We start from the raw sequence: 72,089 nt of genomic DNA, 5'->3' as shown, positions 1-72,089 counted from the left end.
GAACCCAAGCCAATGAGATTTGGAGATTTCTTGAAAAATTTAGTCATTAGAGTAGCGGTTTGAAACAACGTTTTGTGTTTCTTGTTTTAGGTTTATAAAGCACTGCTAGTGCATCTTATTCAGTCAGTTCTACTTTAAGACGACTCGCTGATAGTTCTTTATGTTAGCGAATGTTCATCGATTGTCATACTTCCGTAAGAATTACCAATTTTGAAACAAACTTTTGGCAAAAAATTAAAATTTACTTGTAGAGAATAACAAAGATTTTCTTGAAGCGGCAAAATCACAAGAAAAATATAAATTCAAATACCAGAAAGACTGACTTTTTGTTAAATATTTAAATCTATTTTGCACAAATTGTACATTTTTTTTTTGCATTCATGCCTCAAAGAGTCAATGTTTCACAAGTTTCTTTGACGATAAAATTATTTCCGGGCTTGAAGTTTGTGAAAATCTCGCAGTGCGATCATCAATCTTTGAAGCGCAGCGCGCACTGCTTCTAGACCAGGGTGGTCCAAACCCAGGCCCGCGGGCCACATGTTACCCGCCGCTTCATTATCTGTGGCCCGCGTCGCAATCGGAGAGTAATCAAAAAAATCGTATTTCGTGTTGTTTTGTCATAAAATTAACGAGAGTTTTTTTTTGACTTATTGTTACATCACTAATGTCACTGAAGTAACTAGTGTTATGACTCGCTGAGGCAACTAGCAAAGTTGAATGATGTGCTTGGCAGTCTAAATTGTTATCTGGCTTTCTATCGTTTTGGTCGGGAATATATGCTAACATTTTTGGCGTCATAGGAAACTAAGAACCGAATGCTGATTTTATTAGCTTCGGTTGACTATGCCTGATAACTAAATGTTATGGCCTGACAATGTGATTCATGCCGGGTGATTTTTGCAACTAGCCTAAACAGTTGTTTGTTGTAAACTGCTTGTCTGAGGAAGTCTGACTCTGGTCGGACGAAACGTTACAGAAATACATTTGTGTTAGCTGGACTCTTTAATTGAATAGAATAGTCATGTTTATTCTAGCTACAGTATCCTTGCAGTATACGCATACGGATCCACTAGCATAAAGGCATAGAGAAAAGATAGGAAGTTAGTCACGCGCAACCCAACTCAAATTTAGCCTAAACAGTATTACAAAAAATGCTGCCTATATGTCAAAAACATATACGGAGAGCGAAGTAAACTTAAACAACCATCGAAAAATTTGGGACCGATAACTATTGTATAGCCACCAATGAGGGGGAGATATTGTGTATGGCGGAAAGCTTTTATGCGGGTCTAAGGGGGAACGAAAACACAACACAAGATCAATACTAATATCTATCCTTGATGGGTTCCTCAACTATCAAAAAGGAAGAGAATTTCAATTTGGAGCGACATGTTTCCCAGAAGGAAATATACAAAACAATAAAATATATTAAATACAACAATTCTCCAGGACTTCATGTTAAAGTAAAGAATTCATTTTGACCTTCTGCGACTCCATAAAAAAAGCAGATGCACAACTAATGAATAATATTCTCAAATTTCGGCCATTCTCCCAATTCGGCAATTACAGCAAAATGAAATTATTTTATGAAAAGAGGGACAAAGCTTATCTGACGTATTAAAGATCTATCACCACATTAATCAAAATTGTCTCTCATTTTTTAAAACCTTCATACAGAACAACAATATATCCGAAACCTTTCAAAATAAATATCCAGACGAACGAATTTTACATATTGTTCCAGGTCTAGGGACACATAATGGACATTATTTACAATTCATTGAGCTCAACCAAAAAATTTCGAAAATAGCCTACACAATAAAAACGGTATTCAACCACTTGCACGATGATCCAACACATGTCAATATTATACAGAAACAGAATACCTAAAAATCAGCCTATACCGGTGTAGAAATTTTCGACGCAATACAAGATTGGTGGGACAATCTGAAACTCAGAATTAAAGAATACAGTGGATTTTTCAAAAAACGTTGCAAAAGATAAACGGAACAATATGCCTCAATATTGGAACGGAACCTTATGCCTACGGGAATATCTGGACAACATACAAATGACGGTCTGCCTAAAGAGTTTTACGTGACGTACTGGGACATCATCAAAATACAGTCCACCCAACTTATAAAAATATCTTCTTATTCGGCCCGCTATACCCAAATATTCATCAATCGCTTATGTTAAACTGCTATATAAAAAGATTGATGAATCGAGCCTAAAGAGCTGGCGGCCAATTACAACCTTAAACGTGGATTATAGAATACTTTCCAAAATTGTTGTTGAACGCCTCGATCCAGCCAAGCCACGAACCACCATAATAAGCTAATCGCAAAAATGCTCGCTCAATTACAGAGAGCACATGACTACCTCACCTTCACAGCTGGTTGGTCATGATCAGTCATCTGTGACTAATGACATCACAGGTCATGCTCACCCATGTGGTAAAATGCTGGTTGCCAGAAATACAATAAAAATACAGTTAACAATCTCCCCAGATTTCAAATAAAAGTTCATCATGATGCATTTAACAGTTCGTTTGAAGATGCTCCTTTCTTAGTCAGACAATATGCTAATTGTTGATCACTCGGAAGTTTCTTTTTTGCAGGAGATTTGTTGGGATGAAATCATTTTTTTTAAATCATAAATGTCGATCGTGAGACGTTTCTTTACTTTGTCGATTTGATTGCATCACAAAGGCTTTGACCATCAGTACAAGATTCGATGCCTAATTTTCCTGGTTGAACTTCCCAGTCGTTAGTTCTGAGTACAAAGCTGCTAAGAGCGCCGCTGTACCAACACCATCTGACATAGAGAGAGTTTCAACTGAAAGTGTGCTTCACACGATTCTTTTGATACCCTTGGGTTGCCAACATAAAGCTATTTTTCTGTTTCTACCAATAATGAATATACAGTAATATCGAAAGCATGATCTTTTATGCCTTCAGTTGCTTGACAATTTTGTTAACTTCTATAACAAGTTTAACAATTCTTTTAAAGCAGGTGTGAGTGTAGATCAGTGGTCGGCAAACTTTGTGCACTTGCGGGCCAAATATCAACATTTTGGTAGCGCGCGGGTCGCAATATTTCCGCCTTTGAATAATCGCCACAATACACTTAAAATTATGGTGCGTTTGCACTTTCTATTGCTGCGTTAAAAGCCTGCCACAATGAGATGTGTATGTGGCATTCATTAATATATTATCCAACAGTATATTGTGTTTATTCACTTATCATCAATGTGAAAGAAAGATGTTGTTTTTATGGCAAAAGTCTGCAATGCTGACTGGACGTGGGCATATTTATTCTACGTGCAATGCATTTTAGATAAAGCTGCTCACAGCAATATGAGCTTCCGAACGTCCAGATTACACGTTTTGTACTGTCGCACAGATGAGCTGTGACGCAGTCCCAACGTCTCGGGGTCAAATTTTCGTTGACACGTTTCGTAATGAGTTTAACATTGAATCCATTAAAATATCTGCGATGCTGATTGGGTATATCGAGCAAACTGGTTTTGAAATGCGCAAGGAAAAATATTTTTCTGTCCAAGCATTTTGGAATGTTCGACCATCGTCACGAACTTGACCGCTTCCGTTTCTCAGACATTTCAACATTTTAAAAATCGAAATTAACTCGAACGACACACAACTGACAACTTATTACAAATCAATTGCCGTACAGCAGCACTTGTTACCACACAAATCCGTGTAGAGACAGTAATAAATTTAGGATCAATTTTAGTATATTGTATTAAATGTCGGGTCGTTCGAGGGCTGCAACAAGTTGGCTCGCGGTCCGCAGTTTGCCTACCCCGGGTCTAGTTTGTTCAAAGTATTGTAAAAGATGCTTTACCCCAAGTTAGTTGTCCAACAAGAATTTAACCACCCCATGTGCTTCTTGCATAAATAAAACATTTGGCTAGTTTGTTTCATTGAGCATTTAGGACTTATGCCAATTAAGTTTTACACCTTATGCCAACGGTTCCCAAACTTTTTGTTTCTGCCATTTTACCACTTGAATGAAAAAAAATGCTGCTTCCAAATGAAATATAAAACCTAATTTTGCGATCATTAAAGTTTACTTTTAAAGTACGTAAACATGTAGGTCCGAGCAATAGAAGCAAAAAGTCGACTTTACTTTCTCATATCTGCCCGATTTTCGTTTGGAATGCTGAAAAAATCACTCATGTTTTCTAAATTTGGTTCAGCAGATAAATAAATTGCAGGTCGGGGAAATTCCAGCAAGTAGTAGTAGTTACCTCTATTATTACGTACGTAACAATAGAGACAGACACTAAGTAACAAAAAGAAAACGAGATATTAAGGTGAAATAAATTTATCGATTCATATTCATACACCATTAATGATCAGAAACAATTAAAAAATTATAATAAATACAATAGGTAGAATATTCAATCATATTTTAGTTATGTGTAATACAATTCTGTTAATTTTCTCGACGCACTCAGCAACACATTGCAAAATCGCATGTATTTTATTACAAAGTGATGATAGGCCAATTTCTGACCAATTATATTTTGGTTTCAACAACTCATCCCAATGGAGATAACGCCAAATACCTGACTCTTTTTGGTGTCATTTTTCGTTGATACTTGGCACATCTAAAATCTGTTTTTCGTCTGCCAATACATAGAGTGCCAGCAGGTCAATGATTCCCATAACAGTTTACTAATTCATAAAAAAAATCATTCTCTTCTGAATTGTTTCTAACAGACTTTTTGCAAAATTATTGTAAAACCTGAATTAATCGAGGATTTTCACATAAACTATAGGGGTATCTATATAGCTGCCGACAGAATTATTATGACTCTAAAAATCCAATTTACCATTCGGATTAATCATCTGAACGATTAGTCCAATTACGTTTTCATTCAAAATTGCAGTCAAGTGGATTCATTTGCCGACTATAAACTAAGCGTTGGCCGCCATAAGGCCAAAGTGCCCTCAGTTGTTAGCTGGCTTGGACGCTGGTAACTTTGATGGTCTCTCTGTGGTATAGAGTTTCTTTGAGTCCTCCGTATAATTCGATTAAAATTTGAGCATTTCAACAATTCAATAATATTGAAGTTTGGTGTCTTACCTTAATTGTCCAAACCTATAACAAAATACTATGTGCCTTGGAATTCGACAGTAAACTAAAAGTAATTCAAAACATTACGGAACATGCCAGGCAGCATTGATGGGATTGGAAAAATATATAGCATTAATAAATGCATGACATCTAGGAGGCTAGTACCATGATGAAAAAATCCACTATGTCAAATGGAAATTTCATACACCAAAATCACAAAGCATAAAACTAGCTTAGATTGTCCTACTGTTCAAAGTTCGCGTTTGGCAGTCGTCGGGTGCGGTCGCATTTTTGAACGGCGCAGAATAACTAGATTGACAACAATGAACCAGCACTGAAGGAATATCAACAAGTAGAGACCGAAATATGAAATTACATGAAAGCATAAAGGCAACATACGGACATCATAACAGAATCGAAAAATGAATGCATCAGGGATTGATTCAGATATTTTATTTTGTGACAAAGAGTATCATATTGAATTGCAGACTATCAGCAGATACTGCTATTTCTAGAAATTCCGCTTGAATACGAAATGAGTATTCAACTATATATGTGTAAATAGTTTGTAGTTTAACATATGACCATATCAATGCGCAACATTTTTAAACATTCATTTAATGGCATATTTTTGATTTGTTCTCTCTGTGTGTATACCGGTACTGTTTTAACAATGACATTGAATTAGGCTACAGACCTGCTCACTTGTGGTTAGTGTTTTACCTGATAATTGCTTTTATGAGTGTCCGCACACCGAATTTGCCGCTATGGTTTTGCGTTTGTTTGTATATTAAACCACTTATCACATTTTCCGCAATGCCCAATCTAGCAATCAGTGTAGTTTTTCATGGCTTGGTTTTTCTTAAAGCTTTCATGGCTTCATGAGCATGACTATCGTCGCAAATTTATTACATTCCACTCCCCACATTTTCTTTGCATGAGGTTGTAGGTATTGGTCATTATCAACGTACTTGTTGAAAGTACAACAGCCCGAAAGTTTAATACTATCGTGTATTTTGTTTGTTAAGTTTGGCCCAAGCCTCATTAAATTGGGATTGTGTTTTTGTGTGCGTGTTGGTGGCCAGGCACATGAGATACTGTTACATGCAGGAATTTAACTTTCGGGAATTAACCCATTAATTTGAGTTACTCTGGTCCCGATAAACATGTTTAGACTTGCTGTCGTTTATTTATTTGTTTATATTAAGTGTAGAAGCTTGACGGGGTGTGACCTTATGCTACTACATACTGCTTGCTACACAAAGACGAAGGGCGCTGAACCGTGCGCCGATATTTTCCAGTCTAAACGCTCTAGTCTATCCCAATTCAGCAATATTTGTCTATGTTCGGTCCAGACAATCCTCTCCAAATTATCCCGTCTTATAACTGAGATAAGCAAGCTGAAGTCCACAAGCCCACAATACGCAACTTTAAACACAGGAGAATTGTAATGTGTCGTGAAATTATCAAACACTTGCTCAGCACAAAATATATAATCGAGATGTCAGATGGAGTCAAATTGATTACGGAAACAGATGACGAATAGAGATGAGATAGAGATTTTCTAAAGAAAACAAAATACACTATGAATTTGCCGCATAAATAACCAACATGCTTACCGACTGTTTTCAGCCAAGGTCAACAATATATCGAATCTTTTGTGTAACTGCAGAACACTGAAATAAACATGAACAAATAAGCACTACATTAACAGTACTGAACCCCACAACATTAATTGTGGCAATAAATACAGAAAACTCACCAATAATATTTCACAAAACAATCAAAACGCAGGACAGATTCACAAATTGCAGTTCAATAATCCAGAGTTCAATGCAGCAAATTTTAAACTATTAGCAAGTTAAATAAGCATGAAACAAAGGAAATCATCATTAGCCCATTATCATTAATATGATACAGCTTTTTCTAATGCTAAATCGCAATAGAAGTAACGCATTACAACAGCAAACTAGCTGTGCACATTTACAATTTCGGCCCTAACGCGAGGCGATACAATAACGATGTAAACACGCAAATTGCAGTAGACAGGAACCTTTTCGGCTCGGTCTACAGATGGTCTACGCTCGCTCTACGAAAAGATGCAAACGTGTCAGCAATAAAGAAATAGACACTACCGGCGCTGGATATCTAACATTAAAGGTGAGTTATCACGCAAACATTTTTGTGGGAAATTTGATTCTACATATTTTTTTAGGAATTTCAACGTTTACCGCTTGCATAAAGTGGACTTAGTTTTCTACTTTTGAATTTTTAAAAACCGCTTCAACGAAAATCGACCCAGGTTCGGAAACGGCCTTTGATGACGTAGTAGTGAGAACTTATTCCAGAAATTCGCTCCCTCGCCATTGGCGAGTAAGGTGTTCAACCTCTGTTTTTGGCGTTTAAATCTAGTTTCTCATTGCTTAGTTTAATAAAGATTGAAACAATAATGTATTGTTAAGCATAAATGCTAATGCATAAGAAGTTCTGAATGTGAGGGTATCAAGCCACGGCGTTTTATGTAATGATCGTACCGGTACGTCAGGAGGCTTTGAAGAACTGATTCTAGAGTAAGTATTTACCACTTTATTTCGTTTATCGACTGTTTGATGAAATATTCAGTCAAAGCATGATGATACCCAGTCACACTTTTGTATGAACCAAATACAAATCGCCAATTTGTACATTTACCAAAAGAGTGATAAGGCATGATTATCATGTCCGCTGGGATCGGTCCAGCAGACCACATATGGGAACTATTTCACGCTTCAGTGGTTCGCCTGCGATTCAAATCCGTGCTATTGGTCAACAACATCAGACCACCTATCGAGGAGGTCTGGAAGTGAGCTGCACTGGTCTTGCTCAGTTGCCTCATCCTGCTACTCGAGCTATCGCAGTTACGTACGTTGATCGAAGGGGTATGGAAGTTGTTTTCCTTCTCATCCCTGGTAGGTGAGTTGCTTTTTTCAACAAATAAAAATTCAGCAAGATAGTGCAAGTTTAATTTAAACATCTTCCGCATCAATTCGGTCGCTGTTGAACCCAAATTTGAAATACCGGTACCTGTACTGGTGGGATCCCGGTGCGGCATGCTGGGTTGTTGTTTTGAAATAGAAAAAGAAAATCTCAATGTCTAAAGATCATTGGTAGGAACTGAGCGCAATAGACCTATGTTGATAAACTTCATTTTGCATTTATGGAATTTTGCCATACAGCCATACCTCATCCTAGCTGTACATACCGCTACAAATTCAATGCTTCAGCGGTAACGTCGCAGCAGTAGGGCGATATTAAATAATGAAAGTGCTTCTATTTACATATGATGAGCCCACTTCACACAAAGTGTTCGATTGATAAACTGTAAATATTTAAATTTGATTCCGAGTAGACAACTGGTAACTGTAGGCCTACCGTAATTTTTTGTGAATGGATCGTGTGACATAAGGTGCCGTTGAACGCTGAATGGACGGCCAAAATGATCCAACTCGTCTATCTTTTATGCCTTTTATTAATTTGACGTTTTGTTCTTAGATTATGGGCAAATTTCAACGGGAAAGCAACACCTCATCATATTCTGCAAATAACTTCACAGAACTTCAATCAAGAACCTGCATATAGTTTTGATACTTTAATTAACATTTGTATTGAATTTATGGATTCATTAAAAATAAAATATATGCAGCGTTTGCAAATCACGACTCATTTTCTTTAGTCCGGCAGCTCTGAAACTGCTCTCTGATCTCGTTAGTTTGGGCATGTAATCGAGGGCGCTAAGTAGTCTCCGAGACCACTTTGACATTTCCGAATCGAGCCGGTTCACTGGACTGGTTTTGATGGACGTGTAATCAGGCCTATAGTCTACTACCGGTACCATTTAATGTAGAATCCCAATAATGGCTCAGTTTTTTTATATTCATTTCACATTATTATGCAACAAAACACTGTTGTATGTTGAACCTTACCAAACTGTCTGGTGATATAATCCTGATCTTTTTTTTATGTCAGTTCTATCAATTTAATTTGTATACTCCGTTTTCCAGTGCACTCTGCTATTAACAACACAGTTCAGATGTTATCGATCAACTAATGGATATTCGTGACAACACATTTATTGGCGTGAATGAATTACATATGATGAAAACTTGTAATAAAATGTTAAAAATAAATAAAAACTGATTTGAATAACTGCGTGAAGTATTGTTGTTTCGGGCTGTGGGTAGAAGTTTGCATGGATTCCAACATAATTTTAAGGCTAAAACGATCTTTCGACCTAGATGTCTTCTTTTAGTTCCATGGAGAGACATCAGAAAAGGTTACTTGCGAAAATTGTATCCATAGTTTTTTCCTTGTTTTCTGCTTCAAGACAGATCCGTCCCTGTGAAATCTGCTGTAACCACCAACTACACATTCCATACGTTATATACCGGTTCAGTTAGTTTATACATATCGAAAATATAATAAAAAGACTAGTTATAGGATCAGATAAGCAGAGTAAACACAATGAATTATAAAATCTAGATCATTTGAGACAAAAAATGGCCTGGTATGCGCTCTTTCACTAGAAAATATATTGCAGCAAAAGGTCCCTGCACAGAACTCGAGTACGCCTTGACCTCGATTAGTAGAGTTTACTGCAATTTCTCATAATGCAATAATATTATTTAAAGATATTGGTATTGATTTAAATCACAGAAGCTTCCTCCAAATGCGCCTCCCAATAGAACTAGCACACGGTTCAAAATGAGTACACAGAATGCTATAATTGCCTTTGACCTAATGCAAAGTTTCGCCGAGTTCTCACCACTACGTCATCAACGGGACATACTAATTTGCGTTCGATTTCGGCAGGGTTGACTTTTAAAAATACGAGTCTCGCAAACGAAGTCCATTTTTGCAAACGGTAAACGCCAAAAATCCTAATAAATTATATAGAATCAAATTTGCTACAAAAATGTTTGCGTGATAACCCACCTTTAAGAGCCCTGACCGAGAGAAAGTTTTGGCAATGATGGTGCAATACTCTCTTATATCAGCTGATTTGTATTCATGCCCTTGGTATTCTTATTGTATCATACTTGGTGGCCTATTTATTAATGCGCGGAGACAGTGCAATGAGGCCTGGTCTCATGAATTTCTTTGTTAGCTTCTGCGGCATTGTTTTGCAAATTGTAGGTTTTCAATTATGCTAATTTAGGATTGTTAAGATATTTAGGGAAGTTTAGCGTTACTTAGTAATATAAGTTCTAATTGAGTTGTATATCCGAGACTTAATATGGTATTTTCTTGTTTCTGTGTCTTGTAGCTAAATTTAAGTACTGTTGTTGGGCTGGAGAGACAAATATATTGTAACCATACAATACATCACCATATTCACATCATACGTTATACATACATATATATTCACTGTGCAGCTGTGCTACACTGCCGTTATACTTGCTGTGGAAATTTATCTACTGTGGAACTTTTACCTGATTGTGGAATTTTACTGGACTGTTACTTGTATATACTGTAAATATACTTTCATTACAAGTTCTTTCATACAAGTTGGATGTGTTTATGTGTGCGTTACTACTGTGTCGAGAGTTAGCTACAGAAGTAGATTGACAAGACAGCCCAATAAGCAGAAATAGAATCTGTAGAACCTCTAACTCTACAGATACTTCTCGTGTTTTAAACTTTTTTATAGGTTTTGCTTGCCCTCCAGAACTCTCCATTTTTAATTTATGTTTGTTGTGGAGTTTTGGAAATAAACTATCTATCTATCTACTGTGATTGTTGAAATGTCTGCCGATTTACGCAGATTTGTCATGATTGTGCTTTATTTATTATTGAACCGCCTATATATTGTGTTTTATTGGTCACTTTAAACTTTATATAGTGATTTTGATGCACATTTTGTAACCAACCTGTATTTACCCCGGGGGAGTGGAAAGCCCATGAGATGGCTTATTCTTATGGCGTACAAAGGGCACTCGCCTTGTTACCAGTCCATGTCGGGTATGGGATCATTCATATCAATTTTTTATTTTATTTATATTGTTTTGTATGGGTACTTTTCATATTTTGTTGCCATTTGTTTAAATTTCAGCCTATATACTTGAGATCTTCTTGTGCATTGATTATTTTCAACAGGAATATACCTAGTGGCAATCATATGTGTACCACAGGCGCTCTCCTTGTTACCAGTCCATGTCGGGTATGCACAGTGGCGTAGCAAGACTCTCGTGCCCCCCCAAAAAAATATAAGTAAATTTGCTTTGGGACCCCAAGCATGGAAAGACAAAAGTTGGAAGACCTATCAAGACATACACAAAGCTACTTACAGAAGACACTGGTTTACATCTTGCAGAGCTTCCTAATGCTATGGACAATAGAGAGATGTAGAAGGATGTAGTCAAATCGGTCTGGGTCACTCGCCCGATATGAGGATGATGATGATGTTTCTTTATCAAATTTTTGATTTATCTTGTTTTCATGTACGTTCATTTCTTCATGTTATTCTTATTTTGTTTTTCCACTATTGCGGAAAATGATGTTCCACTAATATTGAATTTTTTCTATATTTAGTTTGCTTTTATATATACAGGATGTGCATAAAGTCCCTGTGCAATTTCAATTTTCCTATGGGGTCAGTTTTCCAAATACAAAACCAGGTTTGTTGTTGTTATTGTTTAGGTCAGGGTGGTCCAAGATTGTCGGCATCGCGGGCCACTATAATTTTTTAATTGTCCCCGGGCCACAATAGTGCCAAGAATAGTTAAACAGTACATATACAAAACAAACACTTTTATTTTTCAAACACATTGATCATTATTTGTCATTTATAAAGATAAAACGTGAAGAAAACTTGCTATATCTACATTTAGTGTAAGATTTCAAACTCTTCATAACGGAAAAAGTTCAATCGGAAGAAAATGCCGTTTTAGATTGTCACTGACACAACTCGCAGACATATTAAGCAAGCATTGTCGTATTTCCCTCCTATATGCAGTTAAAAATCTGTTTGAATTGGTCAGCTTTCTTTTCAAACCCCTGTTTAAAAATTACCTGCAGATTGATTGATTACCTAATTTCACCAAATTTGAGATGGATAGTGACTACTAAATTTTCCGACATAAAGGCAGCCTCTTGCAATACCATTTAGGCTGGTTGCAAAAAAAACACCCGGTGGGAAATATATTGTTCGGCCTCCTCATTCATATTTAGTTATCAGGCATAGCCAACCCAGGCTAATAAATTCCACATTCAATTTTTAGTTTTCTATGAAGCCTATTTGTTAGCATATATTTCCGACCAAAAAATTGGAAGCCAGTTAACAATTTAGAACAGTGGTCGGCAAACTTTATGTAATAGCGGGCCAAATATACAAATTATCGGTAGCGTGCGGACCGCATTAGTTTCATCCATAAACAATGGCTACAATAAACCTCAAATTATTTCTTCAACCGGGTATACGGTATACCTAAGTGTATACCGGACCATAAGTTGGTCATACAACTGATAAAGTGTATACGTAGGGTGTACAGCCTAAGTCAGGGATTCTAAACTCCAATATAATATATTATTAAATATTCAAGCAGAAAAAACTATGCAAACGCGTCGCACATGAAATATAAAATATCATTTACGCAAAGAACCGACGTGAGTACATTGTTACATCACAAATTATATAGATAATGTTTGATTTACGTTGAACATTATTCCCATTGACGCTAAGGCCGTCATTCAAATTTATAACTTGCGGACACTAGCCTATTAGATTGCAGTACAATACGTGCTTAAAATTCAATGTTTATTCAAGCCTTAAATAAACATTGGTATTGGAAAGTAATACAAAGTTCTTGAAAAACTGTAAAAGGTATACCACGATAAAAAAGATTGAAGAACACTGTGTTATACTGAAATGTGTATGTGGACGTTTTATATTTATTATAAAAACACAATGAATTTCATGCTTATTCTTGTTGAATTCGTTCTGCACCTTTGATACTGCACAGTGGAATGGATATTCATGGTTATTTCTGTCTATTTCTTAATTTACTTCATATATTGCACAGTGAAATGAATCTCCATGCTTACTTTTTTTTGAATTCTACAAGGATTGTTTAATTATATGCAGAGAAATGAATAGTCATGTCTTATATTTATTATACTTTTTATTTTGCACATGAGTTTGTTTCTATTCTTCCTGTAATCCACAGATATCTGTGGAAGTGCAGTCACACTCGAGGGTTCATGTTTTGAATTAACCAATATCTTTTTTTGCATTTGTCACCTGCAGTCAAACATAAGTGCTCTCACTTTTGTTGAAATTATACCACAATAGCCATGTGGTACATGATCTAAAATTATAAGTTATATTTCAGATCTCTTATTGCATTGTAATTGCCTTCAGTAGCCTATTTTAATAATATCTGTGCAGTCTGTTTGTGGATTTCTGCTAGATCTAACTTATGTTTGGTTCAACGATAATCTAGTATTTACCAGAATTTTGTTTACCTTTTTAAGTTGATCTCTTTTTCTGTTCATGTATGAATTTGTCACCAGCACCCAGTCATCAGGCCACTGTAGAATTCCATGAGTACGGTACCGTATAGATTTAAAAACCCCTTTCGGAACCTGATTCCAATAATATTGTTTATTATTAATGTCTTCCGAATGAGGTACTACCCCCAAAACAATGGCCCTTACTGCAGCTGACAAGCGAGGTTTCTTAGCCCGTTTATCCATAGTTACCTCATAATGCTATGGTTTATCACTCTGATATCTAATAAAACGCGGTTGACATGGTTACCCCGCCTGTTGTGACTGGAGTCGCTTGCTTCCTTCGTTATGAACGAGACTCGGATATTCGGGTCGCCTGAATATATTCTATTTCCGTATTCTCTTAGTATTTAATGTTCGTCTTTTTATTCCTTTATAAAATTTGATGTTAGACTTCCTTGTAGGTGACGCTGCTCGATAACCATTACTGGTTTATCGCGTCTTCCTTCACACTAAAATGCATTTTTTTCTTTTTTTACTTAATCCTATTCGTATAATGTGTATTTTCGGCATGTGTAAAAATAAACTACTGATACTTATACATGGTTATGGTCAATGGGAAGGATGGTGTTGTTTCTGTGTGATGGCCAATGCTTTAAAATCAACTGGCAACTTTGTTGACGATATCAGCAGTAGGCTACATCGTTTAAATGGCGATCCAACAATCGAGTACGAAGTTTATTCTTTGTGTAATTGATTTTGGAAAAGAGCTGTTCACAGCAATATGTGCTTTTAAACATGCACATTACACGTTTTGCATTGTCATACAGATGTGGATAGTTGGACTTCTGGACATATTCTCTATAAAAGTTGGCGATCGGAACTGAATCGTATTTGACCTTCAAGATATCGGATGATTGAAGTTCAATTAGTTGCATTTGATGTGGCATAGTATTGACATCAACTGAAAATGGCATGGCAAATAAATTGAATTTGTCCTTCTGATTTTTCATATCCAAAAATGGAGATTCAAATTGGAGTTTAGTGGTAACTTATCAGAGTTAGCAGGCTTGCAACGGCTCAAATTGGGAAAATGAGCAAAGTTGGAATTGATGAGTTGAGTTTCCCAGAGACGCAGCTTGTTTATAAAGGCAGTAATATAAACATACAACCGATTAACAAATTGCCTCTTTTCTTACAGTTTTAAGTTAAGCTTGTGTATGTGAGAAGTGAAATCCGCGAGAAAAGCTAAATCTGTTGACACCTGCATTTTTTTGTTCAAAAAGGTCAGAATTTCATATCGCAAATCATAGAACCGTTGCATCATAGCACCGCGACTTAGTCATCTAACTTCACAAAAATACACCAAATCATGATGCGGAGCACTCATTTCCTCTAGAAAACTTTTGAATTGCCGGTGATTAAGACCTCTTGCCAAAATAAAGTTTATAATTTTAGCAACAGTACACAATAAAGCCGCCATATTTAAATGTGTAATTTAACAATTGTGTTGGAAAGGCCCAACGTGATTTTGTAAAACGGCAATTGCATCTTTGTGGGAGCCAACCATAGCTGAGGCACCATCGGTAAGAACAGAAATAAGTTTGGACAGATCAAGCTGCATTCTACCGGTCCATTCCAATATTGCTTGGGATATGTCCTCTCCCTGTGTAGTTAGTACCTTTCATCGGAATCAATTTGGCAGACTCTTCAATTACATCCAAATTATCTGTGATACCGCGGGTGAAAATGGCCAGTTGCGCTGTATCGCATGCATCCGTGCTTTCATCAAATGCGAGGAGGAAATAATCGAAATCAGCAGTTCTGTTTTTGAGTTGCAATTTAAGATTTTCAGAGATGATTTCCACTTTGCGAGTAACTGTTCTGGCAGATAACGGATTAATGTCAAACAGAAGTTTCTTCTCAGGACAAACTTTGTTAACGATGGCTAATGTGCATTTTTTAATATACTCAGCATCAGTAAATGGTTTCATTCGTTTAGCGATGATTGAACTAACAACCAATGCTGCCTTTGTAACTGATTCGCTTTCTTCTTGTTTTTTCTCAAAAAAAACAGGTTGATGTTCAAGACCACTTTTTAGATTCTTTATCTTTAATTTTTTCCTTTCTCCAACATATTCTACGTATTTGCTATGACATGTTTCGTAGTGACGTTTAATATTAAATTCCTACATAACTGCGATGCTGACATATCAAGCAAACAGGTTTTGAATAATGCTCAACAAAGAAATATTTTCCTGTCCGTGCATTTTGTAATATTTGACCTTCGTCACACACTTTACTGCATTTCCCAGACATTTGATGCCAAGATCAAAAAATCGAAATAATCTAAACCAGTGTTTCCCAACCCGAGTCCTCGGTCTCCAATGAGCCAGAAATGCACTGCGGGCCGCAAACGTTTTAGTGAAACTTAACCTTCAGCCAAGTTACGATTTACGTTAAAATTCCTAAAAAAACATGAAATGCAAGTTTATTCACATAACAATAATCGAGTCAAAAATTACTGGACAGTGAGTAGGGCTAGGCATATAATTCGAATATTCAACTATTAGAATTTGGACACAGGTGACGCGACAGATCAATTGCGCGTCGCTTAATCGAACGATTGGATTTCACAACTCACTTTCCGACGAAAACACCGCAAGAGTCCGCACTAGGGATGGGACGAGTCCGGCATTACAGAGATTTGACGAATCCGAGTAATAGGTCAGGGACTCGAATCGAATCTGCCAAGTCCGTGACGTCATAATGGAAATCAGAAAAACGTGTTTTTGACCATGCTACAGCATCGTGCGCTCACAAACATACGTCGTAGTTCATATGATTTGCCTAATGGTTCCGCAGATAGCTGTTGAATCATTTTGAATATATATTTTTTTTTTATTTTGGGCGGTCATAATACAAACGTAAACGTGGATCAATGTGCGCCTTGGCTGTGAACTGGATTTCCAGCCCACCTTGCAGGAAAAATCATAGAACTCGTCAACAGTGATCTAACAGTGCCATTGTCAGAAAGCTCAGAAAATGAAATGATTGAGTTGTCGCGTACAAGGTTTTGATTCCCCACAAACTCGACCGACTGGACTTTTTAAATTAATTATAGCAGAATTCCCCTAATTAATGCTTACTATGTCTTGTCTGTACGTGACTGTACCCAGACTGACTTCATGAAAAAGTGTATTCAACACTCTGGACCCCTCGGATCCAATAAATATAATAGGAAATTTTAGTGCTGTCGTGGATGAGCGTGATGTTCTTCTTGAACAGAACTTCAGGCTAACTAAAGCAGAAAAAACTAGGGTTTTCTTTACAATCACTTGATACGACTGATATCTTCCGCAAAAAACATCATGCTGGCCAGGTCCGATCACTACGCGGCCTGTGTGAAGGTCATATCAATACGGATTGAGATCACACCCTTGTCCTGGTCTTGAAATCTACCTTGGAAAAGGGGGATAGAAGGCTGGGATAAAATCTTCATTAGAGATAAGTTGAAGCAAGGTTGCCTGGACAGATATTATAGCTCTGTTTAAGGATCCATTATACCTAGATATTTAAAGTAACAGTTATAAAGATCTTGTTCATCGCATAAAAGATTTTTCATGCATCCAAGAATGGAAGAATTTCACCAAAAATAAAAACGATAAGTAGTGCTTACTCCATCCATAAAGAAAAACTAAACAGAAAGAAAAATGACCATCTGACCATTTTTTAATAGATGAACAAGATCACGAGGAAATAATAAATTTGAGAAGCTAACTTTTTCAGAAGACACAAAAATTGGAGTACATAAAATTAAAAGCACGCATATAATGAATGGAAGAGAGCAAAGAGCCCACCAAAAATGTCCATCAAAATCTTAAAAAAGGGATCAGGAAACCACAATTTCACAACTTAAGGATACATATGGAAATATTAAAAATAAAGCCGGAAGAGATAATTAGCATGTTCCATGTTCTTTATAAGGACTTGTGGGGAACCACATCAGATATTGATATCGCAAACCAGGATGAATTTATAAAAATCATGGAAACCACTCGATTATCGAGTGGGAATAATGGCCAAATTTAAGACTGGACTACTGAAGAAGAAGAAGTGCTTCAAATTATAATTAACATAGATAATGGCTCTTCGACGGCTTGACCAGGGAATTTATTTGATATTTCGGTTCGTAATTAAGAGCTCCTTATTCAATTAATAATGTTCTGTTCTCTGGCATACTACCAGAGTCTTCCAAAAAAGCCCGAGTTAAATTAATTTATAAGAAAGCAGACGCAATAAACTTGAAAAATTGGCGCCCGATTTCAAATCTAAACGTCGATTATAAAATCATCACTAAACTTCTAGGTTCTATATATATATGTACCATCAACGTGGAGCCCCTCCGCCGCAGTGTAATAAATAATAATTTAAATAAGGGAATCCGAATAGTTAACTTTCAACATAAATTGGATCAGTATGTGGACGACGCAAATTTCATGGCGCCAGACGCATACTCGATTGATGCCATTTTACAAGATTTATAGCTTATTCGTTTAGCCACAGGGCAACAGATTATTAAAGAAAAAAACCTCGATTCTTTGCACCAATAATAGGGCGAAATAAAATATATCTTATTTCCCGTGATGTTAAAATTTTAGGAATTTACTTCGGGGAAAATTGTGTTAATTTGACCTGGAGTGACAAGATCTACAAGATAGAACAAATTATGAATGGGACAGGTCTGTCTTGGTATGGCAGGATCTTGGTTATTAATACTGTAGTACCGTACAGGTACGGCACTTCGTCTAACTTGGTACATCATAGATTTGGTTATTCTATTTATATTATATTATTATTAGAATTATATTACCTGTCTTCTTTATCACCTCATCATGTGTTTATCAATGCCTGGCCTGAACTGCTCTACTCGACCGATTTGAATTGTTACCGTAGCAACTAGTATGCCTCAATCAATTTACACACTTCAGTGCCTTTCAATCGGGGAATCCCCATAAGTCATCTGATTCTGATGGGTTCGATTAGAGATGTTGCCATGTACTATTTGTGGTCGTCTCATATAACTTTCATGTCTTTTGGATGTTATATGTGGTTCAGCTGCCAAAGCCATGCTCATTTATATTAAAATTAATCTAAAAACGTATTTCCTTAAAAAATAAAGTTAGATATTGAACCTCGGGTGTCGCTGCTCGATAACCATTCCCGGTTCCCCGCGACTTCCCTTCCCCAGTAAAAATGTGTTTTCAGTTTTGTATTTTGTTAATTTCGTATGTTATTTTTTACTGAATGGGAAAAAATAAACTTGACTATGACTAATACCTTGGTCTTGTCGCGAGGTCGGTAGAAATACCACCTCACGTTATTAAATATATTGACCGTAAGATCTTTTCCTTACTCTGGATCTCTGAGCCTATGGAAGTTTTAGACGGGCAAATCCAAGATAGTTGCTTGCCAGGCTGAACGTTTCAATTAAGTGGTCTCTCTTGTTAATTCCACACAATTGTGGCATATAGAGGACGGTATAGTCTTGGTAGCAAAAAATGTCTGATTAACTCCGGGGTTAATATTTAACAACCCAATTTCCATTCCATCCACGTTCCAGAATCAGGACTGAAAGGATTTAAACATATAGTGCTGTAAAAACATCTGGCCCTGTTAAAATTCTGCCAGCCCTTCAACTATTTATCAGAGACTCATGAGCGACAGAGAAGAATGTTCTCCAACTAACATCGGTAAGGAACGCGTTCTTCTTATTGATCGCCATAATATAAAACATTTTAGTAACCCCAAAAGAGACGTATTATATAGGATCGTCCGAAACGGTTTTCTATTTAGGCAAAAACGGGTGAGAACCGGTTTTAAATATAATAAACTCAATAACCTGTTGCTTAAACTCAACTGTAAATTTTGCAACAGTGGATTAGACCAGCAAACAGCAACATGCAGCTTTTACTAAGTTCTTTTCCTGTTGTCATAGACTGTGTTATTGCGTCATTCGTATTTCAATTGGCTTCTTTTTAGACACAAGTACTGGTTTTACGGCGTCTTTGCCATGTAATGAAAAATTTGGAAGCACAAACGTTGAAATCCCCATCCTAATGGAGATGGGCTCAGGGGAGTGATTTCGGAACTGCAGAAATTTGGTCAGATCAAAACTGAGTAGTGAATAAATTCTACCACTTCAAGTAATGGTGCTAGCTTCGTAGCGGGTATTATTAGTGATGTTAAACAAATATACCTATTTTGTAGGTATGTTAAATGTGCTGGGCCAAAAGAAGGAATGATCCAGGTAGACAGACACGCAGTGGGAAGACATCTGTGAATCCGTTTGTGATAGCTTAAGAACAAAATGAATAAACACATCTCAATTAGTTTCAGTGGCTACAAATGGAGCACCAAAAATAACATCAGCGCAGTGAGGTTTTGCGAGTTACTTTAAAGGTCACTGGGTAAAAAGTTGCTGTCATTTCACTGTATCTTACACCAAGAGACGTTGTGCGCTTAAACTTCCACTCAAGAGTGTAAATAAGTGAGGAATCTTGTCAATCAGATAGTAAACCAAAATAATGGCACAGAGATTAAGCCATCGACACTTCCGTTCACCACCAGAAGAATGAGAGCATATATGACGATATGCGGCTGCGCAACAACGTCCGATGGCTCTGCAGCGGTACGTCTGCACCGAAATATATACTTGTCACTAATAATTAATCCAGAAGATCTTGTGTGCTGCAAAGTCACACAAATAGATTCGAAGTTCACGATGCAAACGAAGAGACTATATTCAGCGTAAAACACGCGATTAAAGCAGATAATACCAGAGCAACAAAATACGATGCTTACTCCACGACAGTCCAACCAAAAAGAACGCTGCGATACGCAGCATTGCCCACGTATGCAGAGGTGGTTGGAGTCGAGCAATAGGATCTGACTATCGCCGGCGACTAGGGCTCGGAGTTCAAACACTAATGCATATGCAATTCACAGATTCAGACAACATCAAAACCTAAACAAAGAATATATAAACAATGACAAATGTCTGTGTGTTTTGTTGAGTTCCTATTTTTTATAACTCTACATGCTTATTTCGCAGGCCCATGAGTTAGGCAGTTTTGACCGGGTTTGGACTCTGATCACCCATGAGAGGGAATACTTTTCGCTCTCTTCTGGTTGGGAACGGCTGCAAATCGACTGCGTTATGTTGTGTTCTATATATTGTGGCTGTTTTCAGTGTTAAATTGTGGAATTGCCGTACAATGACCAACCAATCCGGAACCCTCGAGTCTTCTGACTCATTTACAACCACAGTAGCAAAACCTTAACTATGACATTAATCAATATGAGCTCTAAACATTGAATCTGTGAAATGGAATAAAAGTTTATTAATTTTAATATCATTCATCTTGACGTAAACAGTAAATATGCATGGACCCGCGAAAACACTTAATTTTAGTTTAGATACAATGCAATCCTAGAAAAAATTGTGACGCCTGTTAATTAGATACAATTGTATTGAGTATTATCATGACAAGCTTCTTTGGGCCTAATATCCTGGTGCACAGATAGATATTGAACCATGTTCTTTCCCTCCAAAAAAATCGATGACTTCGGCAGGCGTGAGCTACAGCATGGCAACAGTTTGAACCATCACCGCAAGTAACTGAGAGCCTAAATCACCGATAATGCGAAATTCGCTGAGCCGTTTTGCAACATGTTTTTATTTACCGTGGAGAATAATTGTGTGCGAGCGGATTGCTGGGCACCTCGTCGCGTGGGGTGGTTCGCGGGACGACTGGTCGGTTACGGCATTCTTCGCCATCGAAGTTCATGCATCTGAAACGAATGGCTGGTCGACCAAACACGACATGGACCTAACGAAAGGTCGTGGTTCATCATGTAAATTATCCTTCTTATCGGCTTACTCTCTTACCGATCGCCCAAATTTGGCTCCTATTCCGCTGCTATTTGTAGGGCTGGATTGTATATCACAGTCTGTTTTTATCTCTTTGAACTCTGAATCCCCAGAACGACGCTACTCTCTCACCCTGACCTCCCACGCCGTCGCATCGATTTGACGCGTTAAAAACTTGTAATATCTATAATTTTAAATCAACATAACTTCTACACCATTAGATATCAGATGGTCTGTAATATGTCATATAAAAGCTTATCTAGTTTTTTTTATTTTTGACTGGCAATATTTTTTACGAGATGTTTTGATGATATGTGTAAGTCCATTTTTAGTCCCATCTACTAACTTTTTGTATTTTGGTAAGATTTAATACCTTTTTTTAGAAATGTATCATCAATATAAGTTAAATTTTGAAAAGTATACAAAAATACCTTTCCGGGAATATACGGATGACCTTCTTGACATACGCATAACTCATTTTATTGCAGAATTTGTACTATCGATTACAATGGTTTGCGAACAAAATTGATCAACTATTTTGACGCCAAGTTTGCGTAACGACGCAAAGGGCGACGACGACATTGTCGTGATAACGTTTCGTTCGTTACGATTTGCGTGAGGTAAATTGCGCAACTGCACATCTGGTCGTTCACAGCTTGAGTTCAGATTGTGTCATCATTGCATCAGTATCATATCCTCGGCCGCAGATAAAACCCTTATATTCAGACGAATCTTGATCGAACATAGTAAAATTGCTGGAATATAGAGGCCATTTTATATACGTTTATTATTTGAATAGGGGACGAAAATGAATGGCCAAAGTGAAATATTTGATCCTCATGCATTTATGAGGTTCCGCCGGAAACATCAAGGCTAATTATTCACCGTTGGATATCATGAAAATTGAATAAAAAAAACAACTGAAAACGGGTACACGGAAGACATGGTGGCACCAGTAGCTCACCTGGTCAGTGTTTTACATTTTGCGGCCTCATTAGATTTTCGAAATTACTGCATAAACGCTACATTCCTGATATCGCTGTATTTACAATGGATTTTAAACGAAAGCTTTCTCCAGATGAAATATTGGATAGTATTCATCTATCGCAGCGGTCACCAAACTACGGCCCGCGGGCCGGATCCGGCCCGTGACGTCATTTTATCCGGCCCGCAATAACACGCAAAAATGGCTAAATGTTTTACCGATGGAGATTTTCCCCATCATCGTCTTCCTTGTTTATTTCGTAAAATTGGCCAATCAGCAAGATGCAAAAAATTGACGTAATAATAGGCTTTTTCGCATCCTCTCAGACACTTTTGTCACCCTGACAGATTTTCAGTCGTGGTTGTGAACAATACTTCGTTTTTGCGGCTTTGAATGCAATTCGTTAGTTTTTGGTTGTGTTTCGGAAATTGGAGTATGAATCAAATAAGTCAATCATCATTTGCCTCCTTAGGAGTTGTAGTTTTAATAGTATAGTAATGAAAAATTAGTCTAGAAATAGCTGTGACAAAATAGGCTAAAATTCTCTACCGGCACGCAACGTTTTATAAAAAGTTTAAGAAAAAGTTTTATAAAAACGGTCAAGAAATAACTGAGATATCGGAATTTTAGTACCGCCCGACACGCCAATTATTTCCATAAGGATTGTATTACTTTTTTGATGAGAACTGTAATAAATATGAAAATAGAACACTTATCAATCACCAATCTTTCGATGTGCGTCACATCAAAGGAATATTGAGACTATTTCAGGATTTTATTCTGGCAACGGTCATTGACACCGCCGAAAGATCGTCGCAAATAAACGCTGGAGTTGTGCATGATAGTTTGACAGTGGTTAATTGTGGGTTATAATTAACGATGTTCTGATTGTACAAACTTCATAAAAATTGGTAAGTATCAAGTTAGGCAAGAAATACACACGTCCATATAAATTTTATTGGTGTCCATAGACAATATCATTAATTTGTACTACGTATAACTGGAGCGTAATTTTTAAAAGCTCCGAATGTTGGAAAATTTATGCGCTAATGGAAAAATTCAAATACCAGATAATAGTTATTTATTTTATCTCAATTATGGAATTCCAAGATACAGCAGGCAATTCGTAGTCATTTTTATGAGCGGTATTCCAACACGGCGTAACGGTAATAGGCAGACGTGTTGCGTACATTTTTTGGCGCGAAAAAGCGGATTTTGTAACATTTCTAATTCATGACAGCAACGTTTTAATAACAGCTAAACTCAGGATAGTTGTCTAGATATAAAAATCTTGTATATTTGTTTTCCTGGGATGTTCTCGATCTTTATTCTGCAATATAGATAGAATTTAATATTCAGGTCTTCAGAAATGTAGAATATATATTGTTGAATGAATTGAATGGATTTCCCAACTTTTGTGAATTTATTGTATTGCATTGACAAAAATATTCATCCGGCCCGTTTCAACACAGTTTGAGTCATACCCGTCCCGCGGTCAAAAAAGTTTGGTGACCCCTGATCTATCGGAAGAAGAAAATATGGCACAATAAAATTCAGCAATGGCGCTAAACAATGCATCCATCGATATGTTCCATCTTTCCGTTTTTAGAAATCCTTATTTTTGCTATTCGTATTTTTCATATCTGTATGCAATTAAAACGGCAATAACACTGCATATTGTGTGTTTTAGTCGAACAGATTTTGAGGCAGGATGTAATGCGTAAATTTCCCCGTGTATCGTTTACAAGTCGTTGGTCGCTTCACGAATACGAACTTAAGTAAATGACGTTACGAGCATGCGAGGAAAAGTGTTTTTCGTATGGAACGTAAACGTGCTACGTGCCAACGTAATTGCTTAACGTCGCTGCGTAACGGCGTAAATGAGTTAGGGTGTTATTTACGTCGCCTCGATCTTGCGACAAACAAAATCACGAATAAAAATGCTTCTAAAATTTGAATGGTGCAACATAATTTTAATCAAATGGTATCACTGGAAAGCTATCTTCAAATTCTACAAATGTTGTCGATAATGTACTAGGTTTAATCTAAAACAAATTGAAGTTTTGTCAATTAGATTTGAGCAATTTTCAGAAGTTTTTATGCTTTTTAATTTTGCCAATTTTCATAAGATGATCACAATATTTTATCTCAATTTTAAAAATATACTTAGTCCTGTAGATTATCTTTCACACGATGTAAAACTTGTCTAAATATAATATATGGTTCGCGAGATATGAGGTTTCAAAGTTGCATACCTCTTACGGGATGCGAAAGCCGCTAAAGCGGCTTTCAGCGTCAGAAGACTTTCTCGGGAAAGCCGCTATAGCTTTTATAGAAATCCTGTAAGTATCGACTCCGACCACCTGCCTACGCAAAATTTCCAACTCACACAAACCTTTTAATCGACAGATCGAAGAGTTGTGAAAAATCAATATTTCTCGTACTGTCGTAGCGTACCTCAAACATACGGTACATTCCTGTATTTTCAATCGATGTTTCGACTGTTCAGTTCTTTATATTGTGTGATCGTGAGTATTATATTGCTTTATTGAGTGTTTGCAACAGAAGAGGCAGAGATGATAAAAGCAATTTTGGTTTTTAACAATCACGGGAAACCAAGATTGGCGAAATTCTTTCAGCACTATGTAAGTTAAATATTCCATAATTAGGATAGGACTTGGTGTATTTTTATTTCAGTCTTTATTTAACAGAATTCTAACTAAATGTTTCCTTAGTTCACTAGTACTCTGGTTACCACAACTGACGTGCAGTACGGTACAGCTCACTATCCAAATTCCAAGAATTTCCATCCAATTGGCTCTATAAAACAAACACTGTATGTGTCTCACAAACGAGGGGCGTCTGGGACCACGTCAAATGCTTGTCTCAATAATGATCTAAGTTAATTGGGCCGTCACATGACCAAACTTGCCGTTTTTTGCTAAAAACTCTCGAATGCTACGATAAAAAAAATTTTCTTCGGTACATCGGATTATTTTTTCCCAAGGAATTCAATGATGACGTTACTAGATTGCGCTTTTTTGTAGTATTTTGCGCAACTTCATTATATTGTATTATTATTCGGCCTGTATTTCATGGCCTTTTTGTGCGAGAAATCGGGCGTGCAATCGGAATTTACCGCGTGCAAAACGACTGGCCCACGTGCAACTGACTTTGACTTTAGATACTGCTCAACACATTTGCGTAAAATCCACGTACACCTGCCATGGAATCCAGTCTGGGGGTTAAGGCTTCCTATACCAATCCCTTTTAATGTACATGATTACATGTCATGATCATGGACATGATTAACTGTTTTAATATTTCAGATCAAGATCTGAGAAGTTCATGTTTTGATAGAGCTCTCTCTCAGGATAAATATGAAATATCACATCGTGTTTCAGCTATTCACTGACTCATCTTTTTTTCTCATCAAATTTTTAAAAATGCTTTCTATTCTTCAGAGTGAAGATGAACAGCAACAAATAGTCAGAGAAACGTTCCATCTTGTTTCGAGGAGAGATGATAATGTGTGCAGTTTTTTGGAGGGTGGGACGTAAGTATTTCAAGGATTTACTGACTTTTGCTGAGCGTTAGGAATATACTCGCTACCGTACCTCTGATAAGCCTGCGTGGGTTTGCAGGCTTGAATCCCATACAGTGTTAGTTCTGTGCGCAAGATTGCTGCCTCTCCTCGCCGCCGTTGGGTGATTCACATAACTGCTGGTCGGTTACGGCTTCCTCCACCATCAAGTCCATGCTTCCTGCTGGTCGGTTACGGCAGGGGTTCTCAAACTTTTGGTGTTGCGGAGCCCTTGAAAGGTTGAATATTATTCGCGGAGCCCCAAAATAAATGTTAAAATGGTTCCTTTAGGATTAATATTCCTGAGTAAGTTGAAGGTACATACTTATTTTAAATGCTGAACCTTTTTAAATAGGGTTTACACAAGTCATAAATAAATTTAAATTTCAAACACAAATTATATATACTAAAGCTGTAAATTTGACACTTGACTAACATATTAATAAATAAGGGGGCGAATCTTTTCCCTTTTGACATTGAAAGACTTAAAAGGCCGCTAATAACGTGCGCGATTTCATTTTGTTACAATCGCCGATATTTTTCTTCAGCATGGCGTGTTTTTTAACCTTTAAACATCTTTACGCCGGTGATTATTCTCCCTAAATCAAAAATTTCCCTAGGCATATACATGTATTGTTACACAATGACGACGTTAATTGCTTTTTTGTTCTCGTGGGGAATTAAGCGTTAAATGTGAAAAACATGTTACCATGTTATAGTCATCGGCGACGAAATGCTAAAAATAATAATTAATAAAGAGGTAAATCCGCAACTGAAATTTCTTGATTGAAAAACGGCATTCTAAATAAAACTTAAAATGGAAGATCACACGTTTGGTTTCAGCAGACTCACCTCAGATTGAAAAGCTTTTATAGACATTGTAAATCACAAAATTTGGTGGTATGTTAGGTTTTTCATCGTAGTAACTGCGAAATCGAAACACAGTCAATTGTGCGCGCGATGCAGGCCTACCTTTTTTTCCCATTTTAAAACTACCGACGGGGCCTTGTGCACGCGATCCGCGATGTACCTTTATTTCATTCTGAAACTACCGACGGAGCCGACTGCAATAAAATAAATTTCAATTGTTCGTATTTTGCCCAGACACTGGGATTTTTTAAACGGTGATATCTTGCTTAAAAATAATCTCAAGTGTGAAAGAACAAATCAAGTTTGACAAATCCCAAGATCGCAAAAATACGACTCCAATTTATTTATAGTTGGCAGTTTATCACATATTTTATGTTATTTTAGAATAGAATTCTTTCATTTTAGTAATCCTAGTAGTAATCTCGAACCAAACGTGAGTAACGATGAGCACAATTACATTATAACGACGAGACAGGTTAAATGCTCGCATTGGTCATGGATTGAATATTTTACCCAACAGAAATCTCGTTATCCGTTTTTCGCGAAGAATGTTGCGCGGAAATTTCCGATCCCAATTTTGAACCACCTTCCTCTTAAGAATCCTGGCTGCGCTCCTGCTTGTAAATAATGTTATTTTTAATTCCGCCTCTTTACCAATTTCGGAGCTATATTGTTGTCAGATTTTATCAAAGCTGTTATTGCTTCTTTGAACAGTTACAAAATTTTGAGTCAGTATTTTGGAGAGTAATCGAATAGCCCGCGGAGCCCCTGGGTTTCTCTTGCGGAGCCCTGGTGCTCCGTACGGAGCACTTTGAGAACCTATGGGTTACGGCTTCCTCCACCATCAAGTCCATGCTTCTGAAAACAAATAGCTAACATTTCCCATACTCGACATGAACTGGTAACCGGACGAGAGGCCGTGGTTTGTAGAATGCTTAAGCCTTATCGGCTTTTCTTTCCCCAGATAAATATGTGTCTCATCCTAATTTAATGTACGCAAATCATCTAAATATTTATTATTTTAGTCTTATCGGGGGTTCAGACTATCGATTGATCTACCGTCATTACGCTACTTTATATTTTGTCTTCTGTGTCGATTCCTCAGAAAGCGAACTTGGAATATTAGATTTAATACAGGTGAGTCAACGTTTGCTGTTGTATTCACTTTTTTCGTTGAAATTAGCACATTATTCAGAAATAAAGGAGATGAATCCATGAGCAAAGTTTAAGTGGCTAATTAGTTTATTTTCTCACAATCTTGAAATATGCACTTTAAATGCAGAAGGGATAAGTAAACTTGAAATTGGCTATTCGTGGTGGTTTGAAGGTCAACATGAAAAAAAAATGATAGCGGTTATTGAGCGGCTGACACTCTTGAACCCACAGATTCAAATTGTATTGAGAATAATAATGTGGCAGAAGATTGATGTGTTCATGTCAGTGCAATGAAGTTTATGTAACTTCTTCGTAACTTCACTTCTTGTGACTTCAATCCATTTTTATATTTCAGGTTTTTGTGGAGACTTTGGACAGATGTTTTGAAAATGTTTGCGAATTGGACTTGATCTTTCATGTGGATAAGGTTAGTAAATACAATCAAACAGATATTATTTTCAGTTCAATATTTTTGTTGGCGATATAATCAAATAGATGTTTATTTGATTCCGCTAAACGCCAGTGCCTACTTAGGAAGAACATACTCGATCAGAAAAATAAATATTGTAATACCATGAGCTAATTTTGAATATATTCAAACAGTCCATTCAATTTAGAGATTCCAATTTCCAATTCTTTAATAAGTTTGTTTCAGTAATGGCCAATTGTCTCAGTTGAAGGAGAATTTTGGGCCCTAAATGTCGGTAATTAGTTATGGTTGTAGACTGTTTTAACAAGTATCGAGGTATTTCATATCACAATGTCAATAATATTGGTTCTTATTCTATTTTAACATCTGTCATTGCACAAAGAAACAAAATTCATATTAATTTTCACTAATGTTCTAAATATGGTTTAAAAATATAGTAAATAGCTAAAATATAATGGGCTCAAATCTGAGCACTGATCTAAATACTTATAGCCTATTGCAAGTTGAAAATCAAAAAACTCCTGAACGAAAACCGCTTTTTTTACCTAGGTCCACTTTATATTATCTGAAATAGTGATGGGTGGAATGGTTTTAGAAACGAATATGAATGAAATTGTGTCAAGATATATGGAACAAGATAAACTAGAAAAATCAGAGGTAAGAAATAATTTTTTGTTTTATTTTTACTTTTGTTTGATGGAAAAGTTGGGTTGGTTTAATCTGAGCTGGTGTCATATTTTGTTTCTAAAGTCTTATCAAAATTCAGAATTTGTCAGAATCAGCATTTCAGAATTTCTTTTTATAAATTTAATAGTGATGTAAGAAGTCAAAATATTCTACAGAGAATTAAATACTTTATCAACCAATTTGAACATTCTATCGAAGAAGGCTTGCCACAGTTTTTGTTTTAGAATTTGATTTTTTCGAGCTCGAGAGTCAAAATTATTTGCATGTCGAATTTTTTTGCAAGAATAAGTTGAAATTTTTTACAAGCTCGAGTACTTTTTTTTTCAATCTGATTGCTTGTAGATTTTTCCCGAATCCACAGTCCTGATTATGGATGATTCCTGAACTATTTTTTTAAATAAAACTCTACATAAACACATTTACCATATTTTATTACATACTGGTTAAAGTGGTGAGTGTGTGGCTTAAACCCCAGTTCTTATGAAGGTGGCGTCTCTAAAAGTTATGTCAAATCTTCTAACCATGTAGCCATAGGACCCATTCCACATTTGAAGTTCTTTATTAATTTAAATCTTTACACCAATTAGGGCGGTGATCTCCAACAACAGCTTGGAAAAATAAAAGCTTTCATAAGTGACGCTATACAGTAGTAACTACAGGCAAGATGATTGGAAAATGCGGTGGTTAACAATAACACATACTAACAAAAACCTAGGAATGTCACCGATTCTAATTCACTAGACTTTTAACAGGGATATAGAGTCAGGGTGATACCAAGGGGGTCTGAGGGTCGGAACCCGCTGCCCTATTTTAAAAATTGATGAAAGCATTTTTCTGTATAATACATACCAAAATTTCGTATCTTGAAACGGTTTTTAGGCCATCAACATCACGACTCTTGAGAACCCACATTTCCGTCCTCCGGCCAAACCCGCTAACTATTATGATCAACTTGTCAAATTGAAAGTTCAGAACCCTCGATTGGGAATCGTTGCACTCTTCACTAAACGAAAGCTACTCAACTATTTTTACCGAAGATCCGCATACACAACTTTAAAATAATTTGGGTCCGGTCTTTCCAGAAATTATATTTGGCATCCTTAAACACGCACTTCCTCAGCCGGCTAATGGTTATTAGCGTATCAAGATTGTTTATTATCGCGGTATAGTTCTTTTTATATATATTCAAATTCAAAACTATAAAAGTGATTTATAAAACGAAACTGCAAAAGTGGGGCTAATGATCCTAAATAAAGAATTAGGTGCGGTCCGAATCAAATACTCGAAAGGTCCAGATTCGGACCGCGGTCCGCCAGTTGAGTAGCCCTGCCATAAAGAAAACCATCCTGCACTAAGCTATCGCACTCAATGAATTTTGCAAAATACTTCCCTTCTATGTTGTCGTTTGATAGTAACTCCAAATCAGTCTCGAGGGTTGCACATGAAATCATTATTATGATCATATTTAGGTTCGAAGCTTCATCCGTTGGGCAATTTAAATACCATCAACGAATCCAGTGTCTGTATGAGACCTTGCTTATTTGATAACTGCGATGCATCTTAGCTTGCTATCCAAATGGATTATGATAGAATAATAATGGATATAACCTAACCTATTACTATGGTGGTTGATTATTATAACAGAGGTGTTTTTTAACAACTTTTAACTGATTTTCGTAAATAGCCTAATTAAAGAATTGATTAGCTGGTTGCAAGAAGCTTTGACTGCTGTTTTTTATTAGAACTTGTTTTCACAAGACTGCACAATATCGGTATAATACTTAAAACAGACATAGGAGATTTTTGAAAAACAGAATTTCCGGCTTCCAAATGCTGTTTTTATTATACTTGTATACTTTTTACTGTTTTTAACAGTAGTGTTGATTAAATTTCTTTAATTAAATGGATTTAATATTAGCTGTGTTGGTGTGATTTTGAAATGACTTGATAAAAGCGGATTTCTTTTGAACATAGTATAGTATGATAGGGTGTCTAGAAGTTTTAAAATTTTAGATGGGATTTATCGATACCACACACACAGATGTATTGAATGAAGTAAAAATACCTAAACAATAACTGATTAAAAAAAATCTGGTTAAGATATATTGAGAACTGACTTTCTAACAAAATTAAACTTGTGAAGGGACTTTATGGACACCCTGTATATCTTCCTAACTTACAATATAATATGCAATATACTAGACACTACAGGAACCTTTAACTTTATTTGTATAAATATGGATTTTGCTTTTACATATATGGTATGAAGTTTTAAATGGTCATACTCTGTGGTACATTTTCAGTTGAATTCTCTAAACTTTCATTACAAGTTCAGGTCTTGGAAATGCAACAGGCAGCATCTAGATCTTGAGGAATTCGTATAGAAGCTTTCGCAAGACAAGAGCATCGTTTGAGTACCATTGCTCCAAAACTGACATGGGCAAACTATGGCCCGAGGGCCGAATCTGGCCCGCCTGATGCTTCCACAATCAAACTAAAACCAAATTTTAATATTTTAGCTAAAAAATAACTCAAGGAATTTGTTGAGATTGCAATTTAAATTCAGTTTTGGCATGAGGCTTATCTTTTCCCAATTTTTCTTTCGTAACACTGTAAATATTGTTCATGAAATGTTACTTTTTATGTCACACTTACATAACCCTGTCTAGGTGGACAAAATTTCTGGCCCCTGGTTCCAAAACCTTGCTGTAATAGGCATGGGCTGATACACTCAATCTGAGTTTAACTTCTGTAATTTCCATTTAACAACCCAAAATTATTCTTTTCAGGCTGGATTATCAGCAGCACCGGCGAAGGCAGCAGCAGCGATCAAGAATATCGATTTGCCAACGTTACCAAAAGACTTGAAGATTCCAAATATTGAACTTCCAAAGCTTCCGTCCTTTAGATAAAAATTTATTCAATTTTTATGTAGTTATTAAATTTCACTGTCTTGTGCTCGTAAAGGTGATATTTTTGGACACAAAGTGGCCCTGTGATTTGTTGGTAGATGATACCCATAGATGTTGAACTAAGGGTACTCCCGCAATGTGTGTACCAGGTTAGGGTTAGGCCATAATTTGATTCCGATTTTTCTTATTTTAGTTATATTACGTGTTCGGGGACTGTCTGTGTTATTCAATTGAATATACCCCCTGTCCATAAGTTCCAGTCCCTTTACACAACTTGATGTGAAGTAGGCGAACAAAATTAGTTATCTCAATATTAGTACACTTACTTCTGGAGCGCAGTTTCATCGTAACTGGTGAGGTTCTGGTCATTCGAAATCTGACTGCGAGAAAATTGAGTCTGTCACTGAGTTATTTTTAGGATTAAAATAATTTTGTTTTCTAGTATTAGATTTCAAAATGAAACATATTGAATTACAAATTTGTTTTATTTCAGTTGTAATTTTTTTAAATTTCAGTTTAAACTCTCGCTATCAGAATTCTGAAATTACAATTTTGGCATGAAAAATACTGCTACAGTCTGAAATGAAACCATACCACACTAGCAAACAGTGTTTTCGATGTCTAAGAGTTCTTTTTCCGCTTCGCAACCTCAATTCTAGGTCATTTTGTGATTACTTGTATTTCATTCTCTTTCATTATGTGAATTGTGTGGCACTTTTATTCTTGTTACATTTTTGGGAGGGAAAATGTTGTTCTTCTTTATATTTATATGCTGAGATGTAAACTATGTTAGGATTAATTTGTAAATCCTATCCAGCTCTTTGCGATCCGAGCCTACGCAGTAGATCCTGAAAAAAATCATCTTTTGAATTCTCACAAAGCATGACTGCTAGGTGAATAATAGAATTTCAGGCCCGGACTCTGCTTTTAAATCAAAATTTTGGCTGCAAAACTTTATGATAAATCTGTGTTCCACTTTTAAAATTCTGACAATGAATGACCAAAACTGAAGAATACCAACCAATTTCCCAATTGCATTTCAAGTAGGTTTGATATAAAACTTTGGTTGTTATTACCACACAACATTGTATTTATTGATAAATGAATACATAGCAATGCAGGATATTTGAGATAAATGTTGTTTTGATTGGTTGAATTTCAATAGCCAAGTTGATTAGTTTTTCCATTGCTTATGGTATGCAAAATCATACACCAAGAAAAGCTTTAATCACTTGATTTTATTTTCAATCTTTCATATTCTAAAAAATAATAATTTGATGTATTTAAAATCGTGAAATATTCATTGGCCATCCTTGGTTACACCTTTGAAGTAAGATGAGTCTTTTAGGCCATCGTTTCAATACTCAATCTGTCAGATAAACTATTCTGTACAATCAATTTTGAATTGATTCATTCCTGTTTCAGATTCTAACAATGTTAAAAAAATGTCTCTGGCTCCAATAACAGCGAAACTTAATTTACTGCTCTGAGCCTATCTTAATGATATTTGTTATTTATAAATGTAATGCTCATCTTGTTATATTTCCAAATAATAGGTTATGATTAATATTTGTTTAATACTAAAGCCTAAAAACTCAGTCAGTTTTCGATATTAGGATAAAATTGGCAAGTACTGACTTAACAGCTGCATATATTAAAGTGTATTTATTCATATTCCCAATGCTTTATTCAAAATAAATGAACATTATATTGAAACAACGTCTGGAATTGTTTGTTTTAGTTTGTTCGGGACATTGCAGATTGAGAATTAGCCGTTTTTCAATGTTTGCCTGTACTAATTAGTGCTGTATTGAAACACTTTTGAACTACTGGTAATGATTTCTGAAGTTAATGAACTGGAATCAAGATCCAATTAGTAGGATTTTCTGATTATTTCCAAGCTGCACATAATTATCCCCAACCAGCCCATGCAGAGTAATTATCACCATAATGATTATATAACTGTGTCTCCTAATCTGGGTGTGGTGGGGCCGGGTCAAGGGTCAAGTCGTTGGTCTTCTGAAACAGTTGTACATTAAGAAGTATTTCTTTTCTTACTCAAAATTTCAGTTGTGTAAAAGTAACTATGAGTATGGTCACAGATGTGTGTAGTAGTGAAATTGAGATTCTTTCTGCTTATGACTTCGAAATATCTTACTCTGGTTGTTATGACAAACTAAATATTGAGGACGAATTGCGAATCGCTGTTATCATGCTCAATAATAAGAAACCTGTTTCACCAATCAATCATTTGCTTCGAAAAAAAAAATATTTCAGAATTGCATTTTAAAAATATAGCCCAGATAAAAAAAGGGATCTCCTGAAGTATGCGCATCAAGATGGTGCACAACCTGAACTCAGGTGTGTACCAGGTTAGGGTTCAGGTTATGCGACATCTTAGTGCGCATACTTCAAGAGCACCAAAAAAAGTGATGGATTCACCTCAACCTTTGGTGAACAAAAAAGTAACAAGATGGCGGCGATTTAAAATTTTCGACCAAGCCAATTTAAACAATGTACTGTTTAATTCGAAATGCCCAGCAGTTGTTTATTACTTCCACCGGCATCAGGTTCATGTACGAATGTGACCAATACGCATTATCAGCCTTCCTAGCCTATCCTTCCTCCTGAAGGCACTACTGTCAAAATCGTTACCAGTTTGTTCATACAGATCTCACAATATCAATGAAATTTATTTCAATTAATAGAAGAAACATATGCGATAATAACCAACATAAATCACGGAACAGGCAAAATTAAGAAAACATGCAAAATGAGTTCACCTCTCTTCAAACGAGGGGTGCCACTTTGAAAGAAATTCAAGAGAATTTATCCAAAACACCTTGGGGTGTTACCTCGATAGAGGAAATAATCGATAAAAAGCTAGGGACGTCTAGTTTAGAGGAGACATGGACTAGTAACCAAGGGAGAAACAGTGGTTTGCCCACGAGAAAAAGCGTTTTTGATTTTCTTTTCCAGGGATGCTAAGAAATTTTAGTTTGAAGGGAACATGGATTAGTAACCAGACCAAAAGCCCTGGTTTGTCATTCTGAGGATTTTTACTTACCTTAGAGGAAAGTCAATACTATTTCAAACAATGTCTCTATTAAAATTCAGATAATCAAAATTACAGTGAAATCAGGATTCAGGTCAAATTTGGTATGCGGTATGATTTTGAAAACAGATAGAATTTCAGTATACACAACTCTTCCAATGGGGATAGAGCTAAGAAGCAAACGTTTGAACTAAAAATTTCTACTAGTTTCCAAACCCTTGAGACATAAAAGTAACTATGGCTCCTGATTCCGGGTTAAAAAAATGTTAACTTCGGCTGACCTCCAGATTGGTGAAAAGTCTGATTATGACATGAGGTACTTTCAAAATGTACGATACAGGTTTAAAAAAACTATTTGGCTTTTACTCCGGGTTGTAAAAGATTTCGACTCCCAGGTAAATCAAATTTTACTGACAAAAACTTTGGTGTATGCAAGCCTTTCTTGATAGCCTACTGTTAGAAAACACTTAGTAAATTTAATGCTCTTGAAACTTATACAGCAAATTTCACTGTTTTTTGTGAGTGTCACCATCAAAAAACCGAAATTCCAATTCCGACAAAGTCCACTTTGATTCAAAAACTTATGTATACCAGACTCCTCCGATCCCAGAGAAATTATGCTAAATTCAACTCCCATAGCTCTGCACAAACCTGAGTAATCTTTATTAGAATGCTCAGAACATATGGCATGGAGTCAAATAATAAAAATATTTGTTTAGATTGAAGAATGAAAAATAATATAAAGATGTGGTATGCAAAAAAATGTAGCCTACCATTCTGAATAATTCCAGACTGTGGTATATCGAATATACATTTCAAACTGAATTATGCTCAAATGAAGAGTACGTAAAATGAAAATATATTCGATGAGCTGAAATGCAGGTAAATTAACATAAACAGTGATTTGGGTGGTTTCTATATTTTCCATAGTTTCAGAAATTTTGGTTACACTGTAGGACATGTATTCTTTAAATTGAGAATTCTTCAAGTATGATAGATGGGTTTTCATGTTTTAGATTACGACAGATTCAAATCAGATAAAAATAAAAAAAATATTGAGTTGCATTGCATACTAAAACGGCAAAATTTTAGTGAAATATAGATCTTACAGGACTTGGAGAAGATTTAAAAAAGTAAACGTAATAGCTTCCTCGTAAAGGCTGAAAATCAGTTCATTAGTTATGGAGAAAATTGATTTTTTCAGTTTCAAAAAACTCGTCCCAACAACGACAATGGGGCTCAAGACTGGCTTTGTACATTAACTTGTAGGAAAATTTTTCATGAACTTTTCTATCAAACACCTAATGAGTAATTTGCCTTTCGATAATCACAAATAAGTGGAACACGAATAAGTGGATCACAAATGGAACTTTGGGATGCTTACAAGCAGTGTTCCCTCTAAGGTGTGCGCGTGTGCGCGCGCACACAGCTTTCAGAGGCTGCGCACACGCATAGATTTACTGCGCACAGACGTATTCCGATGTAATGTAACAATGTTCTCGGTTGGCATGTTGAGAAAGTTTGTTGTTGGCCCACCCGTTACCTAGTTAGAACGCCAAAATTTCTTCATTGGTTTTTGCACAAATATTAGTCATTTCCAAAAAAGTACGCAGACACCAAAATTTCTGCGCACACATACTACAAAAATTAGAGGGAACACTGCTTACAAGTATTCTGCATAAAGATGTATTTTTATTATAACTCATATCTTATCATCTACAACCACGATGTCTGATATGAAACAGCCTTTAAAAATCATGATGAGGTGATTCTTTTGATTACATATAGTAATTTGTTGATGACATATGAAGAATTCCAGATATAGATAATCTTTTTATCTCCACAATAATCATATATACATCTCATCAATTACGACAGTGGCTCTCAACCTATTAGGGATTGTGGTCCCCTTCTGGAGGCTTTTAGCACTCTTGGCTCCCCTGTTTATCATTCCAGTGGTATTTATATTGTTTTTCTGATTTGTAGATTCCAAATTGCATTACGTTTAAACAATTCATGCTCAACAAAATGGAAACACCCTGTGAAATACCCTCAAGCAATGAAACTAGGAAGAACTGGGAAGGGGGGGTTCTTGTAAAAGGATAAGTAAAATCAGTTTTGCGATGAACATTGCAGCCCGCCTTCAGCTGCCCTTGGGTTGACCCAGCCCCCAGTTAAGAACCGCTAAATTTCGGGATTACGGCCATGGTGTCGGCCAGCCTGGATGAAGCCATGTTAGATTCAAAACAACTGTTTAAAATTGCAATGAGGTTATTTTGATCACATAAAGTAATTTGTTGATGCTAGTCATGAAGTATTATCAATTAAGACATAATGTTCATATACTCATCTTATCAATTACGGCCACACCAGCATAAGAGCGCCCTGTGCTCATAGTCGTGGGCAAAAGGCACCAAACATTCATTTTTGGGTTGTAACATTCGACTGTTACCAAATTCGAAGACCCATCGTCCCCTCCTACCACATACAAAAGTCCATTAACGGCCGCAACACCTGCGTTACGACGACACATATTCATGTCAGCAATAGGCTCCCAATGGTCTGTTGCAGGGTTATACACTTCCGCACTCTTTTTTACAAGAGGGCCATCATGACCCCCAACAGCATATAAGAGTCCGTCAATAACGCCAACGCCAGCTCCACTACGTCGCGTGCTCATTTCCGCCACAAAAACCCATTCTTTTGTATGAGGGCTGAAGCATTCGACTGATGATAGGCAATTACGAGAAACCCCGTCATAACCGCCGACAGCGTATAATAGAAATCCAACAACTCCTACCCCGACGCTGCTACGTCGAGTATTCATCGGAGTGCACGTTCGCCATTCATTCAATTTCGCATCAAAAACTTCAGTTGAGTTCAGACCTGAAATGAGTTATCATTATTTAATTAAGGAATAACAGCAATGGCTGCCTAACAGCTTGATAGGTACCGGAATTCATCCTGCCAATGTCATTGATTCTATATCTAATATGTATAATAAATTTGGTGATTGCAAGATTTGACGCAAAGTGGATAGAGCGTTGGATTCAATTATCACGCCTCCACCCAGTACTGGATTACCTATTAAGCAAAATAAGCAAGTGGTTAGGGCTCCAAGGAAAAGGGGGAACCATACACAATCTTTCAATGGTGCCTTAGAGTTTAATGAAACAAAACTATCAGTTTTCTCTTATTTTTAGAGTAAAAATGTCTCATAAAAAAGACTTAGCCAAATGTGAAAAATTTCAATCATTTCGGAATGTAGTGCTCCACATTTATGTGAATTCTTGTGTAGAGCATTTGGTACTCCCGAAGTACCGTATGTGAACCTAGATGGCAGACACCCATCATAGTGTGTATCAGTTCAGCCATAAATTTATTCCAATTTTCCCTATTTTAGTTCAAGGATTAGCCAAGTGACTCTCATAGTATTTGTACTTGAAATTATGGCCTAACCCTAATCTGTTACACATACTACGTTCCAGTGTCCGCCATCTTGGTTCACACACTTTGGGAGTTCATAGCTAAAATAAATAAACAAACAAATACCTGTAGAACCATCGAATCCTCCTACAGCGTACAGCATACCGCCTAGAACAGCGGCACCTAGTGTTGATCTGCGCGCTTCCATATGAGGTCCACTGGTCCAACAGTCTTTGATTGGGTCGTATATATCCACGGTACGAACTCGCAAAGAGCCATTGAAACCCCCAACAGCCCAAATATGGCCTTGGTAAACTGAAACTCCTGCTCTGCATCTGAAATTTAATATGATGTTGTAACTATGGATGCAATTAACGATGGGATATTCAAAATGAACTCAATGAATTCAAAATTATAGTCAATGTTTTAAATCTTGATTTCAGGAACAAGTTTGAAAAATTATCATTTTGGGCTTTTGAAATCGCACCGTATGAGGTAGGACTTAAGCCCCACTCAATGATTTCTCAAATCTGTAAAAATTAAACCAATTAAATCGCTGTTTTATCTGCATATTTCTTGTGTTTCCTAAACAAACTCATATAATACAAACACAGGCACAGACAAGATTTTCAGAGAGGGGGGATTTCCAATGATATATTCCAAGTGAAAACGACACTCGTTAAATGAGCTTGTTTTTTCAGGAAGTATTCAATCTTTTGTTGTGAAATATTCAATCCATGGCCGATTGTAACAAATAAAATGTCTTGCCATATTAATTTATTTGTGCGCAGGGAAACTCTCACCCACAAACCTGCCCCCACCAATTAAGAATATTTGTTCAGAATGTGTGTGAAATATCGGCGATTTAGTCGCAATTTCGATGCCTTTCGATTCCTGTCTGACAGAACACTGCGAAAAAGTTCCGCAGATGTTCTGCAGAACATAGTTTAAGAAACGCTGTTCTAGAATAACTTTGAATGATAGAAATGGAATAAATGAATAATTTTCCACAATATCAATCAATATTGGAAAGTGAGAAGGTTCCACTTAACTCGGTGGTCATATTTTCTAATACAGAGTATCTCAATTTGGTCACATGCAATGTATATTCAATAAGTTTTCGGTTTAAGATTTGTTAACTTTTTTACAGTTTCAAAATCAAATGGAGTTGCTCTTTGGTCATACCATTAGTGAGTATCCTATTTTTTTTCTAAAATCAAGAATCGCATATAATTAATTTCAAATCATATTAGATATCTTTATAATATGACTACAATAGCTAATATAGAATATTTGTACACATGAATCGATTGCGCAAATAATAGCTTAGCAACAAGATAATTGTCAGACAAATACAAACCGTATGGGTGTATTTACACTTGTCATATGTTCATATACAACCCGCTTTGAATTATTGCCCCCAACATAATAGTGACAAGTGTTTTTAATGAGCTGTTATAAAATTTGAAATTAACTTCGGCTCTGTTTGATTATGAGATCACATGGTGCTCATAAGGTTCTTTTACAATTTCAATTTTATCATAAAATCAGTTTTTAATGTATCTTATTCTTAACCAGGTTTGCTTTATTTTATCAGTGTTTATTTAATATTTCAACTTCATTTAATATACCTCTATACGCCTGTCATTAGTCGCATGTGGCACGTCAAAGTCCTTAATTTGAAATAGGCCGTTTATGTACACCTTGTATAACACTTGGTATTAGAGTGGCGTTTCACAAACTGTGTTCTGCGAGCTCCCTCCGAGCATTCCGTGAAACAGGGATCATATTGTGACTAAATTAGTCACCATGACAATCTAGTTCAGGGGTCACCAAACTACGGCCCGCGGGCCGGATCCGGCCCGCGACGTCATTTTATCCGGCCCGCGGCGTCATTTTATCCGGTCCGCAATAACACACAAAAATGGCTAAATTTTTTTCCATGGGAGATTTTCACGAGCATCGTCGTCTTTGTTTATTTCGTAACATTGGCCAATCGGCAAGATGCAAAAAAGTGACGTAATAATAGGCCTTTCCGCGTCCGCTCAGACACTTTTGTCACCCTGACATATTTTCAGTCGTGGTTGTAAACAAAACTTCGTTTATGCGACTTTGAATGCTACCAGTACGTAACGTTTTCTGCGAAACACTTGTACACTCGTGGCGCGTGCTTTCGACGAAACTGTTTGTTTTTTGTGCTAAAATAAACGTCGAATGTGCATTTTGTGCAGTACTGTAATCCCTCGCGTACTGCTCCAATTTCAAAAGCCACACTAACTTTTGTACTGCTTTAATGCGGATATTCATGTAGGTATGTTAGTTACAAAAAATTGAAGTCCATCCGATTTAAATAAAAACTGCTCCAGTGGAAAGATCTGAGTGAAAATAGAAAACAATACCAAGTTTATAATAAACGGTCAAGAAATAACGGAGATATCGGAATTTTAGTACCGCCCGACAGGCCAATTTTTTCCGTAATGATTGTATTACTTTTTTGATAAGAACTGAACTAAATATGGAAAAATAACACATATCAATCACTAATCTTTCCATGTGCGTCACATCTATGGTATATTGAGACTATTTCAGAATTTTATTCTGGCAACGGTCACTGACACCGCCGAAAGATCGTCGCAAATAAACGCTGGAGTTGTGCATGATAGTTTGACAGTGGTTCATTGTGGGTAATAATTAACGATGTGCTGATTGTACGAACTTCATAAAAATTGTATCAAGTTAAGAAAGAAATACACACGTCCACATACATTTTATTGGTGTCCATAGACAATATCATTAATTTGCACTACGTATAACTGGAGCGTAATTTTTAAAAGCGTCGAATGTTGGGAAATTTATGCGCTAATAAAAAAAAAATCAAATACCAGATAATAGTTGTTTATTTTATCTAAATTATGTCAAAATTTCATAGAATTCCAAGCTACAGCAGATAGTCGTTTTTATGAGAGGTATTTTAACCCGGCGTAACGGTAATTAGCAGACCGTAGTAGTATATATTTACGAGCAGACGTGATGCGTACATTTTTTGCCGCGGATTTCGTAACATTTCTAATTCATGACAGCAACGTTTTGATAACAGCTAAACTCAGGATAATTGTCTAGATATAGAAATCTTGTTAATTTTTTTCCTAGGATGTTCTCGTTCTATATTCTGCGATATTCCCAACATTTGTGAATTTATTGTATTGCATTGACAAAAATATTCATCCGGCCCGTTTCAACACAATTTGAGTCATACCCGGCCCGCGGTCAAAAAAGTTTTGAGAAACAAAATACCAAAATAATAATTATTGATTGGTTGGGGCATCCAGAACTATTGCTCCATTCTTATGTTTATGAACCGCTTGTGTACTAACCACTGATTTTTGAAGATTATCAAAATGTCAATTAAAAAAAATCAGTCCCGTGATTTTTGTATCTATTAAAATACTGTTTTCAAAGTGCAAATTCGAAACCTAATCTAAGTAGTTAAAAATGAAATCGCCCCCAGTAAGACTATTGCTTTTATTCGTTTTTAAATTCCCACAGAGCCCCAGTTCTTGGAAATAGGGAAAATTGAACAACTATCAACATATTGCTCTATTTTCTTAATCTATAAATTCTCTTTTTAAAACATCACAAATGAAAAACCTATTTTACCTTGAAATGCTTTTTATTTTTAGCAAACTTACCTTCTTGTAGACATTTCAGCAACATGCTTCCAGCTTTCCTCCTTGTAATCAAAACTTTCCACAGATCTTATTGCTTTCGGTGCTTGGCCGCCGACAACATAGAGAACTTTTGAGAGACCTGTGACGATTTAGTGTCATTAATTTAGTTTTTTGAGGGGTGGGGAAATAAGATAGGATAGTGGTTCCCAACCTTTTATGCTTGTGAACCACTTTCGAAGGCTTTTAGCACTCATGGCCTTCTGTTTATCATTCTAGTGATAATTTGATTGGTAGATTACAAATCCCATTATGAAAGTAAGAAGTATGTGGTGTTCAATTGTAAAGAGAAATATAAAATCAGCTCTGCTTCCGCGCCTAACATTATAGCTAGGGTAAAAATGTGGGTTTTCAAGTCTTGAGGGTCTGAAGAGAGTTTTAAGCTACGACAAATTGCTATGTATGATACAGAAAAATGCTTTGTTCACATTTTGAACAAGGGTGAGATTCAACCTGGCTTGGCGGTGTGGCTCATCGTGCTACGCTCGCCACCGCATCTCTGATTACCCTTCGTGGGATCGCAGGTTCGAATCTCATGTGGAGATGATCGTGTGCGAGAGGATTGCTGGACTCCTTGCCGCCGTAGGGTGGTTCACGTAACCGCTGGTCGGTTAAGTCTTTCCTCCACCATCAAGTCCATGCTTCCGAAAACAAACACCTGGCTAACTAATTCCATACCCGAAGTGGACTGGTAACCGGACGAGAGGCCGTAGTTCGCCATATGATTAAGCCGTCTTATCGGCTTTTCTCTCCCTCGGGATAAATATGTAAATCCTATCCTATCCTAACTTCCCAATGGGTGCGTGCCTCTATCAGCTGTGATATGGAGCAAATTGAAAAAATTTACAAAATACAGACCTGGTGGAACTCTAGGTCTTGTCCTCGGGTTAGACATGAGAGCACGTTGATCTGAGTTCAAGAGATGGTATTTCATTGCTTCTATTAGATAGTCCTTGCATGCGTTGTTGTTTTTAATCAGTGTTTCTTGCTCTACTCGCTCGACAAGAAATTCACGGGAAAGTAGTGGGAGTCGGACGTGTTCTAATAATGAAGGCATCAGATCGGCCCTGAAAAATGATAATGAATTGGGATGAAAGATTGATCTTGAATGTGTATGAGTATGTATGAGTTTAGTAGCTAACTCGTTTATTGAGCAACGCTTCCCATTTTATTCCAATTATCCTTATTTTATTTCTACTACGAGTTCAGGGACTAGCAGAGTGACTCTCGTAGTATTTGTACCTAAATTATGGCCTAAACCTAACCTGGCAAACATACCGGTTACGGTGTCCGCCATCTTGGTTCACATACTACGGAAGTACCCTAATTTTTTAGCATTACCACTGAACTAATATTCCTGAGCAGACATAATGACAAGATGTGCCAAAGATGTGTTTGGGCAGCTGCAGAAATTTCAATTGTTATTTATGTCATTGTTGATTTATTGCTGATGGGTTATTATTACTGGAATAAAATAGAAAGTCTATGCTCACGGAAATATCCGCTCCTTAACTAGTGTCTGCTTATAAGGAGCCTTGTTTGGAGGTAATTATTCAGTTATTCAGAAATCTTTTGGTGATATTGGTATACTTCAATTGCTAAGAATGATAATTATTCAAACAAAACTATTCTAAATCCCTTTCTAAAATCAAGGATTTATTGAAATGTTGAATATAACTACCGTAAATCCGGCGCTCCAAAAGTATGTGTACTAATATGGAAGTAACTAATTTTGTTCGCCTACTTTACATCAAGTTGTGTAAAGAGGCTGAAACCTATGGGCAGGGGGTATGTATATTCACTTGGTTAACAGGGACAGTCACCAAACTCGTAATATAACTAAAATAAAGAAATTCAGAATAAAATTATGGCCTAACCCTAACCTGGTACAGGAGTATCCTAATTCAATTAGCTTGAAATATTCTATTCGTTTCAGTACACTTACTGCACGAGAAATTAAGAATAACATTAAATTTTAAATTTCGTTAAAACTGAGACCTCACATATCCCTAATCCAGATTATATCTGAGAAACCTATTGATCTTACGGAGATTAGGACAAGAGTTGTCAATAAGTAGACGGTAACATGAGGTACAAGATTATTCATTGATTTTAAGCATTTATGCGAGGAAGGTTTTTCTTTAGAATGAAACTTGTGGAGTTTCATTCTGAACAAGGCAGGGGTTCTGTCACGGACCATATCGTCCGTAGAGGGCAACATAAAGCATAAAATTACACATTCATTTTGAATATTTATTTGACTCATATATGGTGAACACACAGCAGTACAAATCTACATATAAGAATGGTCAAAATTGAATTTTGAATACATTATGAAATATTATCTGTGGCTGTTTATGACAAATAAAAATAAATATTTTTCACAATGGGACGTATTTATAAAAACATATACAGAAATTGAATTTGATAATACTGAATATTGTCGATCCATGCGTTTCCGAAATAGGAAGGGATTTTGCATTGTATTTGTGTTACCAATATTTTTAGTTCTTTATTATTGCTATAATACCTGTTTATGCACACATATAAAAACTAAATAATTTCTGACCAACCGATTTCAAATACTTTAACTCTTTACTCTATAACTCAGCAATTTTATTCTCAAACTCGATCGATGCCAATTTGTGTTAATCATATCGAATAAATAACTAGTTGTTAGAAGGGGATCAGGGATTGGTCGAAGCCATTGCTTTTCTATTACAAATACATTCTGATATTTCATTTCCTGGGTATGAAATATCAAATATATCTGAAATATTGCACATCCCTTTATTTTTTACCTCATTTGGAACAAACTATTTGGAATTTGAAATGTTTGAAGGCTACAATACTGAAATTTGGGAATAATACCAACATTTCCACTCTCAAATACCTGATAGCTTCACAATACTCCACCAATTACATACCAAGTATGGGCCAAGTATGTATTGATAATTGCCTAAAAATCCAATATAATTGCATTCTCGACATGTTATTAGTTTATTGACTTCCCTGAGACAAGCACAAGACAAAATGTATCAATTACTAGACAGTAACGCCAGTAAATGTATTGAAATATTGATTGCTCGAACTCTGGGGAATTGTGCATATATATTGCAAAATATTTTGAATGTAAAATATGGTGAACGAATCTGCAGATAATATTACTCTCTAGCTGAAATGTCTAAACAACTGGTTCTCAAACAGTGGTTCATGGCCCACTTCTGGGCCATAGCAACATTTCCAAGTGGGGCACAAACCCGTTAAAAACTGCTAGAGTTATTGATAAATACCGTTTCATTTGCGTCACTATAGTTAAATTTTGATTGTAGCAGCAATGAATGCTGATGCTGTATTTCGCTACTGAGGGGTAATTTTCATTCTGATTAGTAAAGTGAAAGTATTTTCTTGAAAGTATTTATTTGTATTTTATCTTTTGCGTGATAAAATTTAATGGGCCACGAAATATTTGTGCAACAAAAATGGGCCACGAAAGAAGAAAGGTTGAGAACTACTGGTCGAAGCGGATAGCGGATATTTACGCGTTCAATAAAATATATTTTTGAATCTGATTAAAATTTTATTACAGCAAGTAACATCTGACCGAGACCAAAAAATTCTAAGGCGCACCCCACCTCACTTGGGGTGCAATAAATTTAAATAGATGACAGTGGCTCCTTGTATAGGACCTTGTTGGAAATGAGAGTCATGAATATGTGTAGTATAAAAAAAAAGTGCCTGCACTTCAAACAAACTAATTCAGATTATATTCAATATTCAAAATTAATGTTTTAGAATGAATTAGGAATTGTAAGCTATATTCGTCATCATGGCTAACAATAGCTAAAAAAACCTAAACTAATTTCAACTAACCTGTCTCCAATTCCACTCTTAACCCAGCTTATGACAGCTTCGAAAACTTTTTCCTCTGACGCCACGGACAAACGATCGCTGTTAATGAGATCGCATACTTGTTCGCAAGACAAATTGTGAAACTCTTCACCTGTGAATTCAAAAACAATTTATCAGGAAGGCCTAAAAGAAATCAAACATCAAAATCCATCTGAGATTAAGTATATTCAATAACAGTGGTTCTCAAACATTTTAAGCCGTGCCCCCCTTTTGTCAAGTCGCGCACCCCACCTCAAAAATAACTAGCTAACATTTAGCTGCAAATAAAAGATAGTAAGAAGAAAGTATGCTTTATTCACAAAAACATGTTGAAAATAAGTGGATGGAGCGTAAATAATGAAATAAATGAAACGTTTTTAGTATGTTTTCGCATGCTTTATCAAGATTTGGAAAGAATGCGGGATTTCCATTTTGAATTCTCTGAAATAAGGCCGGCAAGATCAAATCTAACAAATATTTTTTATTTAGCTTCACCTCCTCTCAAAAATTGTCTACGATCAACCCCCTTATGGGATGCACCACATCGTTTGAGAACCACTGTTCTACTTGGAGAATGACTCCCGACTCCTACCAAACACTTTCCACTATCAACTGACCGTGTACGACATCAGTGAAATGTTGTTCTGTGAACGACTTTGCTTGATCATGTAGATCAGTGCAAGCATGGATATCCGCAAACTGACGAATTCCAAGACAATTTGTGGGGTGTAATTGTGATTGGAGAAAGAAACAACATGACTCTCGAACGTAGGTTAGTTCCAATAAACTTGCAGCAGGAAGGAGATTCTGGACGTTTTCTTCTGTAATTTCAATTTGAGCAGTGTAGACATATTCCACAAGCTCTTTCAAAGCGTCACCATTTATTCCGTTTAATTTTACACGATCGGCTCGACACTCAGACATTTTTCCACCAAACATAGCCATAAAATAGGGAGAAACTGAAGCCATTATTAGTTTATGAACTGGGACTTCTGCTCCCTCGGCAACAAGAAGAACATCACACATAACCCGATTTTTGCGGAGTTGATTCATCAAAGAAAATGCTTCTTTCGAGTGCACATCATTATGAAATTGCTGCCCGTTACTCGGAACACGACCAGTGGCGTCGCAAACTGCTGCGGCTGTGCTTTCGCTGCACGATTCAAGCTCATTACCGAGGAAATTCATCATTTTGAACTTTGTTAAATTGATAAGTTGAATGGGAACAATATAATTTTGACTGAAAAAGGAACTGTGAAGAATCTATGTCTAAATTATTTTACCAAACTGTAGTTAAAAAATATTATTGATTATGAAGCTATAAATTAGTTCTCGATTCCAACAACCAGACAACTGAACAAGAGTCTTGTAAATTAAACGCTGTACAGCCGCAACTGCATACTGTAAATCATGCTAAACAAAAATGTGATGTGAAAATACAACCCAAATATCTGCTAAAAATGAAAAAAAAATATAAAAGTTTGTCTTGCGCAAACACATTACAATAAACGGCACTGACATACCTGCCTAGTTCTGTAGTTGAAAATTGAGTACCGGTAGGCTGCGAGGCTTGATTTGAAATAAAGGCTTTTTTCTTTCTTCGTCATAACGCTGTACCGGTACCGGCACAAACTTTTGTGGTAATTACATTAAAATGGCATGTCACATTTTAGTTTGGCATTGTTTGAGCAGTTACCGGTACGGCGTTCACTTCACTAAACCCCAGCCAGAACAATGCCCAGCCTGCCAGATGCCCCTGCAAGCTGCAACCCTGATATTTCACCAAAGTTACTCTAGCCCACAATTTCCCAGGGCTGACGGCTAACTCGCCATGGGGGCTAACTCGCCATGCGACGGCGGTTAACGGGTTAGCCTGCAATTGTGCGGAGGCTCTTCTTGTAATGGGAGATGGAAAGGTGGCTGTTTATACTAACAACTTCAATAATAAGGATAAATATATCAAAATAAATGTGTTTGGTTACAATACCTACTATGCAAATGGTAACAACGTGACAAGAAAACGCTTATATATCGGAAGGCATACCGGTACCGGTACCGTACGGTACCGGTACTCGACGCGCAAAGGATGTCTCAACTTATCATTTTCATCTAAGCATGCTAAATATATCATCATATTAATTGATTGTATGAGCACTAAATCAACAACAACGCTAAATATATCAAAAGTTCTATTTGGCTACCGGCAGTCTCATTTTATTCTAACAGCGGCGGTGTGGCTCAACGGGCTAAGCGTTAGGAATACGCTCGCCACCGCACCTCTAATTACTCTGCGTGGGTTCGCAGGTTCGAATCCCATGCAGGGATGGTTATGTGCGAGAGGATTGCTGGACTCCTCGCCGTCGTTGGGTGGTTCACGTAACCGCTGGTCGGTTACGGCTTCCTCCACCACCAAGTCCATGCTTCCGAAAAACAAACAATACAGTAAAAACTAATCCCATACCCGACTTGGAATGGTAACCGGACGAGAGGCCGTGGTTCGCCATATGGATAAGCCGTCTTATCGGCTTTCCTCTCCCCCGGGATAAATATGTAAATCCTATCCTATCCTATCCTAACAGTCGTTGATTGCGAGCAGAGAGGGAGAGAGAGAGCTAACTCGCCATGTCTATTTTCTTTATAATTGACGATCGACATAAATTTATCCAATGACATTAAACAACATGATGGGCAACTCTGACGTCACTCCATACGACTACAGGCTAAAGATTGTATTTCATGATACGCTCCAATGCACATAGTTATCGTCTCCTTTCGCGACCGTTTTCCGTTCGCTTTTGCTACCTGGCGCCTTTTTTACCTGTAGTATCTGCCTTCTTGCGTCTGTGACGAAAGAAAATAATCATTATATCTAAGAAGTTTTGCTCACTTGGAAAGCTGGAATGGCAGACAAGCTAGCTGTAAAGAGTAATTCTGGACATCATAGACGTTTTTTTTTTATCAGAGAAGATTACAAACACGATACTGTAAAGATTTGTGTGGAACATTTTGCAGATAATGACAAAGTTCAAAGATAGTAATTTTAATGTTTGCGCTTAAACATTGAAATTTCATTTAAAGAGGGTGTCATACAAAACAGCAAAACTGTTTTTACTTCTTTTAACGGTGCTGTGATACAATTCCATAACACAGAGTTTGCACCTATCGAACTTGCTTTAGTTGGTGAATTTATTAGACATATTACATATTCAGTTAATCGTGGGTAACATTGCTGGTACATAATGCCCCGTAGATTGGTTTGTTTAAATTTAGGAATTTATCTCATAGCCCACTATTTAATATTATCTTCTATGCAGGAGGTTCAGGGCTGATTCAACTTTCAGCCTTACCGATCACCTGACGATGCTCATTTAGTTTGGCTCGAGTAAGTCTTCTTGAAAGACTTGTGTGGATGGAAACTACCTATATATGTTTTGCCTTCCTCCGATTTTAGAAGACAAATTTATTCTGGGGGATTTTGCATATAATTCTCATTGATTGTTGGCTGTTTATAATTCCTATTAATTGTGAATTCTGATTATAACAAAGAGTTAAAAAAAATTTCACGTAATTTACTGGCACCTTTTTCTTGTCAATACTCAAAGCTGAGGTAATAAACAAGACAATACATTTATGTCATCTGGAAACTAAATATGCACACTAATTAATAGTTTGACACATTGAGATAATACATCATGACAGAACATACAAGTTGAAGATATGTATGACCATCACATGGTAATTGAAATAAAATTAATAGGGGCTGTGGAGTATAAAAGCTCAAAACAAAGAAAAGAACAAAAGTTCATAGCTCATGAACTCTCAATTTTGCCTCCATTGCTTTGTGAAGGCCAATATATTTCGAGTGGCTGAATTGGTTTACCTTTATGATAGCAACGATTTTGTATTTAATATAGCGAGATTTTTTTCAATTTAATTGAAGTGATATTATTTCCCAAAGCAATGCTTGAATCGTCTGGAATAGATCAGTGGTGTCAAACTCATTGATTTTTGAGAGCCGCATTGCATTTTGGAAATTGTAAAAAGGGCCGCAAACAGTTTTTGATAATGTATAATTGAAAGATATTTTTAAGATAGTTTTAGTTTGTGACATATATTGTGATGCAACTAAACAGTTGGATTAAGTTTTATTATTTTCTTTAATTTCAAATGCAATTACATATTAATATTTGCATTCCACTATTATTGCAAGTTAATGTATTTGTTATAAAAAATCCTAAAATTCTATGTACAACCATCAAAATCATTTTTGAACAAGCTTTGGATAAGAAAAAAATAATACATACACTAAAAATGACTTAATCTAAATATATGGACCTAAAATTAAAAATAATACTACAGTATAAATTCAATGTTTTTTTAATTGCATTTGCCCTGACGTTTGGCAGCTTTTTTGTGTCACCAGCATATTAAGGCCAGGCTGAAATGATTTTATAGTTCCAACTCTAACTAACGAGGTCACATGATCATGGGTTAATCTGGATCTTTGCGAATGTTTAATTAATTCCAGTAATGCAAAAAAGTTACTTTTATCATTTCATGTACAGATCAGTAAAAAAACAAATGACAGATTTTTTCGACAAGACATTTCGCGCCACATTGCGTGGCATAGGATTGCTTGAATTATTATTGATATTGATTTTTAGTAACTAGAACGTTGTATAATTATATTAAAATATATACAAACACATGGAAATTTTCTGTTCGAAGTTGGTCTTTGAATTTGTCATATTGACTGCTGAGGTTATTGTGTTTTTTCATTGTATTGATGGAAATATGACAAATTAAACAATGTGCTTCAGAATTTTGTGAAATGCAGAAATATTGCAACTCCCATTTTCTTCGAAAATGCCACCTTCTTCATGTACTTTGCGTTTAATTTAATTACTCAAGTGTTTTATTCAAGTATTCTTTTGCTAGCTTGATGTGTATTCTTAATTGGGCCAAAATGTTAACAAAAAATAAATTAATTGTTCAAAACTACTTTCAGTAAATTGTTTTCTGTGTGAATAATCAATTTTACTTTGAAAGGTTTGAAAAATCTATTACAGTTAGATAAAAAAAAAACTTCCAAAATACCATTACAATTATTGTTAAGCGTTCGAGGGCCGCAGTGGAAGTTCTCTGGGGCCGCGAGTTTGACATCCCTGGTCTAGATTGAAGTTGTCTAAAATATATATAACAGTATTTTATCATGAATCATGTTTTTCCCCTTACCTGAATTTCTTCTATAGTACTACATAAAGTTGATGAACCAAAGAACCATTTTCCAAAGCTGTTTTAAGTATGTCTGGCGTGTTTTGTGCCTTTTTACAAATAAGATCGCTTATGCAATCTTACACTTTGGAATTTTTAGTTATTTTCCTCAAGCTTTTCAGGATGTGGGGGCCATACACAACTCTACTAGAGGGTCAAATGTCTTTGCATGCCTCCATAGGTTGTTCTTCTATTGCAAACATTTATGGAGTACTCCAATTATATTTCTTGGAATCACACCGTCACTGATATCGCCAGACTTCTGATATCTCCCCTTCTGCTATAGTTGTCCTGTGAATAAATAATAGGAAATTGAGATTAGACGAATAGTTGAAAGTTTTGCTTTATGTCGGCTTAATTTATTGATTGATATACTTACTATTTTTGCTATTGCCTCTTGTGCTGCAGGAGTCTCACAATGCTTAGACAGGTTCGTCCACAACTTTCACATCTGAAGAAAGAGAGGAGATTTATTAATTTTCGTTAAGAATAAATAAAGCAGTCTATATGATTTAGAATGGAAAAGCTAATATATTCAATATCTCATGATTTATGTAAATATGTTTTACTGAATTTGGTATATAAACCAACTAATAAAGGGGTTTAGTCAGAAACTTACAAGCATTCGTGGCTCCAAATAATTGAGAGATCAGATTATACAATATAGACCGGTATGAGTGGAATTTTAGGTGAACTTGTTAATCCTTTGATTCAATACGCAAATAAAAGTGAATGCGCAATAGTATGTTACACCAATGAGTATATATCCTGACTGATTAAAAAAATCTAAATGGAGGTGCATGAACTATTTGGAACCATAAGGGTTAGGTAAACATGCAATTTCGGCAAATGGGCAACTACGTACCGTACTGAATTAATACCTTCGTAGTTGTTGACAAAAGCTGGTTTTCCCACATGTACTTAACAGTGCGATTCCCGAGTGTGATATACAACAATAGTATTTACCTTACCTTTTTCCGATTTCTTTTTACCTCAACTTTCCAAAATATCATTAAAATCGACAACAACTGTCAAAGCAGGCACGAAAACCATCCGTGCTATGCCTTGAAAGCAGCACACATCCGCTCGTTTTCGTCTCGTCAAGTATGTGCATTGGAGCGTGCTATCGGATACGATCTTCGGCCAAAAATGCCGTAGTTGCGCATCATGTTGTTTAATGTCATTGGTTTATCATAGTTGGATAGAGCATAAAATTGCCTTTCAGGAAATATTGAAATAAACTTGACCTACTTGGGGATTTAATATGCAAATTAGCTATGAAATAATCCTCTTCTACTTCTGAAATTATTTATTTTCGGTCGATATTTAGTATTAGTTATTACTACTTTTTCAAGACTTGCCACGCATAAGTTTATCATAGTTGGATAGAACATAAAAATACCTTTCAGAAAATAATAAAACAAACTTGACCTCTTTGGGGAGTTAATATGCAAATTAACTATGAAATTATCCTCTTCTACGTGTGAAATAATTTATTTTCGGTCGATATTCAGTATTAGTTATCACTACTTTCTCAAGACTTGCCACGCATAAGTTTATTATAGTTGGATAGAGTATAAAAATACCTTTCAGAAAATGATAAAATGAACTTGACCTCGTTGGGGAGTTAATATGCAAATTAGCTTTGAAAGAATCCTATGCTGGGTATAAACTGATTTTTTGATCATTATTCAGTATTAGTTATTACTAGTTTCCCAAGATTTGCCACGCATAAGTTTATCATAGTTGGATAGAATATAAAATACCTTTCAGAAAATGATAAAATACACTTGACCTCTTTGGGGAGTCAATAAGCAAATTAGCTATGAAATTATCCACTTCTACGTGTGAAATAATTTTATTTCGGTCGATATTCAGTATTAGGTATTACTACTTTCTCAAGACTTGCCACGCATAAGTTTATCATAGTTGGATAGAGTATAAGAATACCTTTCAGAAAATGATAAAATAAACTTAACCTCTTTGGAGAGTTAATATGCAAGTTAGCTATGAAATTATCCTCTTCTACGTGTGAAATAATTTATTTTCGGTCAATATTCAGTATTAGGTATTACTACTTTCTCAAGACTTGCCACGCATAAGTTTATCATAGTTGGAGTATAAAAAATACCTTTCAGAAAATGATAAAATAAACTTGACCTCGTTGGGGAGTTAATATGCAAATTAGCTTTGAAAGAATCCTATGCTGGGTATAAACTGATTTTTTGATCATTATTCAGTATTAGTTATTACTAGTTTCTCAAGATTTGCCACGCATAAGTTTATCATAGTTGGATAGAATATAAAAATACCTTTCAGAAAATGATAAAATACACTTGACCCCTTTGGGGAGTCAATAAGCAAATTAGCTATGAAATTATCCACTTCTACGTGTGAAATAATTTTATTTCGGTCGATATTCAGTATTAGGTATTACTACTTTCTCAAGACTTGCCACGCATAAGTTTATCATAGTTGGATAGAGTATAAGAATACCTTTCAGAAAATGATAAAATAAACTTAACCTCTTTGGGGAGTTAATATGCAAGTTAGCTATGAAATTATCCTCTTCTACGTGTGAAATAATTTATTTTCGGTCAATATTCAGTATTAGGTATTACTACTTTCTCAAGACTTGCCACGCATAAGTTTATCATAGTTGGAGTATAAAAATACCTTTCAGAAAATGATAAAATAAACTTGACCTCGTTGGGGAGTTAATATGCAAATTAGCTTTGAAAGAATCCTATGCTGGGTATAAACTGATTTTTTGATCATTATTCAGTATTAGTTATTACTAGTTTCTCAAGATTTGCCACGCATAAGTTTATCATAGTTGGATAGAATATAAAAATACCTTTCAGAAAATGATAAAATACACTTGACCCCTTTGGGGAGTCAATAAGCAAATTAGCTATGAAATTATCCACTTCTACGTGTGAAATAATTTTATTTCGGTCGATATTCAGTATTAGGTATTACTACTTTCTCAAGACTTGCCACGCATAAGTTTATCATAGTTGGATAGAGTATAAGAATACCTTTCAGAAAATGATAAAATAAACTTAACCTCTTTGGAGAGTTAATATGCAAGTTAGCTATGAAATTATCCTCTTCTACGTGTGAAATAATTTATTTTCGGTCAATATTCAGTATTAGGTATTACTACTTTCTCAAGACTTGCCACGCATAAGTTTATCATAGTTGGAGTATAAAAATACCTTTCAGAAAATGATAAAATAAACTCGACCTCTTAGGGGAGTTAATATGCAAATTGGCTTTAAAACATATATTTGGTCGGTCTAAAATGATTTCTACGGAACACATTTCCCTTTCAATATTTGGGTTCAATGATTATTGTAGAAGCAGAAAATCATGCCTAACGTTGATAGGGCGTAGTAAAACAAAATAACCATTTGCATATCATAACGCAGAATGCATTCAATAATTAAAAATCGGTATAGAGCCCATTGAAATTGACAAAACTGCACTAAAAGAAACGATTGCAGTTACTTTAACAAAGCGATAAAACTCCACTGGATGGGGTACATATTTGTTACAAATGGTCTGGGTGCACTACGTTCAATCCCGACTACGACTTTCTTTCATCCTTCATACTGAGATTCTATACATAAATGAGCCATTTTTATTACACAGAATGAAATGAATAGAAAACGTCTGATATGTCAAATGTTGTCGTATATACGGCGCAGATGTCAAGCAGCCAAATATTGGAATCACTAATGATATAAAAATGCTAATTAAAAATTGTCATTGATGGTCATTACAAATTTTAACACATTGGTCAAGATCATCATTTTAATTATATCATAGGATCCCTTATTAACTAACGAAATAAAAAAAAAGTGACAACACCTGAACTGGTGGTCCGATTAAACGTCTTGGTTGGATATGAGACCTGACAAACAATTCATTTCGTTACTGCAAAATACTTTGCGAAATACACGGAATGTAAGCATTGCTATTAAATATAGGAATCCGAAATTTTGAGCTTTGACATCACCCAGCTCCCTCTTACCGTATCTCTCCTTTTTCTCACCAACAAAAATTTGACATATTAAAGCTCATAACAATCGAATTTAAAGAAAGTTTCGATATTCAATTAATTTTCGTTATCAACACGATAGTTTCCCTCTCTGCCGAACTGCAAACTGGTAGAATAATATTTAAATAAACTTCGGGTGCTGCAGATTAATGCCAGTCTTCACGTTCTGTACAAAATCGACCTGCAACGAAATTATATAATTGAGTCAAATATTCAAGTAAAAATGTTGTTAAACTTAAGATGACAATTTCATAGGCGTCCTGTAAGCTTGTTACTGAATAATGCATGGTTAATTCGAGTTATATGACAAAAGTAAAAAATTAACTAGGTCTTTTGTTTTGAACACATTTGCTAATGAAAAATACAAGACTTTATAAAGGTCTGGAAAGATATAAATTGCATTCATTTATAATAATTATATTGGAAACATGTATACACAATGGCGTACATTACATACCTGCAAAACAGATGATGCTTTCCATAGAAAGTGATCCTTCTGATATTGCTCATCCATTTCGTCACGACTCTGTATCAATGAGAACTACAATGATGCCAATATATTTATGACGATTTACAAAAAAAAATTCGAAATGGACGAAAATAGTTTTTTGAAAATGCTAATAAAATTTACAAGACTATATGAAGAAGCCCTGGGAAATATAGAAATTGTATTGATCTACATCGATTGCATTGAAATCATGTATACACACGTTTACTAGAATTCTCCCAAAAAAGGTTTCGCTTAAGAAGACACTTACATGTTTGCTAAACGGATGCTGCTTTCATAGATAATTCATCTAATGATTTTCATTCAATAATTTGTTTTGTCACGACTTTCTGTATCCGCGGAAACTAGAAAAATGACAAACGAATTAAAAACGATTTTCGAAATACTTGAAAATGATTTTTTTAAATTACTTACCTTGCTGTATTACAACAGTGATTCTACTGAGATTCTTTTTCAGCTCGAACAGAAAAATTTCAGAATATCAACTTACCACTATTATTTGGTTTCTGCGAGACTAACTACTTATCCTTCTTCTATGCTTTTGTGCCGGTGGATCCGTATGCATATATTGCAAGGATGCTGTAGCAAGAGTAGAGATAACAATCCTAAGTGATTCAAGAGTCTTGCTGCACACTAACACAAATACATTTCTGTAACGTTTCGTCTGACCAAGGTCAGACTTCTTCAGACAAACATAATTCAACTACAACACGAAAAGCAGTTACATGCATATTTAAACAATCATAGTAGAATTATAGGAGTCACGCATGTTAAATAATCAATAAAATCTGTGAATTTCTTGATTAAATAACAGCGGGTGGCCGAAATAAGTGTCATTGATGAGATCTCTCTCTTTGTTTTATATTTAGCAATTGAAGTCCAAGTTACACAATGGTGTTTTATTTCTCAGTATTGTATAATGCAGACCAGAAAAGTTGTCTGTGTGTCAAATGTAATATAGTGATATTTTGTCTGTTATTAGCATATCTGGCCATGCATGATCCAATTCTGAGAAAAAAATATATTAGGTACAAGAATTGATTAAAACAATGAATGAAAATAATTTTTTTTTTTTTTTTTGTAATTGGTCTAAACTTCCTTAATATTCATCCCTTGTGGCTCGTGTGTCCCGAAAAGATGAATGTAATGGGATTTCTTGTTCTTTCGATAAATGTGGTCATGAAATAGTTTTTCAATGCCAATGACACTCAAATCTTTAAGCGAATGTCCCGGTTGACTGAAATGGGCGCCAACAACCAGATCTTTGTTTTGGGTTTTTATACTTCTAATATGCTCAGTTATTCGGTATTTTAAATGTCTTCCCGTTTCTCCTATGTATTGCATGCCACACTTTTTGCAGCTTATCAGGTAGATTACATTTTCCGAGTTGCATGTAACTTTTTGACGAATCCTTATTTCTGCTGTCTTCTGTTTGTTTGTTGCAATTTTCCTTTCTTCGGAATATTGGCAGGTACTGCACGATTTTCTGCCACATTTGGAAAAGCCTGGATTCTTTTTAACGGGAGTTTCTGGTTTCAACTTTGCTCTGACTAATTTGTCCCTTAGTGTGGGGCATTTACGATAGACTAATCTTGGTGGTTTTGGGAAAATTTCTTTTAGTCTATCGTTGTTATCTAAAATGTATTGGTAATCTGAAAATATTTTTCGAAGGTTTGGTTGGGTCGGGTGATAGTTTGTGATGAAGGGAAGCAAAGTTTCTTTTTTGGTTTCAGTTTTTGGGATTAAAAGGAGTTTTCTGTCGAGTTCTTTTGCAGATTGTATTGCATCGTCAACTAAATTTTCTTTGTAGTTTCTCTTCGTGAGGTATGTTTTCATTATTTTTGCATGTTTATCAAAGAGCTCATTTGTTGAACAGGTTCTTCTTATTCTGATGAATAGATTTTTGGAATATTTTTAGTGACATGTTTAGGGTGGCAGGACGATGACGAAAGATACTGGTGCGAGTCGGTTTCTTTGCTGAAGATTTCCGTTTCCAATTTGTTGTTAATGATATGAACCTTAACAATTAACATCCAAAAACGTAATCCAGTTTGTTGATCATTCGAATGTAAATTTGATTGTTGGATGTAAAGAATTTGCTAAGGTAACAAATTCTGATAGTTTCTCTTTGCCATGTGTCCATATAAGAAAACAATCATCAATAAAGCGGCAATAGTACTGTGGTTTTAAAGGGGTTTTGTCTAATAAATTGGATTCCAGGTTTGCCATAAAAATGTTTGCATACTTGGGTGCCAATTTTGTTCCCATCGCAGTTCCCTGAATTTGAAGGTAATGTTGTTCGTCAAAAACGAAGTTGTTGTTTGTCAGGACTAAGTTAGCTGCTTTTGCTATCCTAATTCTACTATGATTGTTTAAATATGCATGTAACTGCTTTTCGTGTTGTAGTTGAATTATGTATGTCTGAAGAAGTCTGACCTTGGTCAGACGAAACGTTACAGAAATATATTTGTGTTAGTGTGCAGCAAGACTCTTGAATCACTTAGGATTGTTATCTCTACTCTTGCTACAGCATCCTTGCAATATATGCATACGGATCCACCGGCACAAAAACATAGAAGAAGGATAAGTAGTTAGTCTCGCAGAAACCAAATAATCAGCGCAAGTTAGCATTGCTGCGAGACTTCTGTATCCGAAAATGGATCCTACCTACTCCGGACTCATCAACTACAACAAGAACTGTATTTACATACATCACAGAAGGGACTTTAATAATCTGAAGAAAATTGCCTCTAATGAGATCAACAACGATAGACTAAAAGAAATTTTCCCAAAACCACCAAGATTAGCCTATCGTAAATGCCCCACACTAAGGGACAAATTAGTCAGAGCAAAGTTGAAACCAGAAACTCCCGTTAAAAAGAATCCAGGCTTTTTCAAATGTGGCAGAAAATCGTGCAGTACCTGCCAATATTCCGAAGAAAGGAAAATTGCAACAAACAAACAGAAGACAGCAGAAATAAGGATTCGTCAAAAAGTTACATGCAACTCGGAAAATGTAATCTACCTGATAAGCTGCAAAAAGTGTGGCATGCAATACATAGGAGAAACGGGAAGACATTTAAAATACCGAATAACTGAGCATATTAGAAGTATAAAGACCCAAAACAAAGATCTGGTTGTTGGCGCCCATTTCAGTCAACCGGGACATTCGCTCAAAGATTTGAGTGTCATTGGCATTGAAAAACTATTTCATGACCACATTTATCGAAAGAACAAGAAATCCCATTACATTCATCATTTCGGGACACACGAGCCACAAGGGATGAATATTAAGGAAGTTTAGACCAATTACAAAAAAAAAAAAAAGTATTTTCATTCGTTGTTTTAATCAATTCTTGACCTAATATATTTTTTTCTCAGAATTGGATCATGCATGGCCAGATATGCTAATAACAGACAAAATATCACTATATTACATTTGACACACAGACAACTTTTCTGGTCTGCATTATACAATACTGAGAAATAAAACACCATTGTTTAACTTGGACTTCAATTGCTAAATATAAAACAAAGAGAGAGATCTCATCAATGACACTTATTTCGGCCACCCGCTGTTATTTAATCAAGAAATTCACAGATTTTATTGATTATTTAACATGCGTGACTCCTATAATTCTACTATGATTGTTTAAATATGCATGTAACTGCTTTTCGTGTTGTAGTTGAATTATGTATGTCTGAAGAAGTGTGAACTTGGTCAGACGAAACGTTACAGAAATATATTTGTGTTAGTGTGCAGCAAGACTCTTGAATCACTTAGGATTGTTACCACTATTACCTGTACATTTTTTTCTTCATGCATGTAAATATTTGCATCACATAATTCTTGGTTTAAAATAACTTCTACATTCGGTAGATAAAATGACCTAGTTGGAGGCCCGAGAAAGTACCAATTTACCACGGGGTATCAAAAAAACGGTACTACAGAAGTGTGTGAACCAAGATGGCGGACATCGGAACGTGGTATGTGTACCAGGTTTGGGTTAGGCCATAATTTCAGGTACAAATACTACGGGAGTCACTTGGCTAGACTCCGAACTCGAAATAGAACTTAATAAGGAAAATTGGAATAAAATTATGGCCTAATCCTAATTTTATTCTTATCATAGCACTGTAAACTGTTAAATTAATTATATATTAGTGAGATAAAAATAGAACATTGTTTATATTAGGAATACGCGGTGTCCAAGTTTGGGTTATTTGATGATTTTTATCGGATAATTTTTAAATGAGTTGGGAGTCGGAATGGCAATGATCGTAGTCAAATTTGATTTTTTACTACCAAAAGACCTAGTCGAAATTTAAAGCATTTTGTTCAGTTCACAGCCTGAAGTCAGAAATTCCATCCATTAGAAGTCGTCGCAAACTGTAGTTGGAGTCCAAAATTTTTCAACTTAGAGCCCGGAGTCGAAATTGATTGTAAATTTTCTCCGAACCTCTAGCCCTGGTTCAAATTACGATATGGAGGACATAATTTGACACGATATAAACGATGACTAATGCTAATGAAGCTTAATCATTTGTCAAAATCAACTGTCATTTTATTTTATTAGGGATGGCAGGATCTGTCGATAAATGTTTTGAGAAAGGGTGAATTAGCCTAGACTCCAGTATAGAGCAAAAAATTTCATCCGCAAATCTTCCCCTTCAAAGGACATATATCGCAGCGCCAAGACTTGTCTAAATTTGATATTGCTTCACTTGGAATACCCACTGGAACGCATTCTTCATGGTACCAACCATGGCAAGACGTGCACTGAACCATGAGTTTATTGTTTGAATACGCGAGTTTACAATGACAAAAGATAGTGATATTAAACGTCACTGGCGAAAACGGTTTTGCGTGAACCTTATTGTAAAAATTTATTGTCGTCGATCATTGTCGCTGCGGAGGCTTTGTTTGCACACACGTATTGTGTATCCGGGTTATCTCCAAAGCAGAGAGCCATGCAAAAAGCTAACGCGAATGCGCCACAATGTGGGCCAGATGTTTGGGACTGAACTTCCGGAAATCTCACACAGATTTTACTGCCATTTGGTCGAAGTAATTTTGAAATGTTGTATTTATCGATTGAGTCATAGGCGTTTTCAGAGAGTAAACTGTCATAAACATATACTGTATCCGGCTCGTCGCAAAATATATTAGAGACAGCGATCCAATGCCAAGTCATTTTACTGCTTGTGTGGACATGGAGGATCTGGACAAATGATTGTCGAGGTGTATAAGCCGGTCCGGCACACTCGGCATAAGCTGTAGCACTTTGAAGTCCGTCCACGTCAGGAAATTGGGATGCTAAAATTAAGAATGATTTGTCGATGTGATCGTTGTCAATTAGTTTTCTGGGATTTATCAAATTTTTGCGCGTTTCTTTATTATACACAACATATGATTGAAAGTTACATTTGATTGCAGTTAAGCAAGAAACTAATGGAGCTGGATAGTGTTTTTTTACGCATTTTACTCCCGGAGACGTGACAATGCGGTTTTTAGTAATTTTTTCGTTGGAGTAGATTGTTCATCTATGGCTTCTATGCCCTCTGTTTTTTTGGAAACATCCTCAAAATTTGGAATAATCTCATTGTATGGTGACTTTTTTACGCGCAATTCAGAAATGTCTTTCACAACTTTTTTGGGTGCTTGCAGATTGTTATAGTTCTCCTTATTGATGGCAACTATAATTATTATTATTGAGGCATCTTACTTCCCAACCATCCACACCAACAATCAGCTCATATATTCAAGTATTCACATTTACTTCTAACACAGCACAGCATCAAATTTTACGTGTTACTCCTAGAACAGCGAAACGAAGACACCTGTAAACAAGGTATTCATGCGCCACAACATACATAAAGAAAATAGGGCACGCATGAAGAGTCATTAGAGCATAACAATAATACAATATTATACCTATTGTATGACATCCCCCTTTTTTCGATAAATAAAAAAGAACCATTATATGCACATAAAAAGGGTACACTCTAATCCCTAAACTTGGCTGGAACTTGTGTAGTTCTTCCTGACTTGGTTGTCTGAGCTTTTGGTATAAATCCAGTATTTCTATCCATTGTAGGTTGAGGTTCTTTACGTGTCTCTTCTGCTTTTATTTCTTTTTCCTGATTTTGTACTTCTTCAGGAGTTGTACTGTTCTTTAGATTATTATCAATCACTGGAGCTTGTGTATAATAAAATGGTTTCAATTCAAATTTCATTTCATTATACTTTGACTTATTTGCAGCAATTCTTGGTTTTAGGTGTTCACGAGTTCTCCTATATAATTTCGAATTCAATAGAACTGTGTAGGTTCTTGGCTCTCTAACAGGATTTGGTATATTTTCAATTTTTCCTGGCTCCCATATTCTTCTTAGATCATTCCACACATATACATCTTCATTTTTCGACAGTGGTCTTCTGTCAATGGAAGCTTTTCGATCATAAAATTCTTTTTGTTTCACCTGTTTATTTTCATTAATCTCTTGCTGCTTTTCAAGCTCTGTACTTTTCGATTGTAAAGACCGTTCATTCATAGGCATAAATGTTCTTGGTCTTCTACCAAATAACAATTCAAATGGTGATGGTGTTTGATAATCAAGTGGTGTGACTCGATAAATCCATAAGCTTGATTCCAGAGATTTCCCCTCTTCTTTGGCTTTTTCCATAATGATTTACAAGTGCCAATAGCTCTTTCTGCGAGACTATTTGCTTGGTGATGATAAGGTGAACTGAAGGTCATTGTAATTCCATTAGCATCACATTTTCCTCAGAACAATTGACTCACATATTGAGATCCAAAATCTGCTAGTATTGTGGAACATAAACCATATTCTGCAAGTACATTTGAAAATTGTTCACATACTGATTCAGCTGTCATATCTTGCAGTTTTCTCACAACTGGAAATCTTGAAAAGTAATCCACAATCATTAAATACTTCTTGCCTTGGAACTCAAAAATATCTGTTCCAAGTTTTTCCCATGGCCTTGAAGGTAAATCAGGTTTCATCATTGGCATTTTTGCTTGAGCAGAATGATATTTGTTACATAACTCACAACTCTTTACCATGTCAGTTACATTTTTTGTAATTCCAGGCCAAAACACTGATTGTCTTGCCAGCAATAAACATTTAGTTTCACCTTGATGTCCACTGTGAAGGGCATTCAAAACTTGTGACCTTAGTTTGCTAGGTACAACTATTCGATTTCCTTTGACAATGAGGCCATTTTCAAGAACTAAATCACATCGAAAGTTCCAATAGTCCCATCCCTCTTGTGGACATTGTTTTCTTTGATCAGGCCAACCCTTGTAAATAATTTCTTTCAACTTGTTACATACCATGTCTTCATCTGTCGCTTGTTTTATAACTTCCAAATTTATTGGTGGTGCTTCACTTGCCATGAAGTGTATTTTATATTGCTCGCTATTCTTCTCTTTTTCATTTTCAATCACTCTTGACAACGCATCAGCGACAGGTATTTTTATTCCTTGCTTGTACTTGACTGTGACATCAAATTTTAAACATTTTAGCAATAACCGTTGCAGTCTTGCTGGAGCGTCAACAATATTTTTCTTGAATATTTGTTCTAGTGGAGAGTGATCTGTTTCAACAATTACATGTCGTCCATATAGATAATATTCAAATTTCTCCAGACCATAAGCAACTGCTAAACATTCTCTTTCTATGTTAGAATACCTGCTTTCAGCATCTGTGAGTGCTCTTGATCCCATTGCAACTATATTTTCTTCACCATTGCAATCAATTTGTTTAATCCAGTCCCCAAGACCTTTTAAACTTGCATCACATTGCAAAATTGTAGTTGTGTTTGGGTTAGGGTCATAATATGATAAAATTCTCACTGTACAATGTTCAGCTTTTATTCTATCTAAACCATGTTGATGTTTAGACTCCCAAACAAATTGTACACTTTTCTTTGTCAATCTTCTCAGCGGTGCTGATAATTCTGCAATTTTCGTTGAAAATCTGTTGAGATATGTTATCATTCCGAGGATGGTGAGCAATTCCTTTGCATTTTCCGGTGATTTTATATTCTTTATCACTCTCAATTTATCCTCAGATGGTTGTATTCCTTTATCTGACAAGGAATGTCCATAGAATTCAACTTTTTTCTGCTTGAACTGCAATTTCTCACTATTCAGTCCAATATTATTTTTTCTGCATTCATTCAACATTTTTATGAATGATTTGTCATGTTCTTCTGGTGTTTCAACATACACGATTATATCGTCGGCTATACCAGTCACATTGGGGATATTTTGAAATATATCATCCAGCTTCTTCTGGAATATATCCTGGAAACACATGTTCCAAATGCGAGTCGCTTAAATCTATGTCTTCCAAAAGGTGTATTAAATGTGCATAGTAGACTTGACTCGTCGTCTAGCTCTACATGCCAAAATCCCTTTTTTGTATCGACAACAGAGAAATATTTCTTCGCATGCAATTTTGGCAAGATTTCATCGATTGTTCGACTGTAATAATGTTCCTTTTTATTTAGGTCCTTTGGGTCTAAGCATAGGCGTACCTTTTGTTTTCCATCACTTGTCTTTGTGACGTTGCACACAATTGAGTTTACCCAGTCAGTAGGCTGTGTAACTGGTTCTACCACATCATTTGCAATCATATTTTCCAACTCCTTTTTGTACAAAGGTAAAATGTGTACAGGCACTGTTCGAGGTGGATGTACAACTGGTTGTGCATTATCTTTTAACTGAATGTGGTATCTATCATGTGGAAAACGACCAATCTTGTCAAAACAATCCTTATATTCATCAAGCAATTGACTTTTTGTGAGAATTCCTTTCTCAGCAGCTTCTTGACAAGAATTTTCTGTATTACACGGATTCACATTTTTCTGCTTTCCGCTCTCAATATCATGGATATTCACTGTAATTACACCCAATTCTTGCGCCTGTTTGCATCCAAGAACTGATGGGCTTCCATTACCTTCAACTATAATGAAATTAATCCACATTGATTTTCCATTGAAGGTAACTTTTATCTTTGCTTGTCCAAATGTTTTTATACTCCCACCGCCATACTTATGTAGTATACAGCTATTGTCTTTTACATGGAGCTTCATATCCAAGCGTCGTAAATCATCTCTCGTGATTGTACATATATCTGCTCCTGTATCAATTTTTAGTTTTACATTGAATTTGTCATTCAACTTCACTCGGACAAATATTTTCTCTTTGACAGGGACTGATCCGCTTCGTGAAATCATACCATTCACTATACTGTGTTGTCTATGCAACTTATTTGAGCTTATGCACTCAATATTCCCTGTTTCGTCTTCGCTTGATCCACCATCATCAATGTAATGGCTATCAAATTTATCCACTACTTCGTGTAGCTTATGTCTTTCTCTTTGCATTATGCGGCAAACTCTTTTGAAGTGCCCGATTCGCCCACAGTGATTACATCGTACTCCTGCTGCAGGGCAATCATCATATCTGTAGTGTCTTCTACCGCATTTTTGACATCTATCTGCACTGGACTTATTTTCATCCTTCATGCTTGGCTTACTGTGTCTTTGTCTTTGAAACACTGACTTGTTGTTGGATTTTCTATATGCTGGTTGTCTCTTCATTGCATGTAAATCATTGGTTATGTTATTTGTTGTAATAATCTCCATTTGTGCTTTGGTACTTTCCTCTATTTTAGCAAGATCATAAATTTGTTTGAATGTCAACATATTACCCAAAGCAATTGCATCTTTACGCACTTTGTCAGATTTTAAACCAAAAACCAATGTATCTCGTAGTGTTTCATCTACTGCAGTTGCAGCATAACCACTTTCATCAATGAGAGATCGTGCTTTTGTGACAAACTCTTCTAGAGATGTGTCACCTTGTTTCAAACTTCGCAATTGAAAACGAGCTAGTATCTGGTTACCTTGCGGTTTAGTATAGGCTTCAAGCTTTTCCAATACTCTTGCCAACTTCATGTTATCACCCTCCTCTGTCCAAACAGATGTATTGTAAATTTCAAGACCTTTATCATTGATCCAGAGTAATAACATTCTCACCTTGTAGGCTTCCGGTTTATCAGCAAGTGGCCCGTCGAAGATAAGGTCGCACTTCTGTTTGAATAACTTAAACCGCTTATGCATATTGCCTGCACTCGTCCAGTCCATCTCCGGTGTTTTAAATTTATCCGCCATTATGCTTTGTTAAGGCAAAATAGGCTTACCGGTACGAAGTTTTAATCCAGCTTTGGTTTTCACGGAAGTAAATTATAATCCCACTTCTGACACCATGTTTTAGTTCTCCTTATTGATGGCAACTATAATTATTATTATTGAGGCACCTTACTTCCCAACCATCCACACCAACAATCAGCTCATATATTCAAGTATTCACATTTACTTCTAACACAGCACAGCATCAAATTTTACGTGTTACTCCTAGAACAGCGAAACGAAGACACCTGTAAACAAGGTATTCATGCGCCACAACATACATAAAGAAAATAGGGCACGCATGAAGAGTCATTAGAGCATGACAATAATACAATATTATACCTATTGTATGACACAGATATTTGCCAATAGACCGATCAAGTCCCGTCTCGTGTTTGTATTTTTTGACCATTTTTCGATAGCTTCATTGGGCGACTTTTGTGGTTTACGCTTTTTGTATTTTTTCACAACTCTGTTGTTGGTATATTCGCGAATCAATGCCGGATGTAAATGTTCATATACTGTAGCAATTTCGTCTGGGCGGCTGTATTTGCGGTTAGGAAGGCGCGTTCGTTTCAATTCTTGCTGGCTTTTTTCCATGATGCCCTGAGTCCTATTACATTTAGTCAAATTTTGGGCAGTCGAGTTTTCAAGTGAGCGATACAATTTGGACTGTCTTTCGTATGGCGATGTTTTCCCGTGTCGACCCAAATTCCCAGTCATGAGTCTACTCCACAGGGCAATCTTGGGAAAATAGTACTTACGGAGCGATAGAAGCATTTTCGGATTATAACACGGATTTTGATTGCCGGAAGGGGTAGTTTTAATAGCGGTACCAACTTTTTTCATGATTTCAGAAAGATCTTTATCAAAGGGATTAGAGTTTTGGAACCATTCATTCGTTTCAAAATCATCGGATTCGCCGTGAGTAGAGAAATCTTCTGAGAGCTCTTCGCGATTCATTTTCAGTTTCAAGTATTGCCAACTACTGTCTGCTAAATTGAAATACTTGGACATTAAAATAATGCAAAAATGGTATATCAAATTCTTGATTTCGGTGTAACTTTCTGACGAAGCTATTAATCCTAAAACGTACATTGCCTGTTTTTTCCAATTTAGCGTTGAACAGACTCTACTAAAATTTTTCATAATATGACTAGCGCAAAGTCTCAGAAAGGGTTTTCTAAACATTTCCGCGGAGACTGAACCTGAAATCACAGCATAGCACCGGTTGATATAGTTCCCCGAGCTTTCACCCATTGGCGCATTGAGGACTGAATTAATTAAGGCGACACTTTCGTCGCAAATAATTAAACGACCCGACGGCGAGCTGTAACAACGACTCTGGTCTCTGCGAAATCGCGTGATAAAATTGCTGATCGATGCGGCGCCAGTAATTGGTCGTAATTATCTTACAATGCCAAAGACCTTACACAGAAAAACAAGCAACGTCTTGTATGAAATCCAAAACAGGAATGAATTTATTATCCACGATAACACGCGCTATTGCGCGAGAGAAATAACACGAGGAAAACGAAATCAGCGAGGCATATCGTAATCAGTCGACGCTTCAGATGCGTCGGCAGTACAAACACTTATTATCACACAATAAAGGACAAACACTCGTTATTATATAACTGGCGCATCCCTCCTTCTCTCCTTCGCTCCCATAATGGGTATTACTATGAAAAACATTGCTAAAACTTAGTAGAATGACGAGAAAGTATAGGTCACTTAAAAACCGAATGCCATAGTAAACGAAATTGTAATCAAAACAAATACAAAACCGGGCTTATTCTAAAATGTAATCACTCAAATATGAAGGCTTACGATGCTCACGACGGGGGTAGCGAGATTGTGGTGCTGGGCCATCTTGCAAAAATAATTCTGGTGGTCCAGGAGGGGGAACATTCGCAGTAGGTAATTGGGGGAGTAAATCTACAAATGAGCTTGGTAGTAGCGGAGGATAGAAATCCTCAGAGTTCTCGTCATTGATTGTGGTATCTGGTATAACTTGGGAAGGGGAAGGTAATGTGGGTGAAACTAAAAAACAATCAGACTTTCGAACTTTGTACGAATTGGCTCGAAGCTGATTACCAATGAATTTTTTTATATTACACCAGTCACCATTGACAGACACAATCAAGTACCTGTCCCGGGCTTTAGTTTTTTTGCGGTCAGCATATAAATATACAAGATCACCTACACGAATCATGGGAGATATAGGAATAGGGTTACGGCATTTTGACTTTTGGCTGGGCTTATGGTTCTGGAGTCGACTAGCATATTGTTTTTCAATCATGTGTCTGTCTTCCATAGGAATTTGTTGATTAGTGAATTGGTCTCTTTGGGTCCACATTTCCCGTGATGATAATCCCCTCTTGCGTAGTCGTGAATTAAGATTAGCAAGGGCCACTGATAATGTGACATGAGAAACAGGCTGATTGTCCGGTGCAAGTCTTAGTAATTCTTCCTGCACTTCTTGTACGGCTTTTTCAGCAATGGGATTTTTATTGATGTTCTTCGAATGGCCAAGTTCGAGTGTAAGTCGATGCTTGGCTAGTCTGTTATTTTTTGCCATTGAAGCAAAGGCAGGAGCAGAGTCTGTGCGTATTAATGCTGGTGGGCCATCAAGAGGGGTCATATCCAAAGTTAAACACACAAGACCATTACGTAAAGTCTCTTCTCTTTCATTTTCAATTAAGCAGGCACGTGTGAAAGAGGTAACACATTCTCGTATGACTAATATCAATTGTTTTCTTTGTTTAATAACGTCTGCAGCAAACATTGATCCGACGGATGGTAAGTTATCACTGGTAGTTTGTGGTATGAGGCGGGACACAAACTTTTTCAGGGAGGCACATTGATGGCAGGCATTAGAAACATGTTTAATCATAGCATCAGAATCAAGAGCAAAAAAATAACGATTAAATACAGATGCCAATTGGTGAGCGGAGGGGTGCTCTAATTGAATATGTAAAGCAGTTAAAATAGCATCAACGAAATGACGTGGAATAATAATACGATCTTGGCGAGAGGAAAAAGGGCGAGATGTATGATAAACAAGTAATCCATCACTAGCAATAGTGGCATGCATGAGGTAACGTTTCACGTCAATGATCTTAGTCAATTTTTTTGATGGTCTGGTGCCTTGTTGTAGGTGAGCGTGGACCCGCCGAAGATCCGCACATTCTTTTTGAATCGTAAGCCAGGCAGACCTAGAAGTAAACGGCATTTTAGTGTGGCCTGATAAAATGTCGCGAACAGAAACCTCACGCATGACAGGTTGTTGCTTGATATCATCAATAAAAGCACAAATTTGACAGTTATTAGTACAACACTGCGGTGCATTACGACTAGCAAAATCTGAGGGGAGATTTTTAGAACCCGCTAAGTGCTCCAGGGTGACTTGATATTGACTTGTGACTGATAAAAATGTTGAGAGTCTTGGGCTAGCTGAAAACTCTCCTCGGCATAGCTTTTGAAAGGCCTGAACGCAAGGCTTACTGTCTGTTAGAACCCGTGTAGTATTTGCAGATTGGATGATATAGGGAGCAAAGTGCTTGATAGCAGATGCAATACTGAGGGCCTCGATTTCGCATGGAATCCAGGAAGTGAAGCGAGACTTAAGTTTAGCGCTAAAAAAACCAGCAAGGTGTGTCTCGCCCTCACGTGTAATATACAGTGTGGCTCCTAAACCCGGATGTGAAACTGAACCATCAGTAACTAGCCACAATAAATCACTGGGTCTTGGTAATGTTATAGACTTGTTGCTAGATAAATGAGATTGAGCAGAGTGAAAACTTTGACGTAGCTCATCATTCCACAAAATACTTTCTTGGGAAGCACGGTTATCAGTGACTTTTTGTAGGTCACACAGAAAATTTGCACATTTGGGTATGACTCTAGCAAGAACACGGTAAGCTCCTAAAAATGACCGCATAGCTGCTACAGTTTTAGGTGGGTCGCATGTGGATAATGTGGCAATACGATGTGGGGATGCTTTAATTATGCCTTCTGACCATATCCAACCAAGGATGGTGGTTGACTTGGGGGCTATAATAGTTTTGGAAGCAGATAAACATAAACCACATTTTGATAAGGCAGAAAGCACACTACTCCAGTTACGGAGCAATTCCTCAGGAGTATTTCCCCCACAGTATAAATCGTCTGCTATTTTAGTTACGATACCAGCCTGTAATAGGTCACCTAAAACCCGGCACATAAGCTCTTCCAATGCAGTTTCAGATCCAGGCATTCCCATAGCAGATCTGGTATATACCCGGGTACCACGAAATGGTGTTACCACACCACAATATTTCATAGACTTCTTTTCAAGTGGGATTTGATAGAAGGCACTTGTGAGATCCGACACGACTATGTATTTCCAACATGCAATTTTGCGCAGAGTAGAGTCAACATCAGGTAAAAGGGAAGGTTGTGGTTTTGAGTATCTCCCAACGTCTGCGAATGCAGTGACTAGACGATAACCCCCCGAGGCTTTCTTGACTAAGAAGGAGGGGTTTAAATATTCTACAGTGACCCCAACGCATTCTGGTTTTTGGAAAACACCCAATGCCTCAAGTTCATCAAACTTTTGCTGTAACTCAACTAATTTATCACGCGAATATTGAGGTATTCTACCTTTCCGTTGAGGGGGCTGGGTAGGTCCCATATTAACCACAGCTTTGAAGGGACCAACAGCTCCATTGTAACCGGGAGGGCTCGGGTTAAACACGCTATCAAACTTTTGGTGTAAGTGTTGAAATTTTGCGACAACGTCTGAGGGCAGGATATGTTCAGGATCGACTTTTATGTTGGTTGCAAACGGAGGGGATGGTCGAACGAAGGAATTATGGTTGGTAGACTGGGTAATGGATTGTTGAGATATAACAGGTAAAAGTTGGGCGAATTGTTGATGCTTGTCAATACGTGCAGGTTCGCATGATGAATTTTGAATAAGGATGTAATCGTTATGGCGGGGAGCAATGCAAGGCGTTAACCATTTTTCAGTGGTAACGGACTGACAATCGATGCGAGGCTCGACAGCCACCTCGTCAACATCAAGCAAATGATTTGGTAAGGGAACTGTCATAGTTTCGCCAGGCCAAAGGACGCGTGACTTGCTGGAGTGTCTAATAATATGAGGCGGGTGACTAGCCTCACTATTGAGACGTTTATCATCATATGGCAGTGGAGGAAGGTTGCGAATACTGATGGTATGCTTTGCAGGTCGCAAAATGATATCGTTCTCGACCATAAACGGGGTGCCAGCCAAAATGTCGGAATCTAAATGCTGAACTACCAGTGCTTTAAAAGGCATAGAAACAGCATCAAGTGATAGGGTAATAGCTGTTTCGCCAAGTACATTTAAAAATGATGATCCGTCAGCCTGTAGAGCTTTTTGAGAGCACTTTGATATTTTGGCGCCCAAAAGACTAGCAAGGGATAGAGATATCATATTACACTCAGCACCAGTGTCAAGCACGACACGGATGGGTTTTCCTTTACAGTACAAGACCAGGTGAGGGCAATGGCATATGTTAACACGTCGTGAGCGGTAAATATAATGATTAGAGTTAGAATTTACCTCAGGACAGTCAGAAGATGCTGAACTTATGTCCACCAAAGGATCCATGTCATCGTGATCCGTACTGATCATACGTGCTTTAGCCATGAATTGCTTGTCGTTGTCAGGAAGGAAAGGGCAGCGGCTCAAGTAATGCTTGAATGGTCGACCCCCTTCCTTGCACAGAGGGCATGATTGACGTATGTTA

At 36.5% G+C, this 72,089-nt stretch overlaps 3 protein-coding genes and 2 long non-coding RNA genes across 5 annotated transcripts; 1 reads left to right on the top strand and 4 right to left on the bottom strand.

Annotated features, from left to right (window-relative positions):
• Window positions 1-6,549: 6,549 nt before the first annotated feature.
• LOC120325674 (uncharacterized) lies at window positions 6,550-7,002 on the bottom strand. Its single transcript, XR_005567363.2, has 3 exons — window positions 6,869-7,002; window positions 6,726-6,782; window positions 6,550-6,670 (listed from the first exon to the last, which is right to left on the bottom strand). It is a non-coding gene; the product is annotated as an uncharacterized LOC120325674 (long non-coding RNA).
• Window positions 7,003-24,903: 17,901 nt separating this feature from the next.
• LOC120325672 (AP-3 complex subunit sigma-1-like) lies at window positions 24,904-33,851 on the top strand. The gene is made up of 6 exons (XM_039391767.2): window positions 24,904-25,153; window positions 25,973-26,064; window positions 27,987-28,098; window positions 28,472-28,543; window positions 29,096-29,203; window positions 32,023-33,851. The coding sequence occupies exons 1-6, from the start codon at window positions 25,085-25,087 to the stop codon at window positions 32,143-32,145; spliced, it is 576 nt and encodes a 191-aa protein (XP_039247701.1). The 5' UTR covers window positions 24,904-25,084; the 3' UTR covers window positions 32,146-33,851.
• A 968-nt stretch (window positions 33,852-34,819) lies between these two features.
• LOC120325665 (kelch-like protein 3) lies at window positions 34,820-47,549 on the bottom strand. Its single transcript, XM_039391755.2, has 6 exons — window positions 46,860-47,549; window positions 46,225-46,354; window positions 43,210-43,418; window positions 42,316-42,433; window positions 38,753-38,961; window positions 34,820-38,086 (listed from the first exon to the last, which is right to left on the bottom strand). Exons 1-6 carry the CDS (start codon window positions 47,431-47,433, stop codon window positions 37,539-37,541), a joined length of 1,788 nt encoding a protein of 595 aa, XP_039247689.2. The 5' UTR covers window positions 47,434-47,549; the 3' UTR covers window positions 34,820-37,538.
• Window positions 47,550-55,343: 7,794 nt separating this feature from the next.
• Window positions 55,344-57,578, bottom strand: LOC120337742 (uncharacterized). Its single transcript, XR_013475243.1, has 4 exons — window positions 56,581-57,578; window positions 56,341-56,434; window positions 56,040-56,108; window positions 55,344-55,763 (listed from the first exon to the last, which is right to left on the bottom strand). It is a non-coding gene; the product is annotated as an uncharacterized LOC120337742 (long non-coding RNA).
• Window positions 57,579-62,875: 5,297 nt separating this feature from the next.
• Window positions 62,876-66,294, bottom strand: LOC144422143 (uncharacterized). Its single transcript, XM_078111979.1, has 2 exons — window positions 64,654-66,294; window positions 62,876-64,420 (listed from the first exon to the last, which is right to left on the bottom strand). The coding sequence occupies exons 1-2, from the start codon at window positions 66,292-66,294 to the stop codon at window positions 62,876-62,878; spliced, it is 3,186 nt and encodes a 1,061-aa protein (XP_077968105.1).
• Window positions 66,295-72,089: the final 5,795 nt, after the last annotated feature.

The sequence above is a fragment of the Styela clava genome, chromosome 4 (assembly GCF_964204865.1).
Source record: "Styela clava chromosome 4, kaStyClav1.hap1.2, whole genome shotgun sequence".
Taxonomy (NCBI): domain Eukaryota; kingdom Metazoa; phylum Chordata; class Ascidiacea; order Stolidobranchia; family Styelidae; genus Styela; species Styela clava.
This window is presented reverse-complemented; position numbering and strand designations above follow the sequence as displayed.

Bases quoted from the DNA above. Each gene is read 5' to 3' on its own strand.
- LOC120325672 (XM_039391767.2), top strand. From the start codon at position 25,085: ATGATAAAAGCAATTTTGGTTTTTAACAATCACGGGAAACCAAGATTG. The intron at 25,154-25,972 runs GTAAGTTAAATA...TCTATTCTTCAG, and splicing joins CGAAATTCTTTCAGCACTAT to AGTGAAGATGAACAGCAACA. The intron at 29,204-32,022 runs GTAAGAAATAAT...TATTCTTTTCAG, and splicing joins ATAAACTAGAAAAATCAGAG to GCTGGATTATCAGCAGCACC.
- LOC120325665 (XM_039391755.2), bottom strand. From the start codon at position 47,433: ATGATGAATTTCCTCGGTAATGAGCTTGAATCGTGCAGCGAAAGCACA. The intron at 38,962-42,315 runs GTAAGTTTGCTA...ATTAAATTTCAG, and splicing joins GCTGAAATGTCTACAAGAAG to ATGCAGAGCAGGAGTTTCAG. The intron at 38,087-38,752 runs GTATTTGTTTGT...AACTCATTTCAG, and splicing joins AGGATTCGATGGTTCTACAG to GTCTGAACTCAACTGAAGTT.
- LOC144422143 (XM_078111979.1), bottom strand. From the start codon at position 66,294: ATGGCGGATAAATTTAAAACACCGGAGATGGACTGGACGAGTGCAGGC. The intron at 64,421-64,653 runs GTACGCCTATGC...ATGTGTTTCCAG, and splicing joins CAAGTGATGGAAAACAAAAG to GATATATTCCAGAAGAAGCT.